The sequence below is a fragment of the Salvelinus namaycush genome, chromosome 39 (assembly GCF_016432855.1).
Source record: "Salvelinus namaycush isolate Seneca chromosome 39, SaNama_1.0, whole genome shotgun sequence".
Classification (NCBI taxonomy): domain Eukaryota; kingdom Metazoa; phylum Chordata; class Actinopteri; order Salmoniformes; family Salmonidae; genus Salvelinus; species Salvelinus namaycush.
In genome coordinates, this window is record NC_052345.1 from 22,442,113 (window position 1) to 22,514,201 (window position 72,089).

The following is a 72,089-nucleotide window of genomic DNA, read 5'->3' on the forward strand; positions in this document are numbered from 1 at the left end:
GCAGTGTATGTGCAATGTTTTAGACTGATCCAATTTCTGTAAAAGTTTTCGTATCAAGACTGCCCAAATGTGCCTAATTGATTTAGTAATAACTTTAAGTTCATAACTGTGCACTCTCCTCAAACTATGTAATAGCTACTGTAAATTGGACAGTGCAGTTAGCTTAAATTCTTGTTAATCTTTCTGCCAATATCAGATATGTCCATGTCCTGGGAAATGTTCTTGTAACTTACAACCTCATGCTAATCACATTAGCCTACGTTAGCTCAACCGTCCCGTGGGGGACCAACCAATCCTGAATTAAACCATGCCAGGCCTCGCTGTTTGTATCTATCAAATCAGATTTCCTCCCTCTTGCAAAGTTTGCGTCATCATCCCCTTCGTTTAAGGAAGACGACTAATTAAATATTTTATTAATCAAATGTGTAATTTCTCAAAAAATGTTAAAATATATCATATTGCACATTTAGTAATGACATAATGCATTTTCAACTTCACGCAATGTAATACTTTTGTGTGACTTAATAAAACCACGCCAAAGCACACCAAGACAGCATTAACGACAAGTAATAAAATAAAGACGGCACTTATTAGCGTATTTGTGTCACCATAGCCTGCTGATTTTGCAAGATAACTTTTCTTTCCTTTTGATTTCGACCCAAATGAAAATGTGCCACTTACTCTCCCATGGATTGATGTTTCAGCATTGTCTCAACGAAGAGTTCGACGTTCGACTTGCCATGTGCTACATGCACGTGCAGTTACAAGCCTGCTAAAATGTCAGTTCACCCTGATAAGGAACCTTTCAGACCTACTAGGTTGCCCAGGATGGTCCAGTTCCAGTCCTAGAGGGCCGAAACCCTTTTTTCTTCTACCTGGTACTTAATTGCACTCACCTGGTGTCACCAGGTGAATAAAGTCCCTGATTAGAAGGAGAGGATGAAAACAAGGAGTAGTCCTTTCTAGGGGCGATGGTTATATCTGGCAAACAGTGTAGAAATCAAACCGGAGATAGTCATTCCACATGACCATTATTTAACTTTATCTCAGTGCCCTGCAACTGTAGGTTTCATTTGCCTAATACAAACACAAAACATGGGTTCCAATGATCCACCAATCATTTCATTGTCAGAACATTAAAAAGGCAGGTATCTATCGCTCAAAGTTAACGCTTTTTGTGTCATGCGAAAAAAAAGAGAAAAAAAACAGGCCAGCATTGTTCAACAGAAGAGGAAAGACAAAATATACAGGTTGTTTTCGCAAGATAAAAAATAAAAATGTATTTTTCAAGAAATTGTCATATTATATACACTTCTTCTGAACATAAATATAATCTAACACCCAAAAAATGGAATGATATAAAGCATGCCCATTGTCACACACTAACAAGGAGGCCAGCAATATTACTTCTGCATTCTCTTAATATTGGCAGTAATCTACCCCATAATCCAACCTTTTAACACATCTGATCAGAGTTGGGAATGATTTTGGCCTTTGTATCCTATCAGAATTGGATATCGCGTCAGACCATTGGAAGATTGACAGTTTCGTACATTTCCTTAACATTAGTCAACTTATCAAAAGTGTTTGTGATATCTATACCATGCAATATAAAGTGAGCAGGATATTGTCGATGATAACTTAGTATATAGGTGTGAGAAGTTTGTGAGTTGAGAAAGATTACAACTTGGCTTGCAAAGGGGTCATGATGACCGACTTTGTTCAAATGAATTTCTTGCATATAGGATGCTAAATCCACAAACCTCAGAAACAAAAGGAAAATGTATACAATGCACCAGTGGACAGCGTACACATAGCACCATGGTAGCATCGCTCATTGTGACATTGACTATTTAACTGGAAGCTCATGAAGATAGTTCCGTATGGTTCCTCTTGTAAAAGTTGTTGTCATGGTCTAGTTAGTAGAGGTACATGGTTTGGCTCAAAGAAGGTAATTGAAAGATAAAAAACAATGGGAAACCGCATCAGTCTTAATTTGGGTCCGGGCTGGAGCTTTTTGAAGCTTTGAGTCTTTCTGAGGACAACAGAGAAGCATATGCGTTTCTTCCCAGTGAATCTGTTTACTATCTCGCGGCAGCCATCTTGTCCCCTGTGCTTTGTTTCGCTTTGGCAGGGCCCGTGGATTTGGCTCGGATTCTGGCAGGCATAGCGGTGGACACCTGGGTAAAGGGGTCCTGTGAGTTGGCCCGTTTTATGGTGGTAGTAGTAGTAGTAGTAGTATTAGCCCTGGGCTGGAGGGGAGGGGCAGTTGTGGGCCGGACAGAGAGGGACTGTCTAGTTGGATGGAGACGCTGGGGGGAGGGGCTGTCTGTCCTGCAGTGGGAGGTGCTTAGGCTGCGTTGGGTCACGAAAACGCAGCGCAGGGGCATTCGGGGGCTGCCGCAGGGCTGGGCGGGGACAGGACAGGGCCTTGGACAGGAGGAAGAAGAGGAGCCGGTCTGCAGAGGTTTAGACCGCCTCTGGGTTGGGAGAGTGCTTAGTCCTATTTTCTGAACTTGGAGCCTGAAATGAGAATATGTGGAATAAGAGTTAATCCTTCCCCTCGGAAACCTTTGATAAGTCATCATTTTCAAGTGTTTTCACAAAAATCATAAAACTTTACAGTAACATGAACGACAGAAATCAGACCATCTTTGACAGAAATGGCAATGGCTAAACTCTTGATATTTGGCACCGCAAAAAATAGTTCTCATAAATTATAGTAAAACAATCAAGGGTCTTTTCATTTACTATTGTAACCAATGAGCCATACAATGTTAGAATGTTATGTTTGCAAACATGATGTTGTGAAGACTACCTACCCATTACCAAAGGTGGATGCATCTCTACAAATGCCCGATCCTGGCAGAGCAAGAGGAGAGGACACGGCGGCCAGCAGCCGCCCTGAGGGCCTCTTGATGGGGGTGACAGGCCTGGGGATCCTGCTGTGCCACTCCGTCTGGCCCTGGTCTCCTCCAGCCCCTGCCCTGGCCTTCAGACAGGACCTCCTTCTGGCCAGAGACTCGTCCGAGGCATGGGTGTCTTCCTCCGAGCCGGTAGTGGAGAGCGTCTCGGAGGCCCTCCCGTCACCGGAGGACAGCGAGGAGGATGTCCCCGAGGGCAGCCTCATCCAGCGGCCCTGCTGCTTCTGCACCACCAGGCGTGCCAGGTCCAGTTTCCGGGCTCTCTTCCGTAGTCGCGCCCGGGCAGAGAGCGAGGCTGAACGCTCCGAGCCTGTGTCCTCTTCAGACAGTAGAACCGGGATGCGGCTTTTGATCCTCGGCCTGAGGGTGGTATGCGGTAGTTCAGCGTTGGCAATACCTTCGGTAAACAATGGCCCCTTGTTGGGATCTGCAGAGAGAGTTTTGTGTTCCAGAATGGGCGACATGGCTTCCGGGACAGGCTCCAAAGACTTGATGAAGACCAGCGGTGGGCGGTCGTCCGGTTTGGTGCGCGTGACACCATTCTCCAGGGTCACGTCTGGGATAGAATGGGCTTGGGGCTCTCTGGAAGGACTCTGGGATTCCTCACCCTGTTCGACATGTCCGGTCTGTTCACGGGCGTCTCCTTCCCATGGTGAGGCCTCCTGGGTAACGGCTGAGAGGTCGCAGTGGTCGCTGCTCTCCTTTGCGGTCTGACCTCTGGAAGACATGATGTTAAAGTGGGAAGTCTCGGAGATGTGGACAAAGGTGAGCTCAACTTTGGTGAAGGGGGGAGATGCGGGGGCGATAGGGGTGGATGGCCTCAAGTCCGACCTCAGTGTGAAGGAGAGCTCTGGCTGGCTGCCCGCACCCACCAGAGGCATATCGTTCCTAGGGGTAGAGGCAGACGGTGTCCCGAAGTCAACCTCGAGCAGGAAGTGTTCTCCCCCAGTGGATGGAGACTTCCGGGGATCCCCCGGCGAGAACAGAACCAGGGTCTTGGAGCCGTCCTCCAAGTCAGGGTCAGCATCTGCGGCCGAGGCAGGTTCCCGGGGGCCGGCCATGAGGGTATCAGGGGCCCCATCCTGGCTCCGCTCTGTGCTTTTTTGGCTGGCCTCGCTGTTCGACTCACTCTTGGTCACATCATCGTCCCGCGGGCCCTGGGGCTCCTGGACCTCGTTCTCTGCCGACAGAGCTGCTGGGAAGGTTCGCCGCTGAGGAAGGGTGCCGGTCAGCATGACAGTGAGGAAGTCGGCCCTCTTGACCTGGAGCTGGGGAAGGATGTGGAAATGCTCCTTCTCGTCCATCTGGCCCTTGGTCCTGAAGTCTTGACAGGGCTGATATAGGCCATTGTGCTCAGTCAGAGACATGATCACCTACAAAAGATGCAATTAAATAATTACTTTTGCACTTGGAACAAGAGGCATGCTGGAAATATGGTCAAGGCAAAAAATATAAAACCACAACTATTTAGGAAGATATGGCTCGTGTCACATGATGTAAATGGGGACAAAACTGTGAAAACACCCAAGATTGTGTAATGTGAACATATCTAAGATAACTTCATAAAGAACGAAACGAGGGACAGCATTTTCCCCCCAAACAATTGAATGTTTTTTTGGTTATACACGGGCTTTTAAAGATTGTCTAGATTACATACATTTTTAGAAAAGGCACAAAAATGCTTTGAAGAGTTTTCCCTTTTAGATACACAGTCCAATATCTTGTGATTTTCAAGTGTTTCAATCTTCATAAAGATTTAACACACAGTACTGTAATATATACACACTAAAACCAACTATCTTGCATGCTACTCCAGATTACTTGAGAACTCAGTAGTCAAACTGGTTAAAATTACGTCTTTTCAACCAGTTTTAATGTTAAAAATACATCATTTCAACCAGTTTTGCCCATTGGGAATGGAATATTTATTGAGTTGTATGTATATACTGTATGTACATAAGTTTTGTTGATATCCAAAAAGTTTAAAATACATGCTTTTTACCTGTAAATATTACAAGCAGACTGTACAATTGTATTGTGATACAAAAAAATGCTTAGACATGTATATACAGTGTATCATACATCTAAAAGACAGTCATGGATCACACTTGACAAATACTGCAGTTATACTCACTATTTCTTTCTTTGACAATTATATCATACAGTACCTTCTACTATCTCATGAGCCCTCTGTTTTTATTTTTAAGTATTTTTTTAAGTATTTTCAAGAGCTGACAAACACAGACAATGAATAGGCCAGTGTCTCCAAATGTGAAGATGAATGCTTATTCATTTACAACATTTTGACAGAAATGTGTCCATTTCTTTAGGTTGTGCATGTGAATGTACTGAAATGGAGATGAGTGTTTTTTGAGGGACACCAAATAAAATAAAAAAACATACAGAAACTTAATAGATTATCCAAATTGGTCATTGCAACTTCATTGAACAAATTCATAACATCTATCTCTACAAATGCAATCAATCACATAATGCACTATACCCTGTTTTTCAAAAAATATGGACGGATATCCACTTTTTAAATCTGGTCAGATGAAAAACTATGTACCGTACAACTTCAAGTAATAGACCAGGCATTTATGTGCCTACATTAGAGCCCTGCACGGGCATACATTTTGTAAACCTAAACCCATTTTAAGCCCAAACACTACCCAGGCCTGGTTGTTTCTGCCAAATTTCAGGCCCTAACCAAACCCCAAATCAGAAATAACCTCCTCCGTTAGTGTCCATTAGCTGCTCGTCTTTCTGTCACTCGCTCCCTGAGCTGCTGCATGCGATCTGTGCATGCACTCTGAATGCCTGTGCATACGACTCCGTGCATGCGGCTCTGTGCATGTGTAACAGTTTAACTTTAGTACGTCCCCTCGCCCCTACCCGGGCGTGAACCAGGGAGCTCTGCACACATCAACAACAGTCACCCACGAAGCATCGGTACCCATCGCTCCACAAAAGCCGCGGCCCTTGCAGAGCAAGGGGAACCACTACTTCAAGGTCTCAAAGCGAGTGACGTAACCGATTGAAACGCTATTAGCGCGCACCACCGCTAACTAGCTAGCCATTTCACATCCGTTACACATGTGCTTTGTCAATAGCAAAGCCTCTGCTTGCTGTTCTGCTCAATGACGAGACAGAGAGCAGTTAGCTGTTAAACTAGCTACTTTTCGTCACTCTAAACTCAAGGAACATTATTTTCAGTAAAGTAATCTCTCCTGTAGACTCAAACAATTTTATTGTCTTATATTTGATGAGGTTGAAGCACTTCTGACACCATGATATGTACTGTGCAGCAGAGCAGAAGCAAATGGCTCAGCTTCAAAATGTTAATGATACCCTAGTTATTTTTTCATTTCCTGCACTAATGTGTTATCATTTACACACTGTCAAGTTTCTTTTGTCTTAAAATGCCTCTATTTAAATTATAAAAATAAAACTTTTCCCTTGACAGAATAATTATTATCCTATTTGACTGTTCATTTCCGGCAGTTCTTACTTTTCGTCACTAGCGGGTGATCTGTCAATCTCGGGGGGTCTGTACTCCATGTTGTTGACTGTTTTTGTTCTCGCCAGTTAGCTAGCAGTTCTCAGCTGTTAGCAGCCAACGGCTAGCAGTTTCTTACTGGCCACAAAGATGGATGATTGTCATAATTTTTTTGAAGTCATTACTGAATTATTTAATGTAACAAATAAAATATGAAACCTTGTAAACAATTCACGGTAACCTTAAACAATTCATTTAGACCCGACGTTCATTTGAAACAAGCGTTTAATTTGCTGAAATGTGTGCCGTTGCCCAGCTATTAAAAGGGACAGGCGGCTATTTGAGACTGCGTCTAATTGAAGTTTTACGGTACATCTTTATTTTCAGGAAATTTTCCTTATGGAGATGCATAAAATATTCAAGTCATTCAACACCTAAGACTTATAGACTGAAAACGCTCTTTCAAATTCTAGGCTATGGTTGACAAATATGACTCTGCAATTCAAGTAATAACTGTTTACAAGACCAAGTCATGTTTTATCTTAACTCAACTTGAAAGCCTTTTACACGGAACCCAAACCGGCTGTGCGCGCGTGCGCCCCCCCCCCACCCCACACCAAACGCGATCACGACACGCAGGTTAAAATATCAAAACAAACTCTGAACCAATTACATTAATTTGGGGACAGGTCGAAAAGCATTAAACATTTATGGCAATTTAGCTAGCTAGCTTGCACTTGCTAGCTAACGTTAATTTGTCCTATTTAGCTAGCTTGCTGTTGCTAGCTAATTTGTCCTGGGATATAAACATTGAGTTGTTATTTTACCTGAAATGCACAAGGACCTCTACTCCGACAATTAATCCACACATAAAACGGCCAACCGAATTGTTTCTAGTCATTTCTCCTCCTTCCAGGCTTTTTCATCTTTGAACTTATATGGTGATCCATCTAAACTTTCATTGTATTACCACGACAACCGGCAACAAAGTTCGTCTTTCAGTCACCCACGTGGGTATAACCAATGAGGAGATGCCACGTGGGTACCTGCCTCTAAAAACCAATGAGGAGATGACTTTCAGGGCGATCTGCGTCAGAAATAGGAAAGACTTCCATTTTAGCCCTTGGCGTCGCAGACGCTCGTTGGCGCGCGCAAGCAGTGTGGGTGCAATAATTGAATAACGTGGATTTCTAAATGTATTTCGCGATGCTCACGCATGCGTCCGGTCTGGTCAGCATGTTACATATGTGATATGTTACATGTTACACAGGTATCACATCTATGGCATTTTCAATCACTCTTAGTCCATGGCTTCTTCGCCCATGTCCTGTGGATTTCACAGCAGATTTCTCAACCTATACTGCCATCTAGGTTGGACACCCAGCCTTGTGGAACAAGTCAATTTTCAGAATATAGGACAGGAAATGCAGAACATATGGAAGATGTGCTCATGAATCAGTGACGTGAACCGAATATGTTTAACTTGCAATCTGATCAATTCAAATAAGAAGGTGCGAATCACAGTCCCTCTTCGCTGCAACTTGAAATACATTTTTGATCCGTGAGTATACTCCGAGTCAATATTCACATATTATTATTATTATTAAGGAATTGCACGCCCACAAATTGGTGAAAACAAACATTCTTTCCTTCGTCGTTGATTTTTAATTATACAGAAATAACAAAACATGCCGAAAAGCTGCTGTGTTGTTCAATGTACATGTAACCAGATAAAAAAAATCCCAATTTATGGTTCGCATTGCTCCCACGTAGGGAAATCGAGCATGCGAGAAGAGCCCTGTGGCTTCAGGCTATTTGGCGTGGGAAATGTCCAAGTATGCTACACATAGCTATGTGTATGGAAAACGTTTCCTCACAGGTAAGACAGTTAACTTGTTAAATATAGTCTGCTTGTAACTCCATTCACTACTTGTAGCTGTATAGTCTGTGTTGGCTAGCTTAATGTCGCAGTCGGTAGCTAGCTAGCACCGTCATGAAAAGGGGCATGAGGGAAGCCCTACAATATTCTGTTTTTAAGAAGGCAATGTTGAAAAGTAATCTTTAGACATATTGTACTCTTCCTAAATGTAGTTTTGTAATTGACTAAAACAAGCAGACAAGAAAACTGTGTTTGAAAAAGGTCACGTTTTTGCTGTGAGCCAATGGGGTAACTGCAGGTTGTTTTCCCCACAGGTGAGCAGGGCCGGGACGTTCTATCTCATACCGACTGGGACTATCCCTTTACCAGTGGTAATGTACTGTATATAACTCACAGAAAAAAAATGACTGGGTTGTTCCACCAATTGGGTGCCCTTTGAGCAGTATAACTTGGTCAAACAAAACCTGATTTCACCTAATGAATAGTTCCACCATATCAAAACGTGAGTTCAGTTAACAGGGTTGACCTTAAAATGAGGGACAGAGGCACATAAATCACTGATCACATTAAATATATAATAATCTTTCAGAAATGACTTTGTCAAAGCATCAACATAACTATAGCTTTACAATGATGGTGTAGACTTGGGAATTTTGGGGGTTAAGTTGGTTAAAATCTTCCTAAACTCTGAAAAATTTGAGGGACCTTTCAAAATGCTGGCACTTTAGCACGTCTTTATTTATATTATAAAACAGACTTATTGAATTGTCCATGTGGTCTATATTAAAGGGTACTTCATTGAATATAACAGGCTTTTAGAATTCAATATTAGTGCACAATTATTATAATTGTTATATTTTATTTTTTACTTTTACCCCCAATTTCGTGATATCGAATTGGTAGTTACAGTTTTGTCCCATCGCTGCAACTCCCCTACGGACTTGGGAGAGGCGAAGGTCGAGAGCCATGAGTCCTCCGAAACATGACCCTGCCAAGCCATACTGCTTCTTGACACGTGTTGGAGGAAACAGTCCAGCTGGCGACCGAAGTCAGCTTGCAGGCGCCCGGCCCACCACAAGGAGTCGCTAGAGCCGGATGGGACAAGGAAAAAATATTAAAGGGCACTTAAAAGGCACTCATTTCATAGAACAACCCTACTATACATTTATAGCCAGAGTTTGATCTTATTATATATCATGCAAATAGTGTTAGAAATATGAAAACAGTCTTGTACGATACAATTTCTCTGCAAGTCAATTTCAAAATTGCCTGCGTTATTTTTAGAGTTCAGTGACAATGTTTGACATCCTGATTGAGCGTATTATGGCGAGATTTGTTTTACCGAGAACGGACAAAAAAGTTCAAAAACAATATGTTTTTTAATAGCAGTGCCAATAATGTCAAGGAACAATTTGCATATGTGCGAAATTAAGTTTGGAGTTAGTAGCTAATCCACTCTCAGTACATTCACTGAGTAGTGCTCGTTGCGTGGTGCTACACACGCAAAACGACTAGGATGATTTGCAGAAAATCGTCAATCAAGCAGCGGGAAATTAACTGATGGAACAGTAATCTTTTCTAATCAGAGACAGAGGTGACATTCAGAGAGGGATGCTTGCTTGCTTCTTAGTGCCGTTAAGTAAATGCAAACGTCTTAAATGCAAAGCTTGGCAAAAGTAAAAGTGGTGCATATTTTGTAAGCGTAGCCCTTTAGCGCATTCACAAAAGCAATCATAAAAGAAACATAAGATCCTACTCATTGAGAAGACCAAATAAGAAGGCTGTATGTGGTTATGCCATTTCAGAAATACAGTAGTATCGTTCCTCTTCACAATGGCTTCAGCAAAACAGGGAACACAAAGCCAAGAGATACATGGTTATTACAAGAAGACATCAGTAAAATATCAGCATTAAACATTCATTAAATGTTGAAAAGACGTCCAAAAAAACTTGGTGTCTAACAAAATCAGAATACAGTGCAGTGTGAAGCCTGTGATGTCACGGCTCTGAGGTGTAATTCTATACAATGAATTTCTATACTGTAATTTTATTTGCACTTGGCTACATCTACAATGCATGCCCTTTACATTAGAACTGCTACCCACTTAAGGGTCTGTTACCTCATTGGTTTTTCCGTTGGAGAGAAAGTGGCATAAAATGAGTGTGGAAATAACCAATACTCTCCCGAGTCTCCTTTCCTCTTAACCTTGTTTCTCCAAAATGGCGTAACATTTTTTTTCCCATAGCACCCTTAGCATATCTTATTTATTGCGTTTCTCATCTTTTGCATCAATATTTTCTACCTGGGCCCAATAGTGACCATGTTCTCCTGTTAAGTCCTTTATAAAGTGCAACAGTGAGGTACAGTACTCAATGGACAATGGAGAAAGAAGTGCTATGTTGATGACTGATCTACACAAATATACTGTCACATACAACAGTCGATCCTGATATACAGTATGTAGCTCACTTCACTGCAAAAATGCACACCAAAACCCACAGAATTCCAATGGCATTTTTGTCTAACTCTGGCTAATTTAATGAATGGTTATGCCATTCCTGCTATTCTGCAGGAAGATAGATAACACAAAGCCCCCCAGTGCAATCCAAACCCTGGCATTATCTATCTATCTATATGATCTAAATGATAAAGTTGAAGAGCTGAGCCAATACAATGGCAGAGATGCCATTCTATGGAGCTTAAACTGTAAGTGCCTGAAATATTTTGGAACCAGATTTCAATTCATAAAACACAGCTGTTTGCATAATACCTGCCTGACATCACAGCTCCTCTTGTTTAGCAGAAGTCCACCCTAACCACTGGTCCAGGGTCTACCCTCCTTATGGTTAAGGATAGGATTCAGGGTTGGGTGATCTTATCCTAGATCTGTGGTTAGAGGCAACTTCTATCTCAAGCAGGAAAATCACAGTCTCTCTGGGTAGAACTTTATACGTGCAAGTTTTCCTCCGTCAACATTCACACATAGCAGCTTTGCTACCGATTCCAGACGGTGACGTGATTTCACATTATGACCAAACGAACTTCAGACAACTGTGAAATAACTACTAGGGTGATCTGAAGCTGGAAGCAACGTCAGCACAAGAACTGTTCATCGGGAGCTTTATGAAATGGGTTTCCATGGCTGAGCAGCCGCACACAAGCCTAAGATCACCATGCACAATGCCAAGCGTCGGCTGGAGTGGTGTAAAGCTCGCCGCCATTGGACTCTGGAGCAGTGGAAACGCGTGGAGTGATGAATCACACTTCACCATCTGGCAGTCCAACGGACAAATCTAGGTTTGGTGGATGCCAGGAGAATGCTACCTGCCTGTATGCATAGTGCCAACTGTAATGTTTGGTGGAGGAGGAATAATGGCCTGGGTCTGTTTTTCATGGTTCGGGCTAGACCCCTTAGTTCCAGTGAAGGGAAATCTTAACGCTACAGCATACAATGACATTCTAGACGATTCTGTGCTTTCAACAGTTAGGGGAAGGCTATTTCCTGTTTCAACATGACAATGCCCCTGTGCATAAAACGGTCCCTACAGAAATGGTTTGTCGAGATCGGTGTGGAAGAACTTGACTGGTCTGCACAGAGCCCTGACCTCAAACCCATCACCTTTGGGATGAATTGGAAAGCCGACTGCGAGCCAGGCCTAATCGCCCAACATCAGTGCCCGACCTCACTAATGCTCTTGTGGCTGAATGGAAGCAAGTCCCAGCAGCAATGTTCCAACATCTTGTGGAAAGCCTTCCCAGAAGAGTGGAGGCTGTTATAGCAGCAAAGGGGGACCAACTCCATATTAATGCACATGATTTTGGAATGAGCAGTTTGTCATGTACTGTAGCACATGTTAATAAATGCTATGTCACGTAACTGAATTAAGAACAGTTATATGAAAGGAGGTTTCACCATTTCTTGCATCATACCATTCGAATCCTGTTACTGTAGCAACAGTAACTTGTCATAAACTGTCATGCCATGTTATAACAACATGATTTGGACACTGGTACAGTAAGTGTTATTACATTTGCAATACCTCAAGCCAAAGAGAACCATATAGAATTACACTAAAGTTATCTGTATGGGACAACTGATACGGTCTATAATTTCTATAGTTCAAGATGCCATTCTGGTCACAGTAGCCATAACGGAAATACAGCACAGATGTAGGATCTTAATTTGAGCCAGTTTGCCATAGCATGAAAATAATCCTGCAGCAACAGGACATGCACATTATTATGTGGACATTTTTGTAGGGGTTGATACATTTTTCTGTTAGAACATTCAAATCTGAAATTCCAAAGCCTTTTTAAAAACTCAAATACATAACAAGTTTAAATTCTCGGCAACAAAAGAGGTGATCAAATTAAGATTGTACATCTATACAGTACATTGAACTCAACCACGATAACGCTTGTTTTTACGACACTGAATATTAGAGAAAGGGAGTTTTCCTATTGCAAAACCCCACACCTAATATCCTCACCCTTCAGAAGCCTGCCCAATCCATTGCTTCAGAATTTCACCGCATAGAAAGCATGGATATGCAAGCAACCGACAGACAAAAACACCTCTATAAAAGTACACCAAAAGCAAGATAAGACATATAGAAAAGCACCCTGTGCGATAAACATACAGAAGCTGAAATATTTCTGTTTAAACTCCACAAGAACTAGCCTGGTCCCAGATCTGTTTGTGCTGTCTTGCCAACTATGGTCATTGTTATGGTTATGGACGTGACAATGATCATAAGTGTTGGCAAGACTCCACAAACAGATCTGGGACCAAGCTACACAAGATCAGTGTGTAGACTGCAGAGCACTTATAGTAGCAACCTAGCATCACATGGCTTCTCTGGGGAATAATTTAACTCTAATGCTTTGTCACAAGACCCTCGTAACAGTGTCAGGAGCATGACCTAACTGATGCCTTGGGATAAACGAGGACAACGTATGACTCTACATTGTTATGACACCGTTGATAAAGTAGCTGGCCTAGTATGTACCTAAGTCACAGTTTATGTTATGACTGCTTAAAGTCAGCTATCATTAGAGGCAGTAACTGCTTATGACATCTATATGTCATTATCATGACAGTGCACATAGGTCTTACGAGGAAATATTATTTAAGGAAAGTGTGGTAACTCTTAACTTGTGGCTTGCAGGTATAAAGCTTTAGTACTAGTTAGAAGCATGTATGAGCCTTTATAATGACTTACATTGCATTATAACCTCATCATAATGCATTATACCTGCACGGGCAAACTGTGATTGGTACATCCATTTGAATATATACCCATTGATTCTTAAAGAATATAACTTATAATTGCTCAGTTCAACTGTCGTACCCCGTCAGAAGCCAAAATATAAGCCTTGTTTACTCCATTGTTTGTAAACAATGTCATTGTTAAACAGCATCCAAACATGGCTAAAACTACAAGTTTGATATCATGGATCTTCATTCCTTGCATCTATAGCTCTGTCTAGGAATTCAAGAATAGTTCTTCATCCCCATCCCTCAGCTGTTTACCAAAACAGTGGTGGGGTGTCCGCCTTGTTATTGTTTGATCAGAAGAGGACTGGCCACCCCTCATAGCCTGGTTCCTCTCTAGGTTTCTTCCTAGGTTCTGGCCTTTCTATGGAGTTTTTCCTAGCCACCGTGCTTTTACACCTGCATTGCTTGCTGTTTGGGGTTTTAGGCTGGGTTTCTGTACAGAACTTTGAGATATCAGCTGATGTAAGAAGGGCTTTATAAATAGATTGGATTTGATCTACAGATTGCCCCTTTAAGCAAAGTGTTACCGAAAGCGTTACTGAATTCCTTTAGCTACGCATCGCCGACATGACCTGCATTCGACGACAATCCCTCAAGCCTTCAGCATGAATGGAAAAAGAATGCAATGAAGTTGAACAGTCTCTTAACAGTCTCGGTTTTGTGACTCCTCCTCCACACAGTACCATTAAATGATGAAGAGGGAAAGGGGAAACCTCAAGTTTATACTTTATACCACTTTTTACTCAAATTGCACGCGCAACTGACTTTGCAAGGAGCCGACTTTTACGAGTTTATTACGCGAAAAATATTTTGCCGTCAGCACTTTTCTTCTCTTCCTATTCACTTAAAAAAAAAAAGTTAGTTACATTAAAGTGAGTTGTTTGAACTGTGTTTTAGTTCAGCAGGGTTTGTGTGTGTCTGAAAGATAATGTGTGTGCAAGCGTGCATGTGTTTGTGTTCTAACCAACCCGACAAAATAGGGCTCTTTGGGTTTCAAACTGCGAGTATGTCCCTGTGTATGTACATAATGGGTGAAAACGAGTATACGCTAATGCATTTTGGCATGCAGAGTGCCCCTCCCTCAGCTCGTGTTCTTATTCATGAGCTTGGCAAGCAATTGCTGGATTTGCGTGCGCGACACGTTCAGGACCGAGTGCCTGCTCCGTGGGCTGCCCGGGCTCTGCAGGGGAGCATGGCGTCGGTGTGTGGAAGAGTTCATGTGTGCGGGGCTGCTCTCGGCTGAGCGGCTCCGCTGGATGAAGGACCCTCCGGGGTGCGGGTACTGCTCCGTCTCCAGCGTGGATGATGAGAAGACGTAGGAGGCCAGCCTCCGCAGCTGATTGGGCCTCGGGTGGTGCCTGTCATCCTCCAGCTGCAGAAGAGACCAATCAGAAAACAGAAGGAGGGGCATTAGGATGGAAGGGGGAGGGACAACAAGGTCATGCTAACAGACTATAGACTAGTATTGGGTCACGTCCCAACACTCCTGAAACGGCTTCATTTCCTTGTCTTCTTACCCTTCCTCACCAGTATTCTAAAAGGATTAGATAGTTGAGAGTTATAGGCTTGGGAGCTCAACTATCCAGTACCTTTCAGGTCAGCTGATAAGAGGGTAAAAGAAGGAGTCAAGAAAAGGGATCCATATGGAGTATTGGAACATATCTTGTCATACATCTCTCCTTCCCTGTGTTCATGCTGTAAGGGCTCTCGGATGTAGTCCAGAGAGAAACAGGGAGAGGAAGACTCTATGGTTGCCATTACAGCAGAGGCGTTACAGTATGTTAAAATGATAGAAGACAGTATTCTACAAAAAACACTTAAGTAGGTTGCCAGATTGGAAGCAAATGAGAGTAGGTTTCCGTCTATCTCATAATCGAGGCACAGAGCACACATTCCCCAACAATGCCATTAAAAACACACACAAGTACTGCACATGTTCTTCTAGTATGTAAACACATTGAACCTGGGAAAATGCCTGGACACGATCAAATTTAATTACACTCAATTTTTTTTTTTTTTAAATCACCAGTGGAAAATGCAAAATGAATAACACAAAATATAGATGGTCTCATCAAGCACACGAAACACAAACACACGACGAAGAAAAGGGGATAAATATGGCGCAACAAAAACAGGAGGAGTTCGGAACAGAAAGTAATTGAGGAAAAAAACAACAGAGGTAAGGACTATCCTAAACTGTGCTTACCCCAAAACACCACTTTATTTCTTCGCTTGTTGTTCCCATGGCACCCTCGCTTTTTCTCCTCGGGTGAGCGCAACTTGACATACTGTACTTTTAAGTGATAGGTTGAGCAAATGCATCAGTTATGTCAAGGAAGAGGTCGCAGGGCAAATAAAACGAGGGTCCTTGATCATGTATGCGATAGCGAGGCCTGCCGTACTAGGCACTTGCAGTGAAATCACAAATAAGGCTGGTATAAAACGTGATTGGTGAGGTAAGAAAATCAACATTTTTGTTTTCTTTTACAGTAATCCATGACAAGGAAATACAACTGGCACAGGGCCTTGTGGTTTTGAAGGGTCCTTGTGCATTCAGGTTTTTATTCTTACCATACTCCTGAGCAAAACGTTCTTTAACATATTTCATGGACATACTGTAACAGTCAGAAAAAGACACTTACAAAAACGTACAAAAAGGTTAAATAGACATAAAATATAAACTTGATCAAATGGTACGCAGACTTGCATAATACAAGAGACCTTCAGGACTGGTTTCTAATTGATGCAGTGCTAACGGACCCTAGTGGTACATGGATTCTGGGTAATGTGTATTCAAAAAACAATCTGTAAGATTTCTTGTTCAAAAGGTTTTTAGGCAGGGCAACAAGGTCAACAATATTAAATTGTGGGAAAAACTGGTTGCCAGTGGGAAAAGCCAGTGGGAAAAACTGGTTTCCAGTGGGAAAAACTGGTTGATGTCAGGGTGTGTTCTGATTAACGTCTTTAAATAGTTGAAATCATCTGACCAGATAACAACCAAATGATGGTTGTTGCACATGCCCTGGTGCCCCAACCTCCAGGGTGTCCTCCCCCCAAAAACAATTGAACACGTTGGTTGGGGGCCCCCTGGAAATGTTCTCTCAGCCTCATGGCAAAATGTATAGAATAGCATGAAATTTGCTATTAAACTGCAAATGTTTCTGTCTGCCCCATGGCAAAATGTGTAGAATTGCAGGAAATTAGCTTTAAATCAGGTTTAATATGATCTGAGCTAGTTTATGTATTTTTATTCAAATTGAAGAGATTGCAGTGGGTATAATCGGTTGAAAAGACATCAAACTAACGTTTGAGACATCATGGTCAGGTTGATAAAGGAAGGATTACATGTCTTTTTGCACCTGGTTGTAATCTGATGTTGGTTCAACAACATAACCTATAGTCTACATTTATCCCAGGGTTGTTGATGTCGTCATGACAAAGATGCCTTTACCTGGTTGTAATCTGATTATCTGACTTCGCTTCAACCAGATTTCAACAAAAGGAAACCTTACAAAAGCATGTTGTGTGAAGTTTTGGATTTGTATACAAAATAATTTGAGTGTGTGTATTTTGTTCAATAAAAATAATAAAAACAAATTTGATTTTGGTTTTCAAAGTACAAGGATTTGCTCCAAAATGAAAATAAAAAATTTGAAAAGTAATTCTTCCACAGTGCATTTAAACTCCATTTAAATTCCACTCAATCGAGCCAATGAGTGAAAACTGGGTCGTTACATGAAATGAGTCCCTTTTGGGTAGTGTAATTTGGTGAAAGTTTTATTTCACCTCATTGTAACATTCTGTCATGATTAGCACATGTTCAACTTAATAAAAAAGAGGACTATAGTAAATGCCTATTAAGTGCCAAATAAAGTAACAGGATTAAATCAGCCATAAAACCCCTTGGAACAGGGGGAACGAAAGCTTGTTGTGTGCAACAGGGAAAGGCAATTGAATGCAAGCTTCAAACATTTTTTTATTGTTAAAACATTTCTAGCCTGTCCACCTATGGGTAACATGGTTGACGTGTTATGCTCGTTGCACTCAGTTCTCCACTACAAAACATGTCCAAAAAGGGTAGAAAATGGCCAAAAAGGGTAGAACCAGCTCACCTGCCTTACACGATGATTTGACTATATTTATTAAATGTTCTTAAAGGGGCCAGTGCAGTTCAAAACTAGATTTTCCTGTGTTTTATAAATATTTCCACACTATGAGGTTGGAATAATACTGTGAAAATTATGATAATGCACTTTTAGTGTAAAAGCTGTTTGAAAAGACATTTCAGCTTGTTCGGCTGGGTGGGATTTTTGAACCAACTGGTGACATCACCAGGTGGTACAAGTTAATAGCCCAATAAAGAGAGTTTGCCCTACTCTCTGCCAATAACAGCTAGTTTTCAAGTTAAATTAGGCTCTTTCAAATTAGGTCCCTCTCTCAAACCACTTCCAGACAGTCCTAACTAAATTCTTGCTTGAGAAATTTAATTTAGCTCAGGAGCTATTTTGGTTTCTTTTTGGCCATTTTAATTGAAAACAATCACAGTAAGGTACCCAATTGTTACCCAGAAATGATTTTATATTGAGATGAAAATGGCTGCATTGGACCTTTTAAGAATTTTTTTTTAAATCATATTTAAAAAGAGAGTTCGGTTCCTGTAACAGGGTGGACCTTAAAATGAGGGACAGTTTTTTTTTCTACTTAAAATTTATCACAAAATAAATATGAATCTTCAGAAATGACTGTCAAAGCAACAAAATAACTAGGGCTTTATGAAAACATGGAGAAATGTTGCAGTTAAGCGGGTTAATCTCTTCTGAGATGTCACAGAGTGCACAGAGGAACATGTACACATTTTGGCCCTTTAGCAATTCTTCATTCATATAAAAATCGAATGAATGTATTTTCCATGTTGTCTATATTTAAAGTCTAAGCCTTGGTTGGGTTGGGGGGGGGGGGGGGGGGGGGGTTTAAACAGACGGATTTTGATGGGAATATCGGCCCTAGGGGATGGGTACTTTTTAATATTATAGGCTTTTAAAATCCAATATTGGTGCACAATATCTATTTGAAATATCAAAGGAACACAACATGGAGTCATTTTGTGGAACAACCCAACTACACTATTGTCTCAATTAATCAATCTGAACTAACTGGATTTAAAACCACATCTCAGTGACTACTGGCTGACATTCTTGTTAGTTTTGTTCTTTTTTTGTCTGTTGTCCTTTATCAGTGAGGGCCATTGTGTCAATCATATAGAGCTGTATCCCATTTTCCATTCAAACCTTTCAAATGATCTGGAAGTTATTGCTCACCCTAACCTCATAGATAAATACACCTGTTCGTCGAACATCTCATTCCAAAATCATCATAAATATGGATTTGCTGCTATAACCTGCCTCCACTCTTTCTGGGAAGGCTTTCCACTAGATGTTGGAATATTGCTGCAGGGACTTGCTTCCATTCAGCCACTAGAGCATTCGTGAGTTTGGGCACTGATGTTGGGCGATTAGGCATGGCTCGTTCCAATTCATCCCAAAGGTGTTTGATGGGGTTGAGGTCAGGGCTCTGTGCAGGCCAGTCAAATTCTTCCACACCGATCTCAACAAACCATTTCCATATGAACCTTGCTTTGTGCATGGGGGCATTGTCATGCTAAAACAGGAAAGGGCCTTCCGCCAACTGTTGCCACGAAGTTGGAAGCACAGAATTGTCTAGAAAGTCATTATATGCTTTAGCGTTAAGATTTCCCTTCCCTGAAATTAAGGGAACTAGCCCGAACCAGGAAAAACAGCCCCAGACCATTATTCCTCCTCCACCAACCTTCACATTTGGTACTATGCATTACGGCAGGTAGCATGCTCCTGGCATCCACCAAACCCAGATTCATCCGTCGGACTGCCAGATGGTCATAGGAAGGCCAAAACAAATCATCAAGGACATCAACCACCCGAGCGTGTTCACCCCGCTACCATCCAGAAGGCGAGGTCAGTACAGGTGCATCAAAGCTGGGACCGAGAGACTGAAAAACAGCTTCTATCTCAAGGCCATCAGACTGCTAAACAGCAATCACTAACTCAGAGAGGCTGCTGCATACATTGAGATCCAATCACTGGCCACTTTATACAATGCACTAAATAATGGCACTTTAATAATGATTACATATCTTACATTACTCATATCACATGTATATACTGTATTTTATACCATCTATTGCACCTTGCCTATGCCGCTCGACCATCGCTCATCCATATACTGACATTTACATATTCTCATTCACCCCTTTAGATTTGTGTGTATTAGGTAGTTGTTGGGGAATTTTTAGATAACTTGTTAGATATTACTGCACTGTTGGAACTAGAAGCACAAGCATTTCGCTACACTCGCATTAACATCTGCTAACCATGTGTATGTGACAAACACAATTTGATGAAGTGTGATTTGTCACTCCAGAGAACACATTTACACTGCTCCAGAGTCCAATGGCGGCGAGCGCTTCACACCACTCCGGCCGACGCTTGGCATTGCGCATGGTGATCTTAGGCTTGTGTGCGGCTGCTCAGCCACCCTTTTCATGAAGCTCCCGACGAACAGTTCTTGTGCTTCCAGAGGCAGTTTGGAACTCGGTAGTGAGTGTTGCAACCGAGGACAGATGATTTTTACGCGCTGCACGCCTCAGCAATCGGTGGCCCCGTTCTGTGAGCTTGTGTGGCCTGCCACTTCGCAGCTGAGCCGTTGTTGCTCCTAGACGTTTCCACTTCACAATAACAGCACTTACAGTTGACCGGGGCAGCTCTAGCAGGTCAAAAATGTGCCAAACTGACTTGTTGCAAAGGTGGCATCCCATGACGGTGCCACGTTGAAAGCCACTGAGCTCTTCAGTAAGGCCGTTCTACTGCCAATGTCTTCTATGGAGATTGCATGGCTGTGTGTTCGATTTTATACACTGGTCAGGCTGATATAGCCGAATCCACTAATTTGAGGGGGTGTCCACATACTTTTCTTTATATAATATTCATACTCTGCTCTGAGTTAGGTTGTTTTGAGCACAGGGATGTTTTGTGGCACCCTCTAGTGTTGGGCGCAGGGGAATAAAAATAAACAAACAGTGTTACTGTACTTACACCATGTGTACGGGCCTCCCATTAGACATACACAGTAGCACATAGTAAGCAATGTATGACACTTTTCAGCATGCACAGTTTATGCATATCAGGGTTCTACAACTCTAGGGAGCTACTGGATGTGCAGGTTTTTCTTTTTCCCCAACCCAGCACTAACACCTGTTTCCAATAATCATCTCATCATGACCTTCATTCAACCAGGGATGTCAAACTCAAAACTCTCCTCTATCCATCATTTTGGGACTTTTTGATGCTCCCTGATTGTCTAGCTTTCAAATTCTGTGATTATTAGTGAGCTGGACACAGTCAAGAACATTTATGTATGTAGGTCCATTATAATTTCTACACAGTTTCGATCTGGTTTTAGTCATTTTAAAGTATATTGAGTTTGTTTCCCCCCCCACCAAAAAATAATAATATTTATATAGTTTTTTAAAACTCAAACCACCCGTGGGCCGGATTGGACCTCCTCGCAGGCAGGATCCGAGCTCTGGGCCGTACGTTTGACACCTGTGCCATATGCCAACCAGTGATTGAGCGTTGTAAAACAAAGCATTTATGAATCTCTTTGAAATGATCATGGATGTGTCTTTGGTTCATACTTAAATGCCTGTTTCTTGACACATATGTGTACAAAGCGGTATTTCAGAGTTGAAAGTGTAACATGTGACAAAAATAAAATATAATACATATATCATTGTTGGGAAAAATAGTGTGGTTGCATTACATTCTCACCTAAAAGACCCCTGAAGAACTGAAACACTAATGGAAGCTACAGGCTGAGACACATTGGTTTTAACAAGAAAAAGAAACATTTTGTCAACTTCAATTGTTCTCCAAGAAATTGCTGAATTTCCTCTATAATTCACCTAAAAGACTTGAACATTCCCCATATTTTCTTTATACATCTTTTTATGTATGAGGTAACGGTCAGCTTAATCACATTTGGTGGCAGCGGTGGGATATGTTTCCCTAGCCTGATGGGAAGAGCCACGGTTTAAATGTTTTAATTTAACATTTTCAACCAAAGGTTTTCATGTCAGGAACACTGACGTCAAGAACATGTTTAGTACGAAGAAAACGTTTCGAAACTTGGTGGCACCACCTAAACATGTCCAAAGATATTATTTCTGTTACAAAAACCTTTCGCTGCGGCTATCTGGATGTTTGTTACATTATTCTCATCAGAATGACAAAGTGTCATCATGTATGCGTATATCTTGTTTCATCGGTGTGTCATAACGAGGGCATCAAGTGCAGTGCAACCCTAACAAATTTCAACCCGAATACAGGGACGTACTGGGACCAGGAATCTTCCCGGGGTATGGACCAGCCCGTCTGGCATTTGCCGGAACCGTACAATGAGAAAATGGACTCATTGCGAAAACGATTGAGAAAAGATTGTAGAAATACATTGGGGGGGAAAGAACCTATCAAAAATAACCCTACTCATGCCACCATCTCACCCAAAAAACATAAACTGTTCAATAATTATAATATGTAAGGCTACATCTGATCTGATGCTGGAATATGCAGTTTGCAAAGCCACGTCTCCCATTCATACCTTAGCATTACAAAACAATGGTTAAAACCAAAAGTCATGGGCAAAACCAAACTGATGGAAAGGAACAATTTGTGCCTACTGACACAGAAAAAGGCACGTTTTCTCTCTTTACACTGGCAGGATATGTCACACCAATGACAGTGTGAATGACACTAAAATGGCTGCGGGAATAATGGTCGCCCCCCCCCCGCCAAGGTATTCAGTTCCCACTGGCTTGCAAAATTCTAGGGTTGCAAAATTCCCAGGTTTTCTAGAAAGATTACTGGAATTATAAGGAAATAAACTGGAAATCCGTGAATCTTCCAACTGCGATTTCTGGAAAAACAGGTCATTTGAGTTAAATTATCGGAATTTTGCAACCCTTGGCTTAAAACCCTACCCCCAGGTTTAGCACTGCATGTTAATGGACATCCCGACCAGAGGGGTCACCGAACAGCTCATCTTTACATAATCTGGATAGATCAACAACACCCACCGCTTAGGTGGGTCTCATCCATATCATCTAAAGATGAATCGCACTGTGCAGCAGGCGACCCAGCTCTGAGCCGACTACCATGAACATGCAAGGAGAGAAGCCTCCCTCCACCGATAGGTTGGCCCGATCTCTTACCGGTCTTTGGGGTCCGACAGGACGGCCTGACGGGAGTGAATGACAGGGCGACATGGCGGGGCTTCCCCCACTTCGTCTGGAGGCTTCCTCCTCGGTGAGCGTGAGCATGCCCCGGCTGCTGTTGGTTGTGTGGGTCGTCTTGGGCCGCACCACCATCTCCGCCCCTAAAACAAAGGGTTGGTTAGGAATCTAGTACCCTTTTCACACCGTCACGCCAAACCGGAACCAAACTGTGATGGGTTGAATAGTTCATTTTCACATTATCCTTTTCAGCACGGTTCCAGCAAATGTGGTGGATACATAACCAGGTCAGCTCAGTACAAATGGTTTAGTTCGGCCCAGTAGTGTGAAAAGTGTTTGCCCGATTAAGTCAAACGTCAAATAATATTTTATTGTCAGAGGAGAGATGAGCATCATCGTCAACACAACTTGTACAGAATAGAACAGAACTGAATAGAACTGACTGAAATTGCACATCATTGAATTTACATAAAACGGTCAGGCCCACCTCCTCCCCGCAGCCTCCTCCTCTCCTCTCCCTCCTCCAGGGGCCTCAGCTCCTCAGGCTCCTCATCGGTGGTGCCCGACGTGGTGGGCTGGAAGTCCCTCAGCTCCGTCTCCTTGTCGATGATCACCCACTCCTTGCTATCAAAGTCTTCCTCCTCCGCTAGCGGCACCGATCTGATAAAGGCATTACTGTGGGCTTCCTGGTCCACGGACGCCACCGAGCCCTCGCCGTGCCGCCCGCGCTGCAGGCCGTCGTCCACAGACAGCATCATGGCCGGTTGGGACGAATACAGGTGGCGCGAGGGCGATCCCAGGATGTCCATGCGGGACCTGATACTGTGGCACACAGATATGTACACGTACACACAGGTACAAGCACGAGGACGTACAAGTGCACATAGACACACAAGCGCGCACAAACAAATGCACACACACATTAAGTATTGAATTAAGTATTAAAGTGGAGGGCTATAATAGATAGGCTTATAGCAGTTACACAGACCCTAACCCAAAGGACTTTCCTGGAACGCCTAAGAGACTTTAATGTAGCTATTTACAATACTAAATGTATTTTAGTATAATGCACTTCCTGGTTAACTACTATACTTAAATACTATTATACTAAAAGCTAGTACAGGTCTGTAACTAATGCTAGAGCTGGTTTGTAGTGGTCACCTTTGGCCGTAGCCGTCGACGGCCCTCCCATCAGCGGCCGACATGCGGTCTGACTCTGGGCTGTTGATGCGGCGGTACCGGAGGGAGCACACCTGGCCACTGAGGGACTCGGGGGCCCCTCCTGCCCTGCACGGCGAAATGGGACAGGCCCCTCTGCTGGGTTCATCCCCCTCCTGGGCCCCCTGCAGACACAGAGGGGAGAGGAGGGGAAGAGACGGGAGGGGAAAGGAGAGAAAGGAGGTCACGATGATGTATGCAAAACAGTAATTCATTCTAAAATGTGTCTATTACCACTGCTAGGAGTTTAAAGGGTAGGCCCTCGTCTGTCTAGTGTACACATTTTCTGTCTGGATGTCCATCTCGGTCTGTGCATCTGTATGTCCGTCTATCATCCTCTACCCAGCCAACCATCAATCGATCCCATATTTTTCATTCATAAAAAATGCTAAAAATACTGTATCAACAAACAGTATAAGCTACGTTAGAACAACATCTACATAGATGCCATACAGTAAAATGTTGTGTTCTCCTTCCCCTCACCCCTCCCCCTTGCTCACCTTGCCCAGGCTGATCCTGAGTTTGTTGCGGTTGAAGTCGCTGTCCTCCCATCCCTCGCCCTTGGCGGGCGGTGGCCCCCCCTGGCGGCTCCCGCTGGGAGGCAGGGCCGGAGGGGCGTTCTCCTGGTCGCTGAGGTGCTCGTCCTGGAGCACGTTCTCCGTGTTCTCTCTCTGGAGGTCTCCGGGCACCGGGGTGTTTATGGCTCTGTGGGCGAAGATGGGTGGGAGTGGCGGGATGGGTTCAGGTTAAATCAGTTGATTTAAGATCAGCGGCGGCCCAATGATGTACACAATGTATATTATAAACACATGTATAACACCTATATGTGAATATATGTCCACTGGGAATGCAGGTTTTTGTTCCAGCCCTACTCTATTCCAAAATGTTTCTTATTATTTTATTTCCTGAATTATGCATGCACTTAATTAATGCACTTTGTACAGGCCACCCTCAAAGTTCAGTAAACATCTATTTATTCAGTGAAACATTGATTGTAAACTGGTATTTTACAGCCTAGTTTACAATTCAATATCATGCGTTTCAAAGGGTTTGGATGAGGAGTGTGGCAGTAGCCTCGAGGTGTGACAGCAATACCGACGGAGACAAAACCCGTTACCTCTCTCATTTGCACCGGGAGGCTCAGGATGCCTCCGAAAATGGCACCCTATTCCCCACACAGTGCAATATGACGTCAAAGTGCACTACTTAGGGAATAGGGTGCCATTTAGGATAGAGTCTCATGTGTGATGACGACCAAAACACTAACGATGTCTCCGGGAGATGAGGATGTCGTGTTGGCAGGGAAGTCATGCAGCTGTGTGTAGTGTGTGCGTGTCTAGGCAGCCTGAACAGTAAAAAGCCTCAAACAAGACAGTCATCAGAGAGAGAGAGAAACTTCAAAAATAATATATTTGGGTGAGTGAGTCAAACAAATGCTCCCATAAAAGACAGAGTAAAAATAGAGCACTGTGACTGCACTCTATCATGTTGTGGCACTTTCAGGATCTAATGTATTGTACCATTGCATTGTGATTTGATACTGTAAATGTCAAGTATCAAAGACAGCCGACGGGTGAAAAAGACTAAGATAAAGGAAGATGCAGAAATATGACATCATCGTACACAAATGGGGAAAACGTTCTGCTTACAAACGTCAACAACGACAAAATGTGAATCTGCCACGAACGCCTCTATTGGCTCTTCCCATGCGAGCACGCCTCAAGGGAGGCCATTTCAGCTGGCACATTTACATTGATGTGAACACTGAAATGTTGATTAAATGGTTACTGTCCCTGTTAACACTAGAACCGCTAAAGCAGTAATTGACTGCTCATTAATATAATTTGTTTTATTACTCTGCCATTTTTAAAGCCATGCCCCCCCACCGTCCTTGACTTTTCCTAAATAAGTCTATATAACCGTAGGTAGAATGTTAATATCACAAACAGAACTGGAGTTACAACCACTTTTAGGAGGGCATCTCTATTTTTGAATGGTTTTCCCCGTTGCCCCTCCTCCCGACAGTGGAAGGTGCCGTGCCCAGTTGATAATCAGTATGTAATTCCCAATTTTGAATGAAGAACAAGGCTGGCCATTATATTGTACTGGTATAATCTAATTATAATCTGAAAATGTATACCCTAAATATGTACCCTATACCAGTCCACCAAATCCAAGCAGTCTTATCAGTCTACTCTGGCCTATTTGGAGTACACAGTGAGAGGCGTGTGTAATTTACAATAGGCAAGAAGACAACGACGAATGGATGCACATGCTGTGTTAGCACTGCTACTAGATCTGAATGAAAATAACTCATGACATCTGATTATTCTTCAGACTCTGAGCCTCAGCGTGAACCTACGCCTCCAAGGTCTTAGCGCAAAAAAAAGGCGGAACGATGCGCAATGCAGCGGATGCCCTCGCCTCCGTTAAATGAAATGTGAGACAAGAGAGAGGAAGAGACGGCACCGTTTGGATACAACAAGCCAGTGACAATGCTACAGGCTGATTATCAGCACAAAATGTCAGCACAGAGAGCAGGCCCCAGGGGTTTAGCCAGAAATTCGATGGTAGGTGGGCCTGCTGAAATTTGGATGGGCAGGGGTGGGTGCTGAGGAGTATTTTTTTTAAATAATAATAATAATAATTAAAAAAAATGTTTTTTGCTCAATCTGATTGGATGGGTTTGGCAGGGCCTGGCACCACCGTGGTGGGCCTGTGTCCACCCAGGCCCACCCATGCTTACGCCCCTGACAAGCCCTACATCTCAAGCAAAAAACAACATCAGCAACAGCAGTCACCAGCTGGAAGCGTTCATTTCAATCCTGTGGAGCATTCGATGAATAGACTGTGTAGGCTATATGGAGAGCTTCGGGTCAGACATGTAAGCGATACCTTTCTTTAGAGAAATCATGCCACGGGATCGCTTCAGAGAGATCATGCCACGGGATCGCTTCAGAGAGATCATGCCACGGGATCGCTTCAGAGAGATCATGTCACGGGATCGCTTCAGAGAGATCATGTCACTGGATCGCTTCAGAGAGATCATGCCACGGGATCGCTTCAGAGAGATCATGCCACGGGATCGCTTCAGAGAGATCATGCGTCACCTTCATTTTGGTGATAAAGAAATGAGAATGCGATGCCTGGAAACAAATTTGCCATGGTATCCGACGTATAAATAATTGACTATTTTTTTACTGCTGTCATATCGATACTTATATTCATTATAATGGCGTTATTACTTTTGTGCAGATTTTCACCATTTATCAAGTACAGTTGGTGCTGACCATGCGTCTTGGTGGTTGGAATATTTTATTTTAATTTTATCATTATTAAAAGAAGCTGTTACCGTGTTCCAACACAAAGGTCCTCCACAAATAAAACTGATTGAAAACGTGTATTTTTACATATAGCCTACAGCAACATAAACAAATTAAAATGCTATTGTGTTATTTGAAATGGGTTTTTTTATTACTCAAATGTTACCTTCATAAACACTATCAAATTAAAATTTTTGCGATATCATATATGAAATGTATGAATTACACTGTTAGAGTGTTGCAGTCAGAATGATGACTCATCAGCTTGAAGGGGGTCCCTCGAGGCCCAGCGGTTCCAGTGTTAAATGAATTGCAAGCAGAAAGTTGCCCTGCGGTGTATGATCATGTAAAATTGTGGACTTTCCTTTCAAATCCTAACGGTAAATATATCAGGGTCCTTACCCCACCATAGCGACGGTGGGCCGTGTGTTGTGCTGTGGTTGGGTGGAGGCGCTTGTCGACTGCGTGGAGTCTGTCCCTCCTTTCTCCCAATCAAACGGCTCATTTTCCGTGATGATGCGCTCCTTCATGCTGTTCTCAAACACCGACATCAGCAGCTGGGAAATAAAGGACATTTGACTTTGGCCACATCCCAAATGACACCCTAATCTTTAAATACACCCTTTTCCCTTGACCAGAACAGCAGCCGGCCAAACAGAAAACAACTCCAAATTAGACTCTGGTTGTGTCCAAACGGCACCCTACTTCCTTTCTATTGGTCAAAGTAGTGCAGTATGTAAGAAATAGGGTGTCATTTTAGATGCAATTTCGTAATTGGAAATAGCATAGGGAGAACTAGGAAGCATTGATGAAGTCAATATATCAGTTTGTGTGAGCATACAAAAAAGTCCCCGGAATAGTGAGATAGTTGTAACGGCTGATTTCCTCCTCTTCGTCTGAAGAGGAGGTGTAGCAGGGATCAGACCAAAACGCAGAGTGGTAAGTGTCCATGTTTTATTATAAAAAACTGAACACTACACAAAACAAAATAACAAAGAGAATCTAACCGAACAACAGTCCCGTGTGGCACAAACACTGACACGGAAGACAAACACCCACAAACCAACAGTGAAAACAGGCAACCTAAATATGGTTCCCAATCAGAGACAATGCAAAACACCTGCCTCTGATTGAGAACCATATTAGGCCAAAATACAAACATAGAAACACATAACATAGACTGCCCACCCCAACTCACACCCTGACCATACTAACTAAAGACAAAACAAAGGAAAATAAAGGTCAGAACGTGACAATGGTGGCCAGTCAAAAAAAAAAGACGTTTGTGGGAGCATTTCAAAACACTTTCAAAGTACTTTCCTTATTCTCTATACTGCGAAGGTACCTGATAATCCGGCTTGGTGTAGTAGTCCAGGCCCAATACATGGTCGAGGAAGATATGAAACTCTGAAGGCATGTGTTTCAGCAACATCCTATGGTCATATCGCTCTTTTATCTGCCCGACTTGCTCCTGCGCAAAAAAACCCCAGAATAAAACATTATATATTTGTTTGACTTTATTTAATTGTTATTCATTAGCTGAACACACTAGTCCTTTCCCCTTCCCCCTCCATTTGCCCATTGCGCCATATGCACAAGTGTCAGAAAGCTGATGGAGTGAAAATGATCAAGGGTGTAGGGGCAAATTAGACCATCCTGTATGCAACTTCTACGGAGCCAACACGCACTGTGATATTTGGAGTTTGCACAATTTCATTACAAAGAATCGAGAGGCGTACAAAATGATATGCCACATGCATTTACTTCTGTCTGATTTCGAAGGCGCAACTCATATTACAAATGAAATACCTACTAAACGAAATGTTTAATTGTTACTAACATTGTCAAGAGTTGGAAGGAAAGAAGATCCAGAAAGGCTTGTGTTTTGTTCAGCTTGCGTATTATTTGATCATTTGACGCTTAACGATTCGCTAGAAATACAGCGGGTCCGTCGCGGACGAGTGAAGGGGACTCTACCTTGTCCTTGATTTTCCGCCACGGTAGCTGTCCAACTGCAAATTCCACCAACATGTAAAATAAAGACCATAGGTCATCATGGCGGCCCATTTCCTGGGGAGAGAAAAAAACAAAAGTAGAGATTATGAATGATATTCTTCATCCACGCGATATCGTTTCAATTAGTACAGTACACCCGTAATAGTGCCAAACCTAAGGTTGCCCCCATAGAGATCCTATTAAATTACTAGAGGAGGTATGTATTGTAATCCCTTATTATATGGTTGCCCGCCACCAATCGACAGTACAACAACATAATTAACAAGTTCTAAGTTTATTTCATAAGAGCAAAATTGGCAGAAAACATTTTCCAGCATATACATTTCGACAACATGACAACATTGCTTACTTTGTTTTTATGTGCGTTGACTGAGGCATATCGGACAGTTCCTCGGAAACCTGCAACAGTTCTCGGCTGAAAGGAAATAAAAACGGTATTAGTGACGGACTAATATCAAGATGCACATACATCAACGTCTTGGAAAAAGAAAAATTCCAACACATCTTCCTTCTAGGTTTATCCCTACGGTTCACTCTCCAAAATCTGGTGGTGTTAAAAACAAACTATTCCTATCTAACACTTAAAAAAAAATTGTTTTAACTTAAATGTGAAGTAAATAATAAGGACAAGAAATGGAATAAAATAAATTACTGGTAACGATTTACATTGACACTACACTAGCATTCATCCCACATCCGTTAGCGCCAAATAAACACGTCACAACAGCTACGTAGAGGATACAAGCCATCTTAAGACCCGAAAGCACGTCATCGAACATTGAACATGCTATATTTCACCTTGACTATTCGATCTGACATGCTCCATAAGATGCCGAAGTCAAATATAGGTCATATCAATGCTTTTGTTGCCAGCATTTAGTGCCGTAGAGGCGCTATGGATGTTTACTGTCAACACAGTGAATCTAAATATTTTAAATCAAATAAAAACGAAATAATAAAGTAGACAGAAACATATGTGAGGGGTCAAACCAGGAATTTGTACACTAATCCTACTAAAAGCTCATGAATGTATGTCTGTGTGTTTGGCTCAGTAAGCAACTTGGGTAAAACCATAACGGTATTATAATGTAGCTGAGCTAAATTCCATTTTAATCCAGTCAATATAAATAATTAATATTCAACGAACTTGAATTGAAATATTTCAATAACTCCTTCGAACTTTTTCCTAAATGTCGATTCACTTCCTGCACTGACAATCTGAAAATTGAATTGCGCCTCTCTAGCTTAGTAACTCAATCTCTTGTGTTTGGCTTGGGGTGGCAGTATCAGTGGCGCGGAACATGCTGTTCGTTCTCACATTGCCCTCGTGTTGTGCTGGTGCCATGACCTTAGCTCCGAGGGGAGCAAACTGAACGCTGGCGGTCGAGTCCCACGGTCATTTCTCGAACACTTGAGTACTGAGCCCTCAGAGGTAGACACTGGAGCTGCATCCCGAATAGTACTATTTAGGACGCATCCTTGGTTTAGATTTGACAGGGAAGGATGCCCCGTTATTGTCAACAATAACACCACCTGTGCTCTCATCTGGTTATTACAGAGAGAGGCAGCCTGTATGTCAGTTGACACACTGTATATGTATGCAGACATGTGGCTGTTAGAGACTGTTAGAAACAGGAGAAACTTCCACATTGCTCTAACTTACACTTAGACGTTCTGTTGCTTTCAAGTTTGTCGCTTTCAACTGCGCATGCGTCAGAATTAGGACCCTACTCTGACACATAGCTAAAACCTAAAAGAAACAGAGTATCTAAGTGTAAGTTAGAGTGTGAGCAATAATGTACAAATATCTCACATCCGAATGTGGCTTTAATATTATTGCTATGTGGATAGATAAACTTATAGCTGTTGCTATAATGGGGTCCTAGCAATATAAATAGCATCACTCGGTTAACTATTGATATAAGTATAACAGAAAGGTCGAAGGTGGGTGTCCTTAGTGTGACCCCTCTGCTCTGAGGAGAACAGAAAGCTTGGTGACCACACTCACGTCACTCTGTCATCATGCACATGACAGCCATGGCGGAGCAAGGATCTGATGGAGAAACGGGTTGGAGCATGCACTTCAAAATCAAATATCCAAAAGGAACTGTAAAACACAAAACAAAGGCAAGCGCTGAAACAAAAGGAATTAATAAACGTAAGGAAATGTAACAGAAATGGGCACACATCACATAGAAAAAGTGACATTCATAAAAGGTCCAAATTACACATAGTAATGGCAGTAACTTGTCAAACATTTTCTATTGGCTTTTATGTAATAGAGAGAACTAAGTTGATAATAAGCAATGTCCTTGCTCACTGTCAATGGCCACAATTCTGGCTGAAATATTAACATTTATGTAAATGTGTTTCAACTTCCTGTAACGACCACATTCTGGCTGAAATATTAACATTTATGTAAATGTGTTTCAACTTCCTGTAACGACCACATTCTGGCTGAAATATTAACATTTATGTAAATGTGTTTCAACTTCCTGTAACCACATTCTGGCTGAAATATTAACATTTATGTAAATGTGTTTCAACTTCCTGTAACAACCACATTCTGGCTGAAATATTAACATTTATGTAAATGTGTTTCAACTTCCTGTAACGACCACATTCTGGCTGAAATATTAACATTTATGTAAATGTGTTTCAACTTCCTGTAACCACATTCTGGCTGAAATATTAACATTTATGTAAATGTGTTTCAACTTCCTGTAACGACCACATTCTGGCTGAAATATTAACATTTATGTAAATGTGTTTCAGCTTCCTGTAACGACCACATTCTGGCTTACAACATCACACATTCAGAAAATGTGTCCGTTTGATTTGTGGCAACTGCTGGTGAGTGGGGATCTTACTTTTTTCAACTGGCTGTTTTCAAGTTTCAAAACACTGCATCCCATTTTTTCACCTACTGCTGGTATGAAAGTGGATTGAGTGGTATCCTATCCACGAGGCAATAATGTGCATGAAACAGCCTTACGAATACCTATATAATGGCGTTATATAGTCTGCAATAACAGATTATTACAAGTTAAAACACCCAAAATACGTACAGGGCCGGTTTCCCAGACACAGATTAGGCCTAGTCTTGAACTAAGACGCACTAGTGAATGTGTAGAAACAGACTTCATCTGATTACACACAAAACTCTCTGAAAAGTGGCCTAATCCTGCAGCATTACACACTCAAAATAGTAAACCAGCTTCAATCAAATATAAACGTGTTAAAGCCATACATTTTGGCAGCTGATATGCAATTTGACGGATGCCTCAAGATAAAGCTAACTTTGAAAGCATTTTTTTCCAGCAGCACCTGATATATTTATGTATATATATATTTTTTAAATGTAACCTTTATTTAACTAGGCAAGTCAATCATAATCTTATTTACAATGGCGGCCTACCCCGACAACGCTGGGCCAATTGTGCGCCGCCCTATGGGACTCCCAATCACGGCCGGATATGATTCGAACCAGGGACTGTAGTGACACCTCTTGCATTGAGATGCAGTGCCTTAGACCGCAACAGCTGAGTGCTAACAAATATGCTAACAAAAATGCTTTGTTGCTAATGGCTGATGGCTAACAGCTACATGCTAACAAAAATGCTTTGTGGCTAATGGCTGGGGGCTAACAGCTACATGCTAACAGAAATGCTTTGTGGCTAATGGCTAAGGGGCTGACATAGTGGCAAGGTGAAGGTCATTTGGACAGGGGAGGCCCCTGACCCTTGCTTCCCTGGAGACCTGGCTGCCTAGGGGTAGGGGAGAGGCATACACTGCTAATGGCCAGGGACTGGGGGAAGAGGGAGATGAAGAGAGGGAGGCGAGATGGAATGAGAGAGGGAAAGGGGATGAGGAGGAGGGAGAGAGGGAAGCGGTGGTAAAGAACGAGAGACAGACATGGAAGCAGGGGGAGTTAAATAAAATGAGATGGAGAGACAAACAGGCAGGGAGAGAGGTAGACAGAAAGAGGGAGAAGCAAATGGGAGAGAAAAAGGAAGGGATAACGATAGAGAGAGAGAGGGAGCCAGAGCCTCACATTCATCACGAATCAATGAGCTGAAGCTGACTCAGCTGTACTAGCTAGAAGGGGGGGGGGGGGGGGGGAATCAGAGAGCAAGAGAAGGGAAAAAGGAGAAGGGAAGCGAGAGGCGATGCCACAGCCCACTGACGCATGCAAAAGCAAATTAAATCTCACACTGCTGCACTCACAGAGCTCCGAATGCAGAGAGAGAGGGGGGGGGGGGGGCTGCTGCATGAGGACACGAGAGTGTTAGGGCCAGAGATATGAGAGGAGGGGGGGAGATGTAGAGGGGTAGAGAGAAATAGAGGAGAGCAGATAGTGACTGAGTCAAAGAGATGAGAGAAATAGAGAGATGGAGGAGAGTAGGAAAGTGGAGGGAAGGGGGAGAGTGGTGCCTAAGAGATGGGAGGCAAAAGAAGGGGAGAGAAATGGAAAGAGTGGATGGAAATGGAGAGGAGCCGAAAGAGAAATGGAGTGGATGAGAGAAATGAATAAGAGGCAAGAGGGGGAAAGGAGAGAAGATAGAAGTTACTCGAGAGAGTCTATTAAAAAGGAGGGGAGAGGAGAAGAGGAAAGGAGAGAGGAAAAGGAGAGAGATAAAGGGGGAGAAGAGTCCAGGGGAGAGAAGGACAAATGCATAAGCAATTGATGAGAGGGAGAAGAAAGGAGAGGAGGTGAAAGTGCTAGAAGAGATTAACCAACAATGCAGTTTTAAGAAAATACCAGCAAAAAAAAGTATGAAATAAAATGCAAATAGTTTGGGTAGCCATTTTATCAGATTTTCAGGAGTCGTATGGCTTGGGGGTAGAAGCTGTTTAGAAGCCTCTTGGACTTGGCACTCCGGTACCACTTGCCGTGCGGTTGCAGAGAGAACACTATGACTAGGGTGGCTGGAGTCTCTGACAATTTTCAGGGCCTTCTTCTGACACCGCCTGGTATAGAGGTCCTGGATGGCAGGAAGCTTGGCCCCGGTGATGTACTGGGCCGTATGCACTACCCTCTGTAGTGCCTTGCGGTCGGAGGCTGAGCAGTTGCCATACCAGGCTACTTGTAAGAGGGGATGGGAGAGGAGGAATGGGAGGGGGGAGGAGGGGGAGAGTTACTGTAAGAGTGATTGACTCACACTTGAAGTGAGCTAAAATAAGACAAGACACCACAGATTGAGAGAAAGCACTTTGGATACCTCTCTCTGGGATGAAGGTATGTGTATGTGCGTTTGCGTGCATTTACTTGTGAGAATGTGTTTGAGAGAGAGAGAGAGAGAGAGACAAAGAGGGAGATAGAGACATTGAGAAAAATAGAGAGAAGAAAAGAGTGAGTGGTGAGTGAGTGAGGGAAAAGGGAGACTGAGGTAGACAGAGAGAGGAGAGAGAGAAAGAGAGAGAGAGAGAGACAGACAGTGTGCCAGTAGGAGAATGGGGGAGGTTAGTCCTTCTTCGGCTTAGTTCTGGTCGCATATTCCCTAAGACTTTGATTAGCATGTACAGTTGAAGTCGGAAGTTTACATGCACTCGTTTTTTAACCACTCCACAAATTTCTTGTTAACAAACTATAGTTTTGGCAAGTCGGTTAGGACATCTACTTTGTGCATGACACAAGTAACTGTTCCAACAATTGTTTACAGACAGATTATTTCATGTACAATTCACTGTATCACAATTCCAGTGGGAAAGAAGTTTACATACACTAAGTTGACTGTGCCTTTAAACAGCTTGGAAAATTCCAGAAAATTATGTCATGGCTTTAGAAGCTTCTGATATGCTAATTAGCATGATTTGAGTCAATTGGAGGTGTACCTGTGGATGCATTTCAAGGTCTACCTTCAAACTCAGTGCCAAAATGTGAAAATTTAAAGAAATCATCTAAAGACCTCAGAAAAAAAATTGTAGACCTTCACAAGTCTGGTTCATCCTTGGGAGCAATTTCCAAACGCCTGAAGGTACCACGTTCATCTGTACAAACAATAGTACGCAAGCATAAACACCATGGGACCACACAGCCGTCAAACCGCTCAGGAAGAAGATGCGTTCTGTCTCCTAGAGATTAACGTACTTTGATGCGAAAAGTGCAAATCAATCCCAGAACAACAGCAAAGGATCTTGTGAAGATGCTGGAGGAAAACAGGTACAAACGTATCTATATGCACAGTAAAACTAGTCCTATATCGACATAACCTGAAAGGCCGCTCAGCAAGGAAGAAGACACTGCTCCAAAACCGCCATAAAAAAGTCAGACTACGATTTGCAACTGCACATGGGGACACAGATCGTACTTTTTGGAGAAATGTCCTCTGGTCTGGTGAAACAAAAATAGAACTGTTTGGCCATAATGACCATCGTTATATTTGGAGGAAAAAGGGGGAGGTTTGCAAGCTGAAGAACACCATCCCAACCGTGAAGCACGGGGGTGGCAGCATGATGTTGTGGGGGTGCTTTGCTGCAGGAGGGACTGGTGCACTTTACAAAATAGATGGCATCATGAGGTAGGAAAATTATGTGGATATATTGAAGCAACATCTCAAGACATCAGTCAGCAAGTTAAAGCTTGATTGCAAATGGGTCTTCCAAATGGACAATGACCCCAAGAATACTTCCAAAGTTGTGGCAAAATGGCTTAAGACAACAAAGTCAACGTATTGGAGTGGCCATCACAAAGCCCTGACCTCAATCCTATAGAAATTTTGTGGGCCGAACTGAAAAAGCATGTACGAGGAAGGAGGACTCAGTTACACCAGCTCTGTCAGGAGGAATGGGACAAAATTCACCCAATTTCTTGTGGGAAGCTTGTAGAAGGCTACCCGAAACGTTTGACCCAAGTTAAACAATTTAAAGGCAATGCTACCAAATACTAATTGATTGTATGTAAACTTCTGACCCACTGGGAATGTGATGAAAGAAATAAAAGCTTAAATAAATCACTCTCTCTACTATTATTCTGACATTTCACATTCTTAAAATAAAGTGGTGATCCTAACAGACCTAAGACTGGGCATTTTTACTAGGATTAAATGTCAGGAATTGTGAAAAACTGAGTTTAAATGTATTTGGCTAAGGTGTATGTAAACTTCCGATTTCAACTGTAAACTAAAAAAGCCAGGGATTATGATGATGTGAATGACAATGGGATGAACATTTAAACTCAATTTGAAAATGGAGAGGCTTTCACTTGACACCAAAGTGATTAAATAAGAGTATGATATTGTAAATAAAAATAGTTTGAGTCATTTTAAAATGCTTATCAATACCTGATAAAAATAACCATAGCCTGCAGGAAATCTCATACAAAAATAAGTGTCAGCTAAGTGGCATATTTTACAGTATATATTATATATATTAGCCAAACCATGGACTGGGCACAAATACAACCAATATGATCCATCCATTTTTAAGATGTCACTTTGAAGAGGTCACTGTACTACCATTAGCTAACGCCATGTGACCGATTTCATAAACAGTCACTGGCTAATGCATTTTAACTGTCATCTGTTTGATCTTGTACATTACCGAAAGGTTTTCCAGACCCAGATTAAACCTATTCCTGGACATCAAAGCACTTTCAATGGCAATTCTCCATTGAGCATACTTTTTAGTCCGGTAATAGGTTTAATCTGGGTCCGGAAAACCATCCCTAAACGCTTAAACAAAGACGATACCACCAGGCATATTGAACAGCTACCCATGTAAACAAGGCACAGCAAAACAAGGATTCAGATATTGGACTCCATCTTATCCAGTGTACAATGAATGAGCTCACTTTTAAATAAATTGTACTGCACCAAACCCAGTGTCTGAATGTAAAAAAACATTACCAACAATGACAGTCTGTTTTCTTCTATTTGCTGCCTGGTGAGCACGATGCAGTCCTGAGCTAAGAGGATCTTACAGCTCAGACACACCGGTAGGATTGTCAAACTTCTGCCTGCCTACAGCATCGGTGGTCAATCTCTTTTGTGTTCACACAGAAAAGACCTTGGAATTGTCAGCCGCTCAACCGTGTTAAAATACTCCAAATCAGAAGGTGGAAATAGCGTTTTTTGGCAATGCATATTCATGCATATTGCTTATGGTCTAGAGTCCAAACTATCTGCGTTAATTGTGTTATTTTTTTAGAAAGCCCTTGTTTATACTAGCCAGATGACAACAGCTAGATAACTACCTAGCAAGATGACGAAGAAACAATTTAATTCACTCTCCAATATCCCATGCCAGTGCCAGCCCATAACCAGATGTTTTGCTAGCTAGCTAATGTTAGCATATTCGCTAGCTAGCACAATATAGCTAAGGACATTGCACTAACTCGGCAGCTGTTTTATGGAAACTAGCTAATCCATTGTGATTTAATTATAATGTCAGTACTATCTTTAGTGGTTAGTTAGCTTGGAGGAAATATTTAGTGTTGTGTGCATTGCGTCTATGCACTTAGCTAACTGCTATCCCATAGCCTACAGTACATTGCACATGGAGTGTGACTGGCTCTTCTGTGGATGTACGAAGAAAATGCCCCAAAATGTTCTCATGCTATCTGATTGGCTCAAAGTCAAGTTGTTGGCCACTGACAAGCGTTGCTTGCTTTTGAGCATGCTTTTGCGGCACAGTTGATAGCGCGCCGGACCTCGGGCTTAGAAGGTCGAGGGTTCGAGACCTGCTCCCTGCCTGTTTCATTACATTGGTGTCAGAAGTGATCGGACCTTGCATCCACGACAGTGCGTGTGCTTGGCCGGTGAGCGCGTTCCTGTAAGAGGCAGAGTCGCGAGGACGCGCTCTTTGAAAGGAGGGAGTAGTGTAACGACCCTGGGTTTATAAGCACGGAAATCGACTCTGCCGCATGAGCATGCTTTTGCGGCACAGTCGATAGCGCGCCAGACCTCGGGCTAGAAGGTCGAGGGTTCGAGACCTGCTCCCTGCCTGTTTCATTATAATACTTTAGGGTGGGTGATGTGACGTCATTGATCCTGACGCACCATTTGGGGAACACTGGGTGCGTCCCAGGTCTTCTTCACTTCTGTTGCGCTGCACATCGCAGAACATGGATATATCGTATTACCGTTTGCCTTTTAGATCATAATAAAATGGACAGGGGGACCTGATCCTAGATCAGCACTCCTACTCTGAGATGGTTTATAAATACAAGCCCAGACCTGCTAATCTGTGCAGCCTCACCATTGCAATAAAGATGACCTGGAATTTACCCACGAGCTGGACATTATTCTAATAACATCACAATAACATTTAACTGGGCAGCAGGTAGCCTAGTGGTTAGAGTGTTGGCCCAGTAACTTAAATGTTGCTGGTTCGAATCCCCAAGGCACTTAACCCTAATGGATAAGAGTGTCTGCTAAAATGTAAATATTAATATAATTTTGTAGGACAAACCAAAGCAAAGGAACAAAAGAGGAGACTTACAGGGCGGACTTCTCCAGTGGTATTGGTGTACTGCCGCGCGAGTCCGAAGTCTAACATGTAACACTTCCTTAAGGTCGAAGGCAGCCTTCCCATGGCGAAGTTTGACTGCAGAGAAAATACATGAGTATACAGTGCATTATAGATATGGTCTGGTGGCTCAGTTGGTAAGAGTGTGGGGCTACTGTAAGCAACACCAAAGAACCATCACAGTGCCATTAGTGTTAGCCAGGAGGGGTGCTTGTTCTTACGGGATGGGGCATTGTTTGATGAAACATCAGTTATAGGACCATCAAATAATGCCACAGATTGCCATTGTGCCCTTGAGCAAAGAACTTAACCCCTAACTTGCTCCAGGGGTGCAGGTTACTTTAGGGAAAGCCCACCCCAATGCTGCGCGCGTGCGTGCGTGCGTGCGTGCGTGCGTGCGTGCGTGCGTGCGTGGTGTCTGGGATTGGGAATGAAACGAACCGATGGCAAAAATACACATTTCCGTTTTGATGGCCAATACAGATGCAGTCTTTTTTTTTTACATGCGTCATGGCACAGCATGGCATGCCACAGCATTATGGAAGGTTATCAGTGCCAATTCTAAAATGCAATGGTTAATTGGAATGCGAAAATGACAACATTTGCATTTAAGCTTTGTTTTTTAGAATTAGCATTGATAACCCTTCATAAAGCTGTGGCATGCTGTGCCGTGACACGTGCGACAAAAGTCTTTATCTGTATGTTACGTGATGTATGATTACGTACCGGTTTGATATCTCGATGCAGGAAGCCAACAGAGTGGATGGCCTCTATCGACTCCAGGATCTGTTTCCCCAGGCGGAGTGTGGTGCTCATGGTGAAAGTCCCCCGAGGCTGGCTCCTCCTCAAGTCCGCCAAATTGCGTCCCTGCTCCACCCCCCAAAACAAAACAACGCTCTGGGGTGAAGTTCCCTCTAGGTACAGATCTAGAATCAGCTTCCCTCCTCCAATCCTAAACATAACCTTTGGTGGGGAAAATACGAATCTCACCCAAAAATCTGCATTTGGGGGCAACTTCACCCTACTCCAGAAAACCAACCATACATAAACAAACAGGCTTTGTGCGAAATAACACATTTATTTCTTCCCGGTACGGTACTGTAGCGATCGTCTGTGGTGGAAGAAGGATAGGACCAAGGTGCAGCGTGGTAAGTGTTCATGTCTTTTTAATAAACAAAACTGAACACTGGAACAAAACAATAAATGATGTGAACAAACGAAACAGTACCGTGTGGCGACAAACACTGACACGGAAGACAAACACCCACACCTCAAAAGTGAAACCCAGGCTACCTGATTCTCAATCAGGGACAACGATTGACAGCTGCCTCTGATTGAGAACACATACCAGAACGAACTCAAAACCCCAACATAGAAAAACACACAGACTGCCCACCCCAACTCACGCCCTGACCATACTAAATAAAGACAAAACAAAGGAAATAAAGGTCAGAACGTGACAGGTACACCCAATTGCCTAGGTGTGATCATAGAATTACATATAGAATCCCTATTCATTTCATAAATGATGTCTGTGGGCCTGGTAGCCTAGGCCTAGTAAAGATTTGTCACATCACTTTTTACATACAATACCTTTTAATATAGGCGGCGGGTGCGTTTCAAGTTTGGGGAAGCAAATTTTAACCATAAACATGCACCTTTATAATAAAGCATTCCATGCATCCTCACATTTTCAGACTTATGTAAGATAGGTTACTATTTCTAATGTGATGATTAGATTGGATAGTCAATTTAGGCTAATAATATAACTCAATCACTGTTCACAGAATAGACTGTTCAATGCAGCTCGTAGTGGCGTAGACTAGGCCTGGTCTACAAACACAAGATCGTATTTTTAAATATTCCGATATGCCTGGCTGGGTTTCTCTGCTTTTCACTGACAGTCGCAAATCAACAATCATCTATTTGTTTGTATTCAAAGTCATACAGCATCAACATTTTGGTCATGATGGATTTTTACACCCAAGTACAATCGACAATGGATTGGAGTAAGACTCTCCATAATATACTTTCATATTATAGAAGGCTGACCATGCATTCCTAAGGAGAAATACTGTCTTTTAGCCCAGCTGAATGCATTCCTCAAGGAGGACTGGAGAGCCTTATTTTGAGACGCATCGTGCCTTGGCTTGTATCGCAGATGGAGAAAAAAGGTGTAAGGAAGGCTAAGCAACCGAAAGGCAACCTTGTCATTTGCAAATATGTGATCCTATAACACAGCCGCAAAACTAGAATGCATTTCTGTAATTGTCCTTTGATAAGGGTTTTCACCCAGCCCTACACTTGTTTCAGTTTCAGCACCACTGTCTCCAACAGAGCCAGCTGGATCATGTGACATATGGCATTTGAATTACTATCCTTCATCAGTATGTGCTTTGTCAGCCTCTAACCAGCCGCTGCTTATGAATAATTTTTTCAGTTAATATGGCCTATTTGCAAAGACTTCACATTTCACGATGCCTTATGCAAGCTTTATAAATTGCGCTTCCTCAGAAAAACGTGTTTTTGTTGAATTGTGGTCAGATTCTCACAGAATGCATTTTGGGGATGGTGGTCAATCTTTATAAAAAGCAAAGGTCAGCTTCTTACCTGAAGTTGCATGACCACGTAGTTGAATTTGTCATTTCTCCCACAGCCAATAAACTTGCAAACATGGTTTTTACCTAAAACAAAAAAGGCATATTTTAAGAATCGTAGTTCAAAGATGCATATGCCAAAATATTCCATATCACTTCAACTTGATGATTGGATTGGTTTTCATTGGTTACACCAGGGAGATGAGAGTGGTGACAGGGCCTAGGTACGATCCAATTCAAATTCCCATATCAATCAATGAAAATACAGCAGAACCACTCATGTTGACGCTCAATGGCTGAAGAAAGGACAAAGCAATCTTTTCCTTTACAGGTTTTCTTCCAAAAAACCTGTCTTAGGACTGTTCTTTTCAGGACTTCTTTTCTCTAGGACATGGCCTTGTGTTAAATATTCTATAAAAGATAACTTTAGATAAAATACTGCCAGACAAATAAAACTGGACAAATTAATGAGCTGGCCAGTCCATGTTTCCTGGTCTTCCTTTTCTTCACAGTTAATCCCAATTGAAGTCAGTTGGGCATGAATCATTGTTATTCATCATGCACCATACATTTTTTGATGCAGCACCCTGTTGATGTGACTCAGTACCGAACATTTTGGAATCTCAGACTTGAAAAAATTCTAAGGGAACTTCAGATTGTTTGATATTCCTTAAAAAGGTAGAGTCTGTAATATGACATCATCATACACCAAAGGGTGTCGTCCTGCTTACAACAACAGTATTGGCAAGTCCTGATATGGGCATGCTGGGAAGAGCCAATAGTAGCAGTCTAAGCAGATTTGAATTTGTTTGTTGTTTCGCCCAGCTACGTTTCGTGATGTCACATTGCAGAGTCTTCCTTTAATATGTACATAGAAATACCAACACACACACAAGCTTCTTCAAAGACATAGTACATGTTGCAAACCGATCATGAGTCATCATCACAATACGAGGAAAAAATGTACTTCGAAAGCTGTCACACGTCAGTCACAGTGTGTGACTGTCACCCACAGCTTTCGAGGTTACTTTTTTCCTCATGTAGCCAAAGTGAGTCACTTGTTACCCTGGCACATTGGCGTGCATACTCCAGGAGGAGAGAGTTGCTCTCCTATGTGCCACGTGATCGCCTTCACGTCTGACATGTTACTGCTGCCCCACCCAACATGCAAAAACGTGCTGTGAGTTCCACATAAAAACATATCGAGGGCCCATTATGGCAGAATTAAAGGAATAGTCTAAGCCAAATAATTTGCTCTAGTTTGTTCACTGTTTTGGAAATACTGTTGGGACCATGCAATCAAGCATCAATGAAGTACTGTTAGGATGCATGTTTGGCTTTTGTAAGATATTTGATTGTTGGGACCTCTACTTCCTACCGACATACGTACAACCAAAAACAAGCAGCACTATATTGCTTATTTTCCCAGGCACATTTTTAAGGGCTTTTAAAAAAAATCACGAGTGGAGTATTTTTCACTCCAGCTATGTCATAATGGCCTTGTAGACATTTTACCTACACTGAACTTCAAGGAGATCAAAGGACCCTTAATCAATAACAACATGAGCAATGATGTGGAGTAGTTTACTAGGTTACCTACTGATTCATTAGGTCTAAGCTATTCTTAGCCACTCTTCCGTGAAGCTACTATGGGCGTAGTAATGCGAGAGAGACATCCGTTTCCACATTTGCTTGAACCTCAAGCAAAAGATTCAAGGGCCATAATTCAAGCAGCACACCAAAATGCAAAAAAACAAAACAGACATGCTTATAAATTGCATCGGTGACCCACTAAATAAGGCCAGGCGGAAGAGAAGGTTCCATTAAATAAGCTAAGTGCATGGCAGAGAGAGCTATTGTTGCTCTCCCTAGCCACTTGGACTAAAGCTCTATTCAAAGTCCACAGCCACAATAGCCTGGCGGCCCACTATTACATATTTACGAAACAAATGTAATTGACTATTTATTAGGTTACAGATTCTGTCACAGTAGACTGCATGGCTCTGCAGCTTTTAACTCTGTAGGATGCTCAAGGGTGGTCGTGACAACGTGAGAGGAAATTCTGATTCCTTCTGACAGGATGTCTCAAAGGACACCCAAAGCAGTAACACTTTACCTGGTTTTACTCTCCTGAAACCTATGCTGTGCTGTCATGAGGAGAGGTGGTTACACTTTTCACTCGACTGTCGTGAGTATGACGTAGCAGATTTTATAACCAATCATAAGTGCAGTCTTCAGCAGTATTGATGCAACACATTTATCTTACACGGGAAAGATAGACGTTATTACTTGACTATGCACTGTAACTGACACAAACTTGATATATTTGTCTGTCATGACTACAACAAAGTATACTGACACATGGTGTCAGCGGTGGGATCTGAGTTCAAGTCATGTGACATCAACAAGGAATGCCATTTATTGAATTTAAGAACGGCTGAGCAGCACCTTCACACTCATTGAGCCGAAAAGGTAAACACAGAATGGTCGCCGCAGTGGCACCACCAGGCTCATTGACAAAACTAGCAGAAAGGTCCAAAATGGCCACCGCAGTGGGCCCTTACCCTGCAGTTTCTTCAGGACTGCCACCTCCATCTTCAGGACCTGTTTGGGCTGCTGGGCCGACTCCACCTTCAACGCCACGTTCTCCCGAGTCAACAGGTCCAGAGCTTCGTAGATCTCCCCAAAACCTCCCCCTCCGATTTTCTTCAGCTAGAAAGGTGTTCAGGATAAAAAAGTGTACTAAACAACTTTCTTCTACTGCCGTTTGAATGCTGGCTTATACTGTACTAATCAAAAAGAAGCTCAACTTAACAAACCCTTTCGCGTGACGAACACCCGTTTTGATGGAAGAGTACAGAGAGGTTAGCCTGTTCCCAGATCTGTTTGTGCGGTCTTGCCAACTCCTATGGTCATTGTCATTGTTTGGCATGACAACGACCAAAATTAGTTGGCAAGACCGCACAAACTGATCTGGGACCAGGCGATAGAGAGGTGTGTCTTATTGATCAAACAGTAATTGAGTGAATTCATTTTTGCGAGATAGTTGCCCTCCTTCGTCACCACCCCTCTTTCTCCAGCCCCACTTCCTCAACTCCTCCATTGCATTTTTTCTTTATTTCACCAAGTACTTAAGTGCTTTGAACAACCCTATTATTAGTTTATGGCTTGATCATGACAGCCAAGTGCCGAAGATAAATATTAACCAGCCATGTGCAAACACCCTCTACTTTCTTCCTCAGCTCTTTGGCCTAGGGATCTATCGCTCCGTGATTGGTTCTGACAGGGTCGTCTAAGTGTTCATCATCAGAAGCACAGTAACTGTTACGCAATCACCGAATGCGTCGCGCTACGTATACGATACCATTATTAAAGGGGCAGAAGTAACCCCAAAAGTCAGATACCATTAAAGGGACATTTGACAAAAAATTTAAAGTAAAATGATTTAACAATTCTACATTCTGTTCTTGTCATGTCTGCTCCTGCTCCTCCCCTCCGGCGTACGACGTCGCCAGAGTACTAACCACCGGTCCTGGGATTCATCCTTACGCACAACTGACACTCATCATTACGCGCACCTGTTAATCATTGTGATTCACACCTAGACTCCATTTACTTCATCATTTCCTCCCCTTTATATGTCACTCTCCCATGTTCACTCACCAGTTGGTATTGTTCTTGTGTATCGGCGTTCTGCCTTATGTTAGTGTCGTGTTATTGATTTTGTTGTTTTATTAAAACGTTTCACCTGCACCCGACTCACTGCCCCATTATTACGGTTCTGTAGATCCAGGAGTAGAGTTAAGGAGAAAATATTGTGGTCCCAAATGGCTGGGAATAAATGCTGCTGTGAATTAGTTACAATCTTTCCCATTCAGGCTGGATCGAGGCCTGCAGAATTCTGTAATATGCTTGACTTAAAGGTATGAAAACACCTGACAAACTGATTTGAGATTTATCTGCTCAACTTCAAGGTATGAAAACACAGATTTTCGAGTACACTACCCCTTTAATTCTGGTGAGACACAGAGAACCTTGGTGAAGGGAGTCAAATCTGTGTGTGTGAAGGTAATTTTGTATTTAGCCCCTAAATACAAGATTACCTTCACACACACTGATATAGAGAGACCATACACCAAGACAAAACCACGACTAGATCAACTATGTAGCATACTCACCACTTTCCATCGGTCCTTGACCATGCAGTTAGGCGGCAGTATGTCCGCCGTCTCCCCAGCCCCATTCATGTTGGCGTGGTCCTGGAGGGCTGGCACTAGGCACTGCATCTGCCAGCCCGACAGAACGCGAGCAGCTCCCAACTTAAATGAGCCATTTATCTGGAAAAGGATATTCAATAAGACATAAGTCAGTCTTATTCCATTTCTTTTAACACAATACCCAAGAGCAGGCATCACACAGCGCACTCAAAGCAAAAGACATAAGTTAGGGTTGTCTTATAAAGCCATTCGTTTTGTTAGCTCGGGCCAAAGTGGAGGAGAAAACAAAATGGTATTTTCCGTTATCCGTGCAAATACCATGGTCATACAGAAAGCTTGCTGGTATTGACGGTTGTAGTTTGACATCTAGAGTGTCTTGAAAGAACAAGGGGGACAGACAGTACATACTCTGCATTTCTTGCTTCAAGTGAACGATGGAAAATAAGGCCTTGGGTATACTGTATGTTGGAGGTACATCAACTACAGAAACTACATATGTCCATGGATACTAAATGTCCTTCATATCTGAATAACATCGAGCCCAATAAGGAGATGCACTTTCCTTAGGGTGTGGCCAATTTAAATTTGAAATTACTTTTGGCACATGAAGCACAGTACATCGCTCTGCTTGAGCGCCGAGTTAAGAGTTTTGTACAAAAGTTTGATTATGTAACAATGTATGCCAACAATGTACCTACAATATGTCATTTGTATGTGATACATGGTTTTAGTGACCTACTACAAAGCGGGATCATAACCATTCTCATAGTCTTTGAACACTGCTGTGCAACAACAAAACTGACAATACATCTATGAAATGAATTGTAACGGATATATTATTTGGCCTCAAATTTCATGGTTGTAAACTCATTTTGGGGGTCATAACTAGATTACAACCAACTGGTCTCCGTTACGTGACGAGATCAAGGCGTCACCAGATAACAACCAGATTTGGTTGCTAAAAAGACGTCAGCAAAACGTCATTATACAACCACTATACAACCTGACCATGAGTTCATTGCAACCAGTTTTGCCTGATGAGATAGACACTTCTTACATTTAAATTGGTCTGTTTTTACGTTGCAATATCTGGCCAATCGCTGTTAGCCCTCTAAACTATTAGACAGTATTGGTATTGGGATTCGAACCGATATCTATCAACTTTTATTTTCTAGCTGCTTATGATTATTCTGGGTAAACAACATCGGGATAAGAGTGATGCATGTAAATAGGTTAGTACCAAAACCATGCTATTCTGCATGCAGGGCCATGGAAAATTAGTTATGCATGCACAGCTCAGCTCCATTGGCAGGGGGGGGGGGGGGGGGGGGTGTACTTAGTCATGCCTAGGCTGAGGCCAGTAGAGAGACTGTGTGTATTATCTAGCAGATTAGTCAGCTGTGAAAAAGTGGCAAAGTGCACTAGAACACATACAATAGGTTTAGACAGAGGGTGTGAGCCTGCGAGGGTGGTATTGCCAGTGCTTATGGTTTTAAAGCAAGGTTTGTCAATGCACCTGGGTCGGTTCCCAACATTTGCATTGCTACGGCGGGAAGCATGTGAACGGAGGCTGTGTCATTGAACGTCAATATGCCAATAACTGGTGGTTATTTCAAGCACTCTCATAACACAGCAAGATTACAGGCTGGTAACACTGCAAATGTAGCAAGACCTGGGTCACGTTCAGTAGGCAAATGTTGTGGAACCTTGCAGCTAGAAATGTCATGAATAGAGCGTACGTGACTCCTTATTCTACATGTCAGAGGTGCATGTTCGTTCTACATGACATTTTATATCTGAAATGTCCCATAAACATTGCACCATGCTGAAAGCGACCCTAGCGCCCTCATCAGACTTGATCCAAAACCCACAAGAGCAGGCAATATTGTAAGTAGTTCAAGTGAAATACAAAGAGGTTTGTCCAGGGAGCATTTCCTCACTTAGAGTCCTCTACACAACCTCCATATTAACTCCCACACACTACAGCCATGGAATTGGAATTAATATTTTACTTTAACCTTTAATGATTTAAGGGATAATTCACCCTTTTACAAATCATATTGGTTTCCTTGTCCATAGACTGCTTAAAGGGTAAGGAAATTAATGTAATTTTGTAATTTGAGTGAACTATCCCTTTAAGCTTATTTTATACTTTCATAAGTATGACTGACTAATAATGAATCAATCGAGATAATTGCTGATCAGCAGTTGTAGTGACTGCTCATCATGATGCCACCCTATAAGATCGTATAGAGTAGGCTTCATGTTGTATGGTTTAAGATGATATATAATGCTCCGTCTAACTATTATAATGTTATGGCCATCTTGCCAGGTGTTATGACAGATTCTGCTCATGTAGGGAAACACTGCAAGCCTGTTCCCTCCCTTTAGGTGTAGTCCAATAATAATCTTGGAAAATGAAAATCATATTAGCATCACCATAGTTTCATTTTCACTGGGTTGTGATAGTTCAGGGTACAGTTGCCATAGCAAAAAACAACACGTAGGGGGCAGTGCATCAGTGAGGATAGTGAGAGACTCATATCAATTATAACACACAACTGCATGTGTATTTGCTGTCCTATACTAACAATAGTGTGAGGGGATCTACTTTGCAAAAAAGCCAAGGGGTTGCATTCAAGTTTCCCAGAACTATAAAGCGAAATCATGAAATTTCCTTGAAATCCGCGAAGGAAGTCGCGACAGCCATTTTGTGTTCAAACTGGTGGCTAAAAGTGCAGCCGCATTTCCAAGGGAACTTTGAAGAACACATTAACCTCTCACCATATTTACAACCTCTTCAAAAACCTTACGTCTGAGAAAAAATCCTGAACTTGGCCAATTTAGTCGATGCCAAAACCCTCCTTTGTAAGCCTACAAGCCAAAATAAATAAAAAATACAAAGAGGTTTGTTACAACTGCCTCCACAACCAAATCAATGATGTTTAGAGATATTTAGATATATAAATAATATTTATGAGAATGACAGTTTAATTTGAAAGAGTAGATAATGAAATGATGACAAATAATACTGTAATGGACAACAATACACACAAACAATATTAATAATTTAGCATAACATTCATATAAGACGATGATTAGAACTACGAGCCAATCTTTTTACAATATATGAATTACTTTACAGGTCCCAGATCTATATTTGGCAGTATAAATGTTGTGAATATGACCTGATCCAAGCGACTGTTGAACCTGTATCATTAAATGTAACATTGGCAAGTAAAAAGTTGAAACAATTAAACAAATCTGACATCTCATCCTAAAGTAATTTACAATAGCCTAACAATTAGACAAATATTTAGCCTTACTCTTTAAGCACAAACTGTAATAGTATTATGTTTCTAATGAGTTTAATTGATACTGCTTGATGGGCTATAAGCAAATTCACGCTCCACTGAGTGTGTGCTATAACTCCGTAGACCTATCTGCTACTAAGGCAACTAACTGACTGTTCAACATTCACAAAATACAGGCAAAGATAGTTTGATTTAGTCAATAACAACAAAGGGTCAGGTTAAGTAGTGCACATGCAGTATTTTTTTTAACTAATGGGCCTAACTGATGCTTTAAATATAGTTACATAAACAGCTATAGCCCTATCAAACAATAATTAAACATAACTTTTTTGCTAAATTTCGGGACAACATTTCTGTCCATTTAGAGCACCCCTTATGGCTCAAGAACAGCCCCAGAGGCAAAAGTCATATATAGCCTCTAATAAAGCACCCAGCAAGTCCTATTCATGTCCGATAGGCCTAGGCCAACTGATATCTATATTATGTGAAAGTTATTAGCCAAACTGAGATGTCATGAAGAATATTACCTGGCGCAGAGACGGCACGTTAGTCTTTTCCGTCTTTTTGGAATCTTCATTTGGGATTTTAAGGTGGCAGAAGACTTCCTCTGACAAACAGTAGCCCTACTGCTACAGCTATACACTCATTAATAGCATACTTTCCCCATGTATGACCAAATCCATTGCGAGAAAGGTCCATATAAACATCTACTCCGATGTCCGACGCTAAACTGAACAGTACTCCTTTGCATTTAGCAGGCAATTATCCCAAGCGAAACTTCCAATAAATTCAATCAAACAATATGATTTTCTTAAGTGTATTGGCCTAACACACACATATATTTTTCTACATTAGTTTGTCAAGTTGTTTAAATTAGAATAATATCCAATTTCTTCGACAATAAATGTGTCACGCAAGCGGATTCCTATGATTACAAACTGCAGTGTACAGGTGTATGCTTGGCATGAATGCACAATTAAAATACATTGGCGACGACTAAAATCCAGGTAAGCAGTGGGTCCTATTCCGGTAAACTATTCCGATACAATGCCTTCTCTTACTAATTGATGTCTCGGTTTAAAATACGGTTTTATGCTCTCCAACGCCAAGGCTCTCGATCCATCCCACTCCTCGGTTTTTGTCCGCACTGCAGCGTATACTCATGCTTGACAAGAGACCCACCTATTACTACCGCCTTTATGGCGACAGGTGGCGCACGACACCCCATAAATATTCAGCAAAATCACAAAACCTGTACCATTTCACAAATATTCTACCCTAATAACAGTCCGTTTCTTCTCCTCGCGCGTAATGGACAGAGTTTGCAATTGGACGTCAGCATTTCTAATCTTACAATAATATTGCATATTTTAATAGAATTGTTTGATATAGCTAGACCTACCATTAAAAAAAGGATACCGAATGCAATGTAGCTTAAATGAGAGCAAAAACATCGGACTACAATTCCCAATATGAACTAATCACTGGAAAAGGCCAGCGCTGAACTTCATCATACTAAAATACGCACAATAATAGATATAGCTCTATAATAGCCCATTGGCATTAACGGATTGGTATCAAAATGTTTTGCTATATTTTAACTACATCTACTGCAATTCAAATCCACATTTCTATTCAGTAAGACAACTATAATTCCTTAAATCAGCCACCTGGGCCTTCCGTGTACAAACATACAGCGATATTTACATAACCCTTCAAAACTGGTGAATGGGAATAAAGAGAGGATAGTAAAAGCTTTTCTTTTTACCTAATTCTCTTCTGCCGCGATGACATGAAAACCTCGAAGACTTTGAAGTGACACATTGTTTCGCCTCTATGGTCAAAACCATTTCAGGAGGTTCGCTCCACGTACCACCATTTCTACGGCAGCATCCTCCTCCTTGCCCTCATTCGCGGCCCCAGCATCAGCATCATTTAGCAACCAAAGCGATCGTCCTCTGTGCTTTCCTCAGAGCGTTGTGGTGTAGGCTACACGGCACATACCGCCACCTACCGAAGTGGAGAAGAACATTTTAGACCTGGATGCACAATTAGGACTATACTTATGTTTTGAAAAAATTAACATGGTGACTTAAAAGTTAGGATGACGAATGAAAATGATTTTGAGCAAAACGTTTTGGGTGGATTGATTTTATTTTTATATTTTTATAAAAAGCCTTATCTATATAATTTTGGGAGTTCTCAAAGTCATTTTGAGGAGGACATTTCTCCCACAGATATTTCAGAAAAGGCTTGACTGAGTATACAGCAGCCTAAAATAGTATTACAGTAGTTTTAACAAGTGACAGCGCATACAAGATGGCGCTGAAGAACATGGCTGACGTTTTGCATTCTCCCAACCAATTGTGCTATTTTGTATTTTTTTTGTGTGTTTTGTGTAACTTGTTTTTTAACTTATTGTGTACATAATGTTGCTGCTGCCGTCTCTTATGACCGAAAATAACTTCTGGACATCAAAAAAGCGATTACTCACCGCGGACTGGAAGAAAGTTTTTCCTTTAACGAGTCCGACAAGAAGGTTCTGCTTTCACTGGAACAGGCCCAGATCCACGCCTTTTGCGTGAAGAAAAGATGCCGGAAAAGAGGCCGCAGATCGGGCACTCTTCTGAGAATCCGGAGGCGAGCAAGTAAACTCCCATTGCCTTCCATTCTTCTTGCTAACGTACAATCATTGGAAAATAAAATTGATGACCTACGATTAAGATTATCAAATCGAATTTTATTAGTCACATGCGCCGAATACAACAGGTAGACCTGACAGTGAAATGCTTACTTACAAGCCCTAACCAACAGTGCAGTTTTTAAAAATATGGATAAGAATAAGAGATAAAAGTAACAAGTAATTAAAGAGCTGACAACAGAGAGTGGCAGTGGTTTGGAGAGGGGAGGGTGGGGAATGCAAATAGTCTGGGTAGCCATTTGACGAGATGTTCAGGAGTCTTATGGCTTGCGGGGTAGAAGCTGTTTAGAAGCCTCTTGGACCTAGACTTGGTGCTCTGGTACCGCTTGCCGTGTGGTAGCAGAGAGAACAGTCTATGACTAGGGTGGCTGGAGTCTTTGACAATTTTTAGGGCCTTCCTCTGACACCGCCTGGTATAGAGGTCCTGGATGGCAGGAAGCTTGGTCCCAGTGAGGTACTGGGCCGCTCGCACTACCCTCTGTAGTGCCTTGCGGTCGGAGGCCGAGCAGTTGCCATACCAGGCAGTGATGCAACTAGTCAGGATGCTCTCGATGGTGCAGCTGTAGAATCTTTTGAGGATCTGAGAACCCATGCCAAATCTTTTCAGTCTCCTGCGGGGGAATATGTTTTGTCTTGCCCGCTTCACGACTGTTATGGTGTGCTTGGACCATGTTAGTTTGTTGGTGAAGTGGACACCAAGGAACTTGAAGCTCTCAACCTGCTCCACTGCAGCCCCGTCGATGAGAATGGGGGCGTGCTCGGTCCTCTTTTACCTGTAGTCCACAATCATCTCCTTTGTCTTGATCACATTGAGGGAGAGGTTGTTGTCCTGGCATCACACAGCCAGGTCGCTGACCTCCTCCCTATAGGCTGTCTCGTTGTTGTCGGTGATCAGGCCTACCACTGTTGTGTCATCGGCAACATTAATGATGGTGTTGGAGTCGTTCCTGGCCGTGCAGTCATGAGTGAACAGGGAGTACAGGAGGGGATGAGCACGCACCCCTGAGGGGCCACAGTGTTGAGGATCAGCATGGCGGATGTGTTGTTACCTACCCTTACCACCTGGGGGCGGCCCGTCAAGAAGTCCAGGATCCAGTTGCAGTGGGAGGTGTTTAGTCCCAGGGTCCATAGCTTATTGATTAAAAACTTCTTGCCACTATAGGGGGTGCTGTTTCGCATTAGCATAATTTGCTCTACAGATTAAACTGCCTAGTACTCAATTCTTGCTCGTACAATATGCATATTATTGTTATTATTGGATAGAAAAGACTCTCTAGTTTCTATAGCCGTTTGAATTATGTCTCTGAGTGAAACAGAACTCATTCTACAGCATTTTTCCTCCCAGTGAGTGAGAATTCAGTAATCTTGGCCTCTGGTTCCAGATCAGTTTTAAAGCCCCTGTAAATCCTATGAGGATACAAACACTGCCCACGCCTTCCTCTAGATGTCAGTAAGTGGTGACAATTTGAATGGAGTCGATTGCGCAATCAGTGCCTCTATAAATCACCAAATACCGGAAGTAGCGTTCTTTTGGACCCTGCGCTCAACGCAAGAAGGACGTCGGACTGGGCTTTTTCCAAGCCTTGGTTTAGCCAGTAATATAGCGCCGGTCATGTTTTTACTCGTTATAGGTGTTAAAAACATCATAAGGTAGTTAATTTAAACCGTTTTATAGCAATTTATATCCGTTTAGTGCGATTTTGAGGCATTTCTATGTGATGCTCTTTGACGCGCCGGGCACGTTTCGGGGTCCCGGTCGAACGTTAGTGGGCATTTCGACGGACAGAGGACATCTTTCGACCAAAAGAAGATTAGACCCAAGAAAGGATACATTGCCCAAGATTCTGATGGAAGAACAGCTCATAGTAAGAAATATTTAAGATGATAAATCGTTGTTCTGTCGAAAAATGTTAAACGTATATTCCGCCATTTTGTTTGGTATAGCTTCGCTTGGCGAACCCTGTATTGCACAGTAAGGATAATTTTAGAAATGTAATTCAGCGATTGCATTAAGAACTAATTTGTCTTTCGATTCCTGTCAACCCTGTATTTTTTAGTCAAGTATATGATTAGCTATTGATTAAACTAGATCACTCTGAAAGATGGCGGCCGAAATTTTCAGGCTTGTTTTGCTACTATTTTCATTGTATAACCACGGTTTTTTATGGCTAAATATGCACATTTTCGAACAAACTCTATATGTATGTTGTAATATGATGTTACAGGAGTATCATCGGAAGAATTCTGAGAAGGTTAGTGAAAAAATTAATATATTTTGGTGTTGATAACGTTATCGCTCCCTTTGCCTTCAATTCATGCTGGGGTAACGTTTGCACATGTGGTATGCTAATATAACGATTTATTGTGTTTTCGCTGTAAAACGCTTAGAAAATCTGAAATATTGTCTGAATTCACAAGATCTGTGTCTTTCCATTGCTATGCTTTGTCTATTTTTATGAAATGTTTTATGATGAGTAAATTGGTAATACACGTTGCTCTCTATAGTAATTCTAGTCGAGTTGTGATGGTGGGTGCAATTGTAAACTATGATTTATACCTGAAATATGCACATTTTTCTAACAAAACCTATCCTATACAATAAATATGTTATCAGACTGTCATCTGATGAGGTTTTTTCTTGGTTAGTGGCTATCAATATCTTTATTTGGCCGAATTGGTGATAGCTAGTGGTGGAGAGAAAAAATGGTGGACAAAGAAAAATGGTGTATTTTGCTAACGTGGTTAGCTAATAGATTTACATATTGTGTCTTCCCTGTAAAACATTTTAAAAAACAGAAATGATGGGTTTATTCACAAGATCTGTATCTTTCATCTGGTGTCTTGGACTTGTGATTTAATGATATTTAGATGCTACTATTTAATTGTGACGCTATGCTAGCGATGCTAATCAGTGTGGGGGGGGGTGGGGGGTGATCCCGGATCCGGGGTTGAGGCTCGTGAAAGGTTAACTTTGAGGGCACTATGGTGTTGAACGCTAAGCTGTAGTCAATTAATAGCATTCTCACATAGGTGTTCCTTTTGTCCAGGTGGAAAAGGGAAGTGTGGAGTGCAATAGAGACTGCATCATCTGTGGATCTGTTGGGGCGGTATGCAAATTGGAGGTGGTCTATTTTTTTTTAGTTCACCTTTATTTAACCGGGTAGGCTAGTTGAAAACAAGTTCTCATTTACAACTGCGACCTGGCCAAGAAAAAGCAAAGCAGTGCGACACAAACAACAACACAGAGTTGCACATGGAATAAACAAACATACAGTCAATAATACAATAGAGAAAGTCTATATACAATGTGTGCAAATGAGGTAGGATAAGGGGGGTGAGGCAAGAAATAGGCCATAGTGGCGAAATTATTAAACTATGGCAAATTAAACACTGGAGTGATAGATGTGCAGAAGATGAGTGTGCAAGTAGCGGTACTGGGGTGCAAAGGAGCAAAATAAATTAAATAAATAACAATATGGTGATGAGGTAGTTGGATGGGCTATTTACAGATTGGCTATGTACAGGTGCAGTGATCTGTGAGCTGCTTTGAAAGCTGGTGCTTAAAGGATCTGAGATGATGGTGTTGATGTGAGCCATGACCAGCCTTTCAAAGCACTTCATGGCTACAGACGTGAGTGCTATGGGTCAGTAGTCATTTAGGCAGGTTACCTTAGTGTTATTGGGCACAGTCACTATGCTGGACTGCTTAAAACATGTTGGTATTACAGACTCAGACAGGGAGAGGTTGAAAATGTCAGTGAAGACACTTGCTTGTTGGTCAGCGCATGCTCGCAGTACACATCCTGGTAATCCGTCTGGCCCTGCGGCCTTGTGAATGTTGACCTGTCTAAAGGTCTTACTCACATCGGCTGCGGAGAGCGTGATCACTCAGTCTTCCGGTACAGCTGATGCTCTCATGCATGTTTCAGTGTTATTTGCCTCAAAGCGAGCATAGAAGTAGTTTAGCTCATCCGGTAGGCTCGATTATCCTACCAACGGGACATTAAAAACTGTAACATCTTATGTTTCACCGAGACGTGGCTGAACGAAGATATGGACAATATAGAGCTAGCGGGATTTTCCATGCACCGGCAGAACAGAGACGCTACTTCTGGTAAGACGAGGGGTGAGGGTGTGTGTCTTTTTGTCAATAACAGCTGGTGCGCAATGTCTAATACAATGATAAAAATTACAGACCTCTACAGACCTCTACATGCTTTGTAAGTAGGAAAACCTGCAAAATCGGCAGTGTATCAAATACTTGTTCTCCCCACTGTACCTCTCATTTCGTCATAAATGTCCCTCCTTCTCTCAGACAATATAGTTCACAAGTCTTCTCCTTCTCATACATTGCCTGCCACCTGTTACACAATCTACTACAAGCCCAAGGTTTCTCCCCTCCCTGGGTGGGGAGACTTCCTTCCCTGTTATCAGTTTCACAGAGGTCATAAGTTGTCTGCCACGGTTCTTCTTCTCTTATGGACAAACATTCTCCATCATTATACAGAGACAGGGTAGAATTCTGTTAGTTATAGTTCTACGTTAAATGTATACATCATTTAGTCATTATTCATAAAATTCATAACACTTAAGTCCTTCTCAGTACGAGTGCTCACGTCCATCCCCTTTTCTGAGCTCTCTTGACATGTGTGGCAAAACCAACAGGTTGTTGCTCCAGGAAACGTTCAAGCATATCATAGGAGCTGTTCCAGCAGGTGGTCACATCTTAGATCTTGTGGGATGGCAAGGCAAGTAGCTTCTGTTTCTCCCGATGTATTTTAGTTGCTGTTGTGTTGCGATGGAAAAAACAAACTACCTTCCTCACTCTTGCCAGTAATCTCTGTGCATCATTGACGTTACTCGGGGCTTTCTGGGAGGCCCGATTTAAGGTCATCTAAATTTAGGATAGTCTGGGCCTTAACTACAGCAACAATCAAGTTAACTGCGTTGTCCTTGACCAGTGGCCTCATTTATAACTGTTGCGTAAATTTCACACTGAATATCTGCTTGTGCCATTTCTGAAAAGTCTGCTCACATACAAAAATATAGAGATTTATAAACTTGACACATGCCATAGTCGTAAAACTGTGCGGGCGTGAACGAACATTAAAGCTCTGCCTGGTAACGCACTCCATTCTCCTTTTATGGTGACAATAACTCCCTTTATTTGCTGTTTAATTTGGAACTATTTGGAATTAGATCACGACAGTTTCTGGAAGAAAGAGCAATGGCAATTTTGGGCAGAATGTTTTGATATTTTGCCGTGACTAAACATGCTTGCTGCCTATAGCAAGTGCCTGCCCCGTCATTCTGCAAGATTGATTGTATATTCGAAAACTATTTAAAAATAGGCTAAATGCTGCAGCCCACACTTCTATACAAAAGACGAATTGATGTTCAATATTTAGTTTACCATAAGATTATTGGGTTTCTATATCCTGACTTGGTATAGGCGTTGAGATTAAATAGGCAAAGATGTCGCGCTCCTATCGCACAGCAATACTGTAACCTACCCATATTGTCAAATATTTTACACAAGCTACCGGTCTATTTAGTGTGTTAGCAGAATGTTTTAATATTTTGCAGTAATTTATGCTGTATCTGGGAAAGGACTGTGTCAATTTCTGAAAAGAGAAAACAATGGCAAATTATTGTAGACCTGTCAGCAGAACGTTTGAATTCAATTGTGTTTTGCATTAAACTTTTCTTCCAACCTAAATATAATGGACTGGCCACGAATTCTGAAACATTGTCTTGGGCAAGCTACAAAAAAAAGCAATTACAGTACTTACAGTAGCATACATAGGCCTACTTCAATATAAAATATCAACTGTATATTATAAACTTACTCTGCCTATGGGATTACAATTTGAAATACATATAGCCTATCTATTTACTGGGCTACTAGGTCCAATTAAACGAGAGATGCACATACACAGAACAAAAATATAAACGCAACATGAAACAATTTCAAAGATTATACTGAGTTACAGTTCATATAAAGAAATCAGTCAATTTAAATAAATTCATTAGGCCCTAATCTATGGATTTCACATGACTGGGAACACAGCTATGTATCTATTGGTCACAGAGGAGGAAGGCACAGTGATGCCGAAACATTGGTAAATACCCATTAAACTGCTGGAAGTTTATATATGGAGTGTGCAACTTTCTTTATTTTGATAGGTCACAGATACCTTACAAAAAAGGTAGCGTGGATCAGAAAACCAGTTAGTATCTGATGTGACCCCCATTTGACTCATGCAGCGCGACACATCTCCTTCGCATAGAGTTAATCAGGCTGTTGGTTGTGGCCTGTGGAATGTTGCCCCACTCCTCTTCAATGGCTGTGTGAAGTTGCTGGATATTGGCGGAAACTGGAACAAGCTGCCATACACGTCAATCCAGAGCATCCCACACATGCTCAATGGGTGAAATGTCTGATGAGTATGCAGGCCATGGAAGAACTGGAGCATTTTCAGCTTCCAGGAGTTGCGTACAAGTCCTTGCGACATGGGGCTGTGCATTATCATGCTGAAACATGAGGTGATGGCGGTGGATGAATGACATGACAATGGGTCTCTAGATCTTGCCACTGTATCTCTGTACATTCAAATTGCCATCAATAAAATGCAATTGTGTTCGTTGTCCGTAGCTTATGCCATCCCATACCATAACCCCCCAATTGGGTGACAATGTTGACATCAGAAAACCGCTTGCCCACACAACGCTGGTTGTGAAGCTGGTTGGACGTACTGCCAAATTATCTAAAACGACGTTGGAGGCAGTTTATGGTAGAGAAATTAACATTCAATTCTCTGGCAACAGCTCTGATGGACATTCCTGCAGTCAGCATGCCAATTGCATGCTCCCTCAAAACTTGAGACATCTGTGGCATTGTGTTGTGTGACAAAACTGCACATTTTAGAGTGGCCTTTTATTGTCCCCAGCACTGTGTAATGATCATACTGTTTAATCAGCTTCTTGATATGCCACACCTGTCAGGTGGATGGATTATTTTGGCAAAGGAGAAATGCTCACTAACAGGGATGTATAGAAATTTGTGCACCAAATTTGAGAGAAATAAGCTTTTTGTGCAAATGGAACATTTCTGGGATCTTTTATTTCAGCTCCTGAAAAATGGGACCAACACTTTACATGTTGTGAGGACAGACGATGGGAGATGAGAAGCAAGTCCAGCGAGTGAATATTTAATTAATAAATAACGGACATGAAACAAACCACGGACAGCGTCTGGACAAATTAAACAAAATGACATTAATGCAGACACAGGGAAGAAACTGAGGAAGTGACAGATATAGGGGAGGCAATCAAAGACATGATGGAGTCCAGGTGAGTCCAATGAAGCGCTGATGCGCGTAACGATGGTGACAGGTATGCATAATGATGGGCAGCCTGGCGCCCTTGAGCGCCAGAGAGGGGGAGCGGGAGCAGGCGTGACACATGTTGCATTTATATTTTTGTTCAGTGTAGTAATTTGTTGTATGAACCCATCATGACCAGAAAAGGTAAGACATTTATTCTACAATGGTTATGAAAATAAAATAAATAGGAATAAATAAATGTCTGTATTTTAGATTGTTCCATTTTTACACAGACTTTCGCTCTTCTCACTAACATCAAATGGCTGCATTCTTGTATGTTTCCCTGTTTTATATTTTTTTATGAATAATCTTTTCATCATATCCACCATTGGCAAAAATAAAATTAGGCTACTTGCCAGCTTGCAGAACAATATTTAAACCACTAGCAGAGATGTGTGTATGTACGGTGTAAAGTTTGCGGGGAGATGACCACATTCTCAAGTCAAGTTACATTTGTATAAATGCCAACTTTTGTGTGAAAACTGGCGCACGCACATTTTTGGGGTATATTTTGTACATACGCACAATTTATACATGAGGTCCCAGGGCAGGTTCTTTGTTGGTGATGTCCAATTCCACGCATGACTCCTTCAGTAAACCACCAAGATTTTTGCCTGTGTGTGACTCGTTGTAGACTCTGGTTTGTAACATGTGGCCCTTCATATCCCACTCTGGTGACATGTAATGTGCAGTGATAGTGACGTAGGAGTCGGTAGCACATGAAGTCCACGAATCACTTGTAATTGCAAGGCCTTCTGTCACCTCATTCCTCACTTTTGTGTACATGTCAAGTGTGCATTTCTCAGTAAAATACTCTGAGCTAGGTATTTTATCTCCACAGTGGGGTCACATTATTTTGTAGGCCAAATGGTTCAGACACTACAAAGAGAAGCTGGCAAAACAATGGTACCGACTTCAGACGAGTCCCCTGACACTTGTGGGGGTCGTAGAGCAAAATGGAGAACAAAACACACTGTGAGAGTCTCCACTTTCCATAGAGTGGTTCGGACGCTACAGACGTTTTCATGAGAAGTCACATCTTTGGGATGTCTAATGGTCTGACAAAAACCGCTCTAGCTCTGCCACCTTTCACCGCAGATGCGGAAGTGCCAAATTGGCAGATTGTGTTGGATTGAGACGCATCCAATGCAACAAAAAAAACAGATACACTACAGATCAAAAGTTTGGGGTCACTTAGAAATGTCCTTGTTTTTGAAAGAAAAGCAAATGTTTAGATTTTTTATGGAATATCTACATAGGCGTACAGAGGCCCATTAATAGCAACCATCACTCCTGTGTTCCAATGGCACGTTGTGTTACCTAATCCAAGTTTATAATTTTAAAAGGCTAATTGATCATTAGAAAACCCTTTTGCAATTATGTTAGCACAGCTGAAAACTGTTGTTCGTTCTGATTAAACTGGAAGCTTCATTAAATAGTACCCTCAAAACACCAGTCTCAACGTCAACAGTGAAGAGGCGACTCCGGGATGCTGGCCTTCTAGGCAGAGTTGCAAAGAAAAAGCCATATCTCAGACTGGCCAATAAAAAGAAAAGATTAAGATGGGCAAAATAACACAGACACTGGACAGAGGAACTCTGCCTAGAAGTCCAGCATCCCGTACTCACCTCTTCACTGTTGACGTTGAGACTGGTGTTTTGCGGGTACTATTTAATTTAGCTGCCAGTTGAGGACTTGTGAGGCATCTGTTTCTCAAACTAGACACTCTAATGTACTTGTCCTCTTGCTCAGTTGTGCACCGGGGCCTCCCACTCTTTCTATTCTGGTTAGAGCCATTTTGTGCTGTTCTGTGAAGGGAGTAGTACACAGCGTTGCACGAGATCTTCAGTTTCTTGACAATTTCTCTCATGGAATAGACTTAATTTCTCAGAACAAAAATAGACTGACGAGTTTTGTAAGAAAGTTTTGTTTCTGGCCATTTTGAGCCTGTAATCGAACCCACAATTGCTGATGCTTCAGATACTCAACTAGTCTAAAGAAGGCCAGTTTTATTGCTTCTTTAATTAGTACAACAGTTTTCAGCTGTGCTAACATAATTGCAAAAGGGTTTTCTAATGATCAATTAGACTTTTAAATTATAAACTTGGATTAGCTTAACACAACGTGACATTGGAACACAGGAGTGATGGTTGCTGATAATGGGCCTCTGTACGCCTATGTAGATATTCCATGAAATAAAATAACGAGCCGTTTCCAGCTACAATAGTCATTTACAACATTAACAATGTCTACACTGTATTTCTGATCAATTTGATGTTATTTTAATGGACAAAAAAATTGCCTTTCTCTCAAAAACAAGGACATTTCTAAGTGACCCCAAACTTTTGAACAGTAATGTACCTCTAGCTTAAATTGATGGATTTTGATGGAGATTTGATTATTATCTTACCAAGACGCACCGGTGTGTCAATCAACTCTAGGGGGTTAAACAATATTCCTGAATGTCAGTCATTTGTCGATACAATATATAGTTTATAGCTAGCTAACTTGGACAACAGTAGATAGCTAGCTTAATTCATCTGAGTTGGTGTGAGCATACCAAGCTAATGTATCATTGTTCATGGTGCTAAATAGCTAGCTACACATTTACATTTGAGTCATTTAGCAGACACTAAGCGTGGGAGTTTGCTGTACATCAGAGTAGCAATATTAGTTAGTAGGTAGCTAACTAACATTAGAAATTGTAAGCTCATTTGTCACTTATATAATTTGAGATGTATTGTTTAAACCAAAACGTATCACTGCAAAAACTGAACCATGACTCGCTAAAATTAACTGAACATGGTGGTGTACAGCGGTCACGACTTCCACCGAAGGTGGCTCCTCTCCCTGTTCGGGCGGCGCTGTAGCTAGCTTGCTAACTATTTAGCTAGCATCATGCAAGATGTTAGCTCTTGAATAACATTAACATAACAATGTTGGGGTAGGGATGCAATTTATCGACTTATCAAGAAGGTAATCTTGGTGATTGTTGTTTCATATATATATCAGTGATTCCTTAGTGCTTGTTAGTTTACACCATGCATATATTAGATTCTTGCTGGCAGTGAGACTTTTTTTGTAGCCAAACAGCGTTTCTTACTGCTAATAAAAAATTATATCATATGTGATGGGTACTTTGAGTACCTATTTGTTAGTTTCTCATTTAGTTAATAAATAATACATTCATTTTTAATGTCTTGCATTCATCTTCTGAAGGAATGTTAAGAATGTATAATTGAATTCATTCAATTGTTACTGCATATGTTTTTATGGAGGATTTGACATAATTGTCAGGTTTTTTGAGGACCTATTAAGTTAATTAGTGTTACTTGCTCAGCAGACTAAATATTGTATATATCAGGTAAGACCCAGATGCAGACCATGTCGAAGTAACAATGTTCATTACAGCAACAGGGGCAAAGGTACAGGACTGCAGGCATGCTCAGGGGCAGGCAGAGTGGTCAGGCGGGTGGGTACAGGGTCAGGACAGGCAAGGGACAAAAACCAGCGGGACGAGAAAAGAGAGACTGAGGAAAAGCAGGAGCTGATAACAAAAACAATGGTTGAGTTGACAAAACAAGACGAACTGGCAACAGACAGACAGAGAACACAGGTATAAATACACGGGATAATGGGGAAGATGGGCGACACTTAGAGGGGGTTGGAGACAATCACAAAGACAGGTGAAACAGATCAGGGTGTGACAGTATCCCCCCCCCCCCCCTTCTAGGGGCGCCACCTGGCATCCTACCTGCCGCATACCTGGTTGACCGGGGCGCCGGAAGTCGGCGATGAGTGCTGGGTCCAGGATGTCTCTAGCGGGGACCCAGTACCTCTCCTCCGGGCCATCCCTCCTAGTCAACCAGGCACTGGAAACCCCTGCCCCGTGGTCGACCCCTCAGGAGTCGTCTCACCATGTACGTCGGATGGCCATCGATGACATGGGGAGGGGTGGGCCTGGAAATAGAAGACAAAGGGCTGTGAGACATGGGCTTAATTCTATACACATGGAATGTAGGATGAATACAAAGGGTACGAGGCAACAGAATATGGACAGCAGAGGGGCTAATGATCTTGGAGATGGGGAAAGGGCCGATAAACCGGGGGGACAGTTTGGGAGACTCCATCATGGGTGGACAGCCATACCTTCTGCCCAAGACGATACTGGGGAACCGGGGTCTGATGGTGATTCGCTTGTCGTCGATACCTGGAGGTGGTCTTGAGTGCCAACTGAGCCACGGCGGACAAACATCTGGGCAGAAGGTATGCCGACCTCCTCTTCCTGCTCAGCGAAGAACAGGGGCTGATACCCCAGGGAACACTCAAAGGGAGATAGGACCGTGGCAGAGCAGGGAAGGGTGTTGCGGGCATATTTGACCCACACAAGCTGCTGGCTCCAGGTGGTGGGGTTGGCGGAAACCAGGCAGCGCAGGGTAATTTCGAGGTCCTGGTTGGCTCGATCCGACTGGCGGTTGGACTGGGAGTGAAACCCGGAGGACAGGCTGGCCAACGACCCAATGAGGGTGCAGAATGACTTCCAGAACTGGGACGAGAACTGATGACCCCGGTCGGAGACCATGTCCACGGTCAGTCCATGGATCCGAAAGACGTGCTGCACCATGAGCTGGGCCGTCTCTTTGGCAGAGGGCAGTTGGGGGAGAGGAAAGAAGTGGGCGGCTTTGGAAAACCGATCCACCATGGTCAGAATGGCGGTGTTGCCATCAGAAGGGGGAAGACCCGTGACAAAGTCCAGGGAGATGTAGACCAGGGATGGTGGTGGACAGGCAGAGGTTGGAGGAGACCAGCTGGAGCTTGGTGAGGAGTCTTGTTCTGTGCACACACCATGCAAGCGGCAACGAATGCAGACATGTCAGGAACCATAATAGGCCACCAAAAGCGCTGTTGCACAAAGGTCAGGGTTCGACGGGCGCTCGGGTGACAGGCCAGCTTGGAAGAGCAGGCCCACTCAAGGGCCGCGGAGCAGACGGCATCAGGAACGAACATCCGGTTATCAACCACCCTGGGGTTCGGCTGGGAACGCTGCGCCTCACGGACCTGCTTCCCTATTCCCCAGCTGAGTGCCGTCGCCAGGTATGAAGTGGGAATGATGGTTTCGGGTTCCGGGGTAGTAGTCGTGGGGCTATAGCGGCGGGACAGTGCATACGCCTTGATTTCTTGGATCCCGGCCGGTATGAGAGGGAGAGGTTGAACCGTGTGAACAGCAGGGCCCATCTGGCTAGCCTGGAGTTGAGGCGCTTGGCGGTGTGGAGATACTCCAGGTTCTTGTGGTCAGTCCACACAATGAACGGATGTTCCGCCCTCTCCAGGCCAAGGAGATGAGTGGTAGCGGGTAATGGTTCTTAACGTAATGTCATTGAGTCACCAGTAGTCAATGCATGGGCGCAGGGTCTTGTCCTTTTCCTCCACGAAGAAGAACCCTGTGCCGGCGGGAGAGGAAGAGGGACCGATAAATCCAGCAGCTAGGGAGTCCCCAATGTAGGTATCCATAGTCTTGGTCTCCGATCCTGACAGAGAGTACAGACGTCCCCGGGGCGGTGTGGTGCTAGGGAGAAGGTCAATCCCGCAGTCATAGGACGGAAGGCAGGCTCAAGGTCAGGTCAGGCAGAGGTTGGTAATCCAGAGGTGGGGCAAAGGTACAGGACGGCAGGCAGGGTCAGGGGCAGGCAGAGTGGTCGAGTGGGTACAGGGTCAGGACAGGGAAGTGTCAAAAACCAGGCGGACAAGAAAGAGACTGGGGGAAAGCAGGAGCTGATAACAAAAACGCTGGTTGGCTTGACAAAACAAGACAAACTGGCAACAGACAAACAGAGAACACAGGTAGAAATACACAGGGGAAGATGGGCGACACCTGGAGGAGGTTGGAGACAATCACAAAGACAGGTCACAAAGACAGGTGAAACAGATCAGGGTGTGACAGTATAACTTGGTTCTGACTTATTAGTCCCGCTAAATCTTTCACTCATATCTTACTTTTCTTTGGAACACTATTTTTCGTACAAGGTTTAAGTTAGAAACACTATTCAAACTCTAAAAAGTGCAGACTGGTATGGAATGGTGTGGTTGTATACAACTTGTTCTTCTTTTTGTCCTTCTCCATCCACTTCGATGGGATTTTTCATCATTTTAAAGCTCCCATTGTTAAAAATGGCCATGACTTCCAACATTCTATTCATTGTAAACAATGTAACTTTTAACACATATTACCTACTTTTACCACTTTCCCAACAGCTTAGACAAACACTTAAAGGTGATGATATGTGTCTACTTCTCTGCTATTCACCCTGTGATGAGGAAAAACTTTAAGATCCACAACATTTATTACACGGGACAAAACTAGGTCCAGAGTATGACTGTGGCAGTGAGTAGGTCCGGAGACATGTTGGACAAAACACACTGAGTCGATGATGGCTCCGAAAGCCTTTTGGTTTGGGTCTGTGGACTTGTCCATGTGAATATTAAAGTCACCAAAAATCTGAATATTATCTGCCATGACTACAATGTCCGATAGGAATTCAAGGAACTCAGTGAGGAACGCTGTATATGGCCCAGAAGGCCTGTAAACAGTAGCTATAAAAAGTAATTGAGTAGGCTGCATAGATTTCATGACTAGAAGCTCAAAAGACGAAAATGCAGTCGTTTTTGGGGGGGTAAATTGAAATTTACGTAAATGTTAGCAACACCTCCGCCTTTGCGGGATGCGTGGGGGATATGGTCACTAGTGTAACCAAGAGGTGAGGCCTCATTTAACACAGTAAATTCATCAGGCTTAAGCCATGTTTCAGGCAGGCCAATCACATCAAGATTATGATCAGAGATTAGTTCATTGACTATAACTGCCTTGGAAGTGAGGGATCTAACATTAAGTAGCCCTATTTTGAGATGTGAGATATCAGTCTCTTTCAATAATGACAGGAATGGAGGAGGTCTTTATTCTAGTGAGATTGCTAAGGTGAACACCGCCATGTTTAGTTTTGCCCAACCTAGATCGAGGCAGACACGGTCTCAATGGGGGTAGCTGAGTTGACTACACTGACTGTGCTAGTGGCAGACTCCACTAATCTGGCAGGCTGGCTAACAGCCTGCTGTCTGGCCTGCACCCTATCTCATTGTGGAGCTAGGGGAGTTAGAGCCCTGTCCATGTTTGTAGATAAGATGAGAGCACAGCTCCAGCTAGAGAGAGCACCACTCAGCAGGCCAGGCTTGGTCCTGTTTGTGGGTGAGTCCCAGAAAGAGGGCCAATTATCTACAAATTCTATCTTTTGGGAGTGGCAGAAAACAGTTTTCAACCAGCGATTGAGTTGTGAAACTCTGCTGTAGAGCTCATCACTCCCCCTAACTGGGAGGGTGCCAGAGACAATTACTCGATGCCGACACATCTTTCTAGCTGATTTACACCCTGAAGCTATGTTGCGCTTGGTCTGACTGTTTCATCCTAACATCGTTGGTGCCGACGTGGATAACAATATCCCTATACTCGCTACAGTCGCCAGTTTTAGCCTTAGCCAGCACCATCTTCAGATTAACCTTAATTAAACGTCGGTAGGCTTGCCCCATGGTAAACAGTGTATGATCGCTGGATGATTCGTTTTAAGTCTAATACTGCGGGTAATGGAGTCGCCAATGACTAGGGTTTTCAATTTGTCAGAGCTAATGGTGGGAGGCTTCGGCGTCTCAGACCCCGTAACGGGAGGAGAGACCGACCCGTTTCTTAATGGGGAGAACCGGTTGAAAGTTTCTGTCGGCTGAATGAGCGACAACCGGTTGAGCATTTCTACAGCATTTCCTTCTAGAAGCAATGAGAAAATTGTCTGGCTGCGAGGACTGTGTGAGGGGATTTATACTACTAGCTGTACTTACTGGTGGCACAGACACTGTTTCATCCTTTCCTACACTTAAATTACCCTTGCCTAACGATTGCGTCTAAAGCTGGGCTTGTAGCACAGCTATCCTCGCCGTAAGGCGATCGTTCTCCTGTATATTATGAGTACAGCGACTGCAATTAGAAGGCATAATGTTAATGTTACAACTTAGCTTCGGCTGGTGGAGGTCCTGACGAACCACGTCCAGATAAAGTGTCCGGTGTGAAAAAGTTGAATGAAAAAAGTTGAGCGAGGGAATTTTTTAAAATATAAAACGATAATTAAAAAATACAAACCGTAATGTTGGCAGGTAGCAAAGTAAGGTTAGCAACAAACTGCACAGCAGCACGTAAACAAGTCTACAAGTTGTGTACAGAAATCGTAGACGACTTTTCTGTTATTTAAATCTGAAATCAGAACAGAAATAACTTCTACTAATCTAGAGGTACAGCTGTTTTAGTAACCGCATCAACTACTTTATAACCCTTCATTTTACACAGTGTCAATTTAGTCTTAGTGTAACGGATGTGAAATGGCTAGCTAGTTAGCGGGTACGCGCTAATAGCGTTTCAATCGGTTACGTCACTTGCTCTGAGACTTGAAGTAGGGTTTCCCCTTGCTCTGCAAGGGCCGCGGCTTTTGTGGAGCGATGGGTAACGACGCTTCGTGGGCGACCGTTGTTGATGTGTGCAGAGGGTCCCTGGTTCGCGCCTGTGTCGGGGCGAGGGGACGGTTTAAAGTTATACTGTTACATTAGGAACCAAGGAAGTTAGTACTACATGAATTAGTATTGTCATGACATTGGCCTGGGGGTAGGTTTATGACAGTCATAAATACCTCTTTCCCCCTTTTTCCCTCTCCCTACTATAACTGATGTGACATAAGAAAACCCCTTGGTTAACATAGAGATTCTGGGAACATCAGAAGTTGGGGGGAAATGAACTATATTCTGGTAATCCGACCAACTGAACATATGCGGTGGTACTTAAGGTATATTATGTCAGTTCGGTTGCCCTCTGACACATTCTCATCAATGATAGAATGACAAACTCTACTGTGGAAAGTCTAAACGTCAGAGGTATCGGATTCACATGGAATTGTTGTTTAATTCAAATGTTTGAATATGAAATTATTTGTGAAGAGATGAAATGTAATTTTAGCTTCCAAATGAGAGATTTGGGTTTTCATAAGTTTGGGCCTCTGTTCAACCAGGGGCCCGCCCCTGTGAAGAGACATGGGTTACAAACTTTTCAGACACACCCCTCTCCCTCCACTATATAAAGCCATTGACAAAAATATAACTTCCTGTACCGGGTACTTTAGGATGACGATCCGATGTCAGAATGGTTCAGAAATAATTACAGAACTAAGCCAACATCAGCATGGACTTTGGTTGTGAATGGTATGAACTTTGAACTCGTATTCACTACAGAAGTGATACCTCCTAGCCGTTGAGTTAGCAACAGCTGCTACAAACGCAGGTTAGGAAGGACAGTCAGAGTATCCCGTCTACTACACAACGATGTTACTCCAACGTATCCAGTGACCACCAGAGACATTCTTCAAAGGACAGAGGACTCAGTTTGGCAAGACGGTCTTCCATCTACCACCAACCTACTGAAGCGCAGCTCAGAGTAAATATTTATTGCATTTTCCTTTTCCAAATGGGCGGTAATTTAGAATGCATAAGATACTGTATTTACGATAGTACAGTTTCGCCTCTGTCCCAGTCTCCCGCGCTTTCACTAAAACTCAGCCCCTTCCCTTTGTGTAACAAGCTGTCATATCTATTCCGCCCGCTAGGGACGTTTTCCTTTATGACGGCAATTTGTAATCAAGTTATGATTTAATTGTGTATGTGTGATTCTGTGTGATTAGTTAGGTATTTAGTAAATAAATAATTAAACCCAATTTTGTATTGCTGATTCAACTTGTTAGCCAGGATTCTTGCAGATAACCAAGGATTTACAACTTTCAGATGAGACTGAATAAAATGACGATTAATGTGACTGCTATGGATGTAAAATATTACTAAATCTTAAAGAGTTTATTCGGAAGATAACAGCTCTATAAATATTATTTCGTGGTGTCCCTCTCTAGTTAATTACATTTACATGATTAGTTCAATCAGGTAATATTAATTACGGAGAAATTATTTTATAGAATAGCATGTCATAGCAATTAATCTAGCATAGCCAAAGACACGACAGTATATACAAAGTCACAAAATGTAATTATATAGATAAGTACAAGTAAGAAGGTAGGTATAACTAAGTACCAGTTAATAACTATACCTAGTAACTCCAAGGAACATACAAAGTCACAAAAGGTAATTATATAGCAAAACATTTGTCCCAAAAGTAAGTACAAGTAAGAACCAGCTTATTACTATATAAATACGTAGTCACACCAGCCTCTTTCAAAGTAATACCTAAGAATCACCAATGAACATACATGGTAATTTATAATGTATTACTATGTAAATACCCCCCAAAATACCTTCTCCCGTTGTTTCTATGTACTTAACCTTTAGTTACCATGAATGTTCATAGTAACAGGGCTGAAAAATGAAGTAGTTTCTGTTTCCACGTAGATACAATTTAGTTACTTGAGGTACCATGAGGTACCATTGCATTGGAAGACTCTATCCCATGAAGACAACAGAAAATCTGTCCGTGATCTTACTCTGTTACAGGGTACCACCTTCACACTTACAGGGTAAGTAGGAGGTAAGAGGGCTGTAAAAAAAAAAAAGTGGTGTCTATTTCCACATAGATACAGTAGTTATTTGTGAGGTACCACCACATTGGACGAAGAGAACAAAATTAAATAGTTTGTCAAAGTGGGCACATTTTTCGCAATAAAGACAAGCACCCAATTCAGAGTGAAGTTTATTAAACGAAAATCAACCAAACAAACCTAAGTAGAAACAAATTTGTACTCACAATCATAAAGAGCTAGCATAACAACAAAAGTTTTTGATTCCTGGTTAGTCTCATGTAAATTCGTTTTTGGGATTGAGGGAAGTAGTAGCAAATGTGTTTTGACCTGTTATAAGCGATTGTGATCAACTGAAGCGCATGGAGAACCTCACAAGTTTGACTAAATCACCTTACACTCTTAGAAAAAAGGTTCTCTGGGGTTCTACATAGAACATCTTGGTTCTTTGTCCGATCACTGCAATACAAAAAGAGGGATAGCAATTTTAACCAATCAGCGCACTTTTACTGCATAAAATAGTTCAATCAAGCAACACGTCAAACTTTTTTTTATTTTGAAATAGTGTAAATTCAAGTAACTTGTATACTCAAAATAGTTCCCTACTTTTCAGGTATCCATAAGATTAGTCTCCATTGAGGGACAGCACATTTACCTGGATTTAGGTACCGAGGTTACCTTAGTGCAATGAATATTCAGGGAGAAAAAGGTGTAGATTCACGTGCAGAGCGCACCAAGTGTTTATTTCACCTTCGCAGAAGGCAGGAATCGTGGTCACAGGCAGGCAATGGTCATACACAGGTAGGCAGGCAATGGTCATACACAGGTAGGCAGACAATGGTCATACACAGGTAGGTAAACAGGCAGGTGAATCAAAACTACGACTGAAGGCTATAACTGGTTTTCACAAACGAGCTAGGAAAAGGCTTAGTAGAGTCAAAACGAACAATACCTCACAAAGGCACAAACAGAATGAACTGAACTAAATAAGGAGCTGATGAGACCAGGTGAAATCAATGAACAAAAATGAAAGACAGGGCTACGTTCAAGAACACAAAGAAACAGGGCTACGTTCAAGAACACAATGAAACAGAACACAAGGTTGACTAAGAAAATAAATACAGAACCTTACACTTAGATTACAACTCAGAGGAAAACTCCAGTCTGCATAGTGACAGTGGCCTACAGGTCAAGTCTCTGGTCTCAGGTGAGAACAACCTGACCAACAACTCCCTCTCTTGGCTCCAAAAAAGTCAAAGTCACCTGGGATTCCATTCTGTGTGCGGACCCTCAAAACCCCTCTGCAATCAAGATGATCCTGAGGAAGGTTGGTTGTCCAGGCTCATCTCAGAAGGCTGTGTTGAGTCCTGAGCTGACCCAACAGGCCTTGCGGTGACCAGGACTGACGCAGGGTGCTGTGCAGCATGTGAAGGCCAGTGCCAATGCATGTCTGGTGTCCGAGTACCTTTCCTTCCCCCTGACAGAGGAGCAGTTGAAGGATAGCCTTCCTGTCAACCAGGAAGTGAGCCAACTCAAGAGGCCTAAACTGTTGTACCCAGAGCTAAACCAGCTGTTCCAGAATGCTGTGTAGCATGTGAGGGCAGTGCAAAAGCCAGTCAGGGGTCCACGCACATTTGCTGGAAGGTGCTGAGGGATAGTCTCGATCAGGAACTAAGCCAGTCCAAGAGGCTGGTTCTTCAAGGACCCCAGCACAAGCCTACAGAAGCAGCATCGACAGAGAAAGAGGCCCATCGGCACGTAAGTTAAGGCATCTGGCAGCAGGGGGCACAAGAGAGCAGACAACCACAGTGAAGGAAGTGACAATTCGTCCAAATGCCTGAAAGAGGAAGGAGCATAGTCACTGATATTGACTCATTTTAATATGCACACATCAGATGTTAATTCTATTTCAATTCAGTCAATTCAGGAAGTAAACAGAATTTCCAATTCTAATTGCGCTTGCCAAGGGAGGCATTGAGGAAAATAATGTAATTGTAATATGAATATCAGTTTACTTCCTGAATTGACGAAATTGAAAAGGAATTGATGCCAACCCTGGCTCAAGAGACAGGCAAGAATGTCTCTTGAGGATATACGTTTTGTTGAAAAATAAAGACTAGCTTAGGTGGAGGACTGCACATTAAAATGGACAGCCTCTGATAGTAATAAGGTGGTACAGTACTTCCTCTGTACGCAGTGACTATAAAAAACAACTAGCAAATAAAAACAAATTATTCTGATCTCGAGTCAAGTAGACTCAGTTGGTAGAGCTTAGCACTTGAAACGCCAGGGTTGTATGCGCTCACTACTGTAAGTCTCTCTGGATAAGAGTGTCTGCTGAAAGGT

General features: G+C 42.4%; 1 protein-coding gene across 1 annotated transcript; it reads right to left on the bottom strand.

Moving 5' to 3' along the window:
* Positions 1 to 2,084: 2,084 nt before the first annotated feature.
* On the bottom strand, positions 2,085 to 45,856 carry LOC120032765 (tau-tubulin kinase 1-like). Its single transcript, XM_038978948.1, has 16 exons — positions 45,704 to 45,856; positions 44,090 to 44,237; positions 41,539 to 41,612; positions 39,655 to 39,795; positions 38,902 to 39,006; positions 29,810 to 29,875; positions 29,422 to 29,514; positions 28,790 to 28,915; positions 27,847 to 28,001; positions 24,622 to 24,826; positions 24,065 to 24,246; positions 23,391 to 23,719; positions 22,883 to 23,046; positions 14,732 to 14,953; positions 2,823 to 4,297; positions 2,085 to 2,523 (listed from the first exon to the last, which is right to left on the bottom strand). Exons 1-16 carry the CDS (start codon positions 45,809 to 45,811, stop codon positions 2,085 to 2,087), a joined length of 4,032 nt encoding a protein of 1,343 aa, XP_038834876.1. The 5' UTR covers positions 45,812 to 45,856.
* Positions 45,857 to 72,089: the final 26,233 nt, after the last annotated feature.

Excerpts from the sequence above, each read along its gene's own strand:
- LOC120032765 (XM_038978948.1), bottom strand. The coding sequence starts at position 45,811 with ATGCAGTGCCTAGTGCCAGCCCTCCAGGACCACGCCAACATGAATGGG. Across the intron at positions 29,876-38,901 it reads CCACTGGAGAAGTCCGCCCT|CCGAGAACTGTTGCAGGTTT; the intron begins GTAAGTCTCCTC and ends ATTTCCTTTCAG. Across the intron at positions 2,524-2,822 it reads GCATCCACCTTTGGTAATGG|GCTCCAAGTTCAGAAAATAG; the intron begins GTAGGTAGTCTT and ends TTCTCATTTCAG.